A 65057-nucleotide genomic window follows, 5' to 3' on the forward strand; every position below is an offset into this window, starting at 1 on the left:
ATCATAGTCTCACATACTCATACCCCGTCACAGCACCATCATAGTGTCACATCTCATCACTTTGCCGTCACAGTGTCACACACTCATACCTCATCACAACACCATCATAGTGTCACACACTCATACCTTTTCACAGCACCGTCATAGTGTCACACACACATACCTCATCACAGCACCGTCATAGTGTCACACACTCATACCTCATCACATCACTGTCATAGTGTCACACACTCATATCTCATCACAGCACCGTTATAGTGTCACACACTCATACATCATCACAGCACCGTCACAGTGTCACACACTCATACCTCATCACAGCACCATCATAGTGTCACACACTCATACCTTATCACAGCACCATCATAGTGTCACACACACATACCTCATCACAGCACCGTCATAGTGTCACACACTCATACCTCATCACTTCACCGTCATAGTGTTATACACTCATACCTCATCACATCACTGTCATAATGTCACACACTCATATCTCATCACAGCACTGTCATAGTGTCACACACTCATACCTCATCACATCACCGTCATAGTGTCACACACTCATACCTCATCACAGCACCGTCATAGTGTCACACACTCATACATCATCACAGCACCATCATAGTGTCACACACTCATACCTTATCACAGCACCATCATAGTGTCACACGCTCATACCTCATCACATCACCGTCATAGTGTCACACGCTCATACTTCATCACAGCACCGTCATAGTGTCACACACTCATACCTCATCACATCACCGTCATAGTGTCACACGCTCATACCTCATCACATCACCGTCATAGTGTCACACGTTCATACCTCATCACAGCACAGTCATAGTGTCACACACTCATACCTCATCACTGAACCATCGAAGTGTCACACACATACCTCATCACAGTACCGTCGTAGTGTCACACACTCATACCTCATCACAGCACCGTCATAGTGTCACACACTCATACCTCATCACAGCACTGTTATAGTGTCACACACTCATACATCATCACAGCACCGTCATAGTGTCACACACTGATACCTCATCACAGCACTGGCATAGTCATACACTCTTACTTCATCACAGCACCATCAGTGTCACACACTCATACCTCATCACAGCACTGTCATAGTTTCACAAACTCACCTCATCACAGCACCGTCATAGTGTCACACACTCATACCTCATCACATCACCATCATAGTGTCACACACTCATACCTCATCACAGCACCATCATTGTGTCACACACTCATACCTCATCACAGCACCGTCATAGTGTCACATACTCATACCTCATCACAGCACCGTCATAGTGTCACACACTCATACCTCATCACAGCCCTGTCATAGTGTCACACGCTCATACCTCATCACAGCACCATACCTCATCACAGCACCGTCATAGTGTCCCTCACTCATACCTCATCACAGCACCGTCATAGTGTCACACACTCATACCTCATCACTACACCGTCATAGTGTCACACACATACCTCATCACAGCACCGTCATAGTGTCACACACTCATACCTCATCACATCACCGTCATAGTGTCACATTCATACCTCATCACAGCACCGTCATAGTGTCACACACTCATACCTCATCACAGCCCTGTCATAGTGTCACACGCTCATACCTCATCACAGCACCATACCTCATCACAGCACCGTCATAGTGTCCCTCACTCATACCTCATCACAGCACCGTCATAGTGTCACACGCTCAAACCTCATCACATCACCGTCATAGTGTCACACGCTCATACCTCATCACAGCACCGTCATAGTGTCACACGCTCATACCTCATCACATCACCGTCATAGTGTCACACGCTCATACCTTATCACAGCACCGTGATAGTGTCACACGCTCATACCTCATCACAGCCCTGTCATAGTGTCACACGCTCATACCTCATCACAGCACCATACCTCATCACAGCACTCTCATAGTGTCCCTCACTCATACCTCTTCACAGCACCATCATAGTGTCACACGCTCATACCTCATCACATCACTGTCATAGTGTCACACGCTCATACCTCATCACATCACCATCATAGTGTCACACTCATACCTCATCACATCACCATCATAGTGTCACACACTCATACCTCATCACAGCACCATCATAGTGTCACACACTCTTACCTCATCACAGCACCATCATAGTGTCCCTCACTCATACCTCATCACAGCACCGTCATAGTGTCACACGCTCATACCTCATCACATCACCGTCATAGTGTCACACGCTCATACCTCATCACAGCACCGTCATAGTGTCACACGCTCATACCTCATCACAGCACCATCATAGTGTCACACGCTCTTCCTCATCACAGCACCGTCATAGTGTCACTTGCTCATACCTCATCACAGCACCGTCATAGTGTCACACGCTCATATCTCATCACATCCTCATCACAGCACCGTCAGTGTCACACACTCGTACATCATTACAGCACCGTCAGTGTCACACGCTCGTACCTCATCAAAGCACCGTCATAGTGTCACGCGCGTACCTTATCACAGCACCGTCATAGTGTCACACACTCTTACCTCATCACAGCACCATCATAGTGTCACACACTCATACCTCATCGCAGCACCATCATAGTGTCACACACTCATATCTCATCACAGCACTGTTATAGTGTCACACACTCATACATCATCACAGAACAGTCATAGTGTCACACACTGATACCTCATCACATCACCGTCATAGTGTCACACGCTCATACCTCATCACAGCACCGTCATAGTGTCACACACTGATACCTCATCACAGCACTGGCATAGTCATACACTCATACTTCATCACAGCACCATCAGTGTCACACACTCATACGTCATCACAGCACTGTCATAGTTTCACAAACTCACCTCATCACAGCACCGTCATAGTGTCACACACTCATACCTCATCACATCACCATCATAGTGTCACACACTCATACCTCATCACAGCACCATCATAGTGTCTCACACTCATACCTCATCACAGCACCGTCATAGTGTCACACACATACCTCATCACAGAACCGTCATAGTGTCACACACTCATACCTCATCACAGCACCATCATAGTGTCTCACACTCATACCTCATCACAGCACCGTCATAGTGTCACACACTCATACCTCATCACAGCACCGTCATAGTGTCACACGCTCATACCTAATCACAGCACCATACCTCATCACAGCACCGTCATAGTGTACCTCACATACCTCATCACAGCACCATCATAGTGTCACACACTCATACCTCATCACAGCACCATCATAGTGTCTCACACTCATACCTCATCACAGCACCATCATAGTGTCTCACACTCATACCTCATCACAGCACCGTCATAGTGTCACACACTCATACCTCATCACAGCACCGTCATAGTGTCACACGCTCATACCTCATCACAGCACCATACCTCATCACAGCACCGTCATAGTGTACCTCACATACCTCATCACAGCACCATCATAGTGTCACACACTCATACCTCATCACAGCACCGTCATAGTGTCACACACTCATACCTCATCACAGCACCGTCATAGTGTCACACACTCATACCTCATCACTGCACCGTCATAGTGTCACACACATACCTCATCACAGCACCGTCATAGTGTCACACACTCATACCTCATCACAGAACCGTCATAGTGTCACACACTCATACCTCATCACATCACCGTCATAGTGTCACACACTCATACCTCATCACAGCACCGTCATAGTGTCACACACTCATACCTCATCACAGCCCCGTCATAGTGTCACACACTCATACCTCATCACAGCCCCGTCATAGTGTCACACACTCATACCTCATCACAGAACCGTCATAATGTCACACACTCATACCTCATCACAGCACCGTCATAGTGTCACACGCTCATTCCTCATCACAGCCCTGTCATAGTGTCACACACTCATACCTCATCACAGCACCATACCTCATCACAGCACTGTCATAGTGTCCCTCACTCATACCTCATCACAGCACCGTCATAGTGTCACACGCTCATACCTCATCACATCACCGTCATAGTGTCACACGCTCATACCTCTTCACAGCACCATCATAGTGTCACACGCTCATACCTCATCACATCACCGTCATAGTGTCACACGCTCATACCTCATCACAGCACCGTCATAGTGTCACACGCTCTACCTCATCACAGCACCGTCATAGTGTCACATGCTCATACCTCATCACAGCACCGTCATAGTGTCACACACTCATATCTCATCACGTCCTCATCACAGCACTGTCAGTGTCACTCACTCGTACCTCATTACAGCACCGTCAGTGTCACACGCTCGTACCTGATCACAGCACCATCATAGTGTCACGCGCGTACCTCATCACAGCACCGTCATAGTGTCATGCGCGTACCTCATCACAGCACCGTCAGTGTCACATACTCATACCTCGTCACATCACCATCATAGTGTCACACACTCATACCTCATCACATCACCGTTATAGTGTCACACACTCATACATCATCACAGCACCGTCATAGTGTCACACACTCATACCTCATCACAGCACCGTCAGTGTCTCACACTCGTACCTCATCACAGCACCATCATAGTGTCACACTCATACCTCATCACAGCACCGTCAGTGTCACACTCATACCTCATCACAGCACCATCATAGTCTCACATACTCATACCCCGTCACAGCACCATCATAGTGTCACATCTCATCACTTTGCCGTCACAGTGTCACACACTCATACCTCATCACAACACCATCATAGTGTCACACACTCATACCTTTTCACAGCACCGTCATAGTGTCACACACACATACCTCATCACAGCACCGTCATAGTGTCACACACTCATACCTCATCACATCACTGTCATAGTGTCACACACTCATATCTCATCACAGCACCGTTATAGTGTCACACACTCATACATCATCACAGCACCGTCACAGTGTCACACACTCATACCTCATCACAGCACCATCATAGTGTCACACACTCATACCTTATCACAGCACCATCATAGTGTCACACACACATACCTCATCACAGCACCGTCATAGTGTCACACACTCATACCTCATCACTTCACCGTCATAGTGTTATACACTCATACCTCATCACATCACTGTCATAATGTCACACACTCATATCTCATCACAGCACTGTCATAGTGTCACACACTCATACCTCATCACATCACCGTCATAGTGTCACACACTCATACCTCATCACAGCACCGTCATAGTGTCACACACTCATACATCATCACAGCACCATCATAGTGTCACACACTCATACCTTATCACAGCACCATCATAGTGTCACACGCTCATACCTCATCACATCACCGTCATAGTGTCACACGCTCATACTTCATCACAGCACCGTCATAGTGTCACACACTCATACCTCATCACATCACCGTCATAGTGTCACACGCTCATACCTCATCACATCACCGTCATAGTGTCACACGTTCATACCTCATCACAGCACAGTCATAGTGTCACACACTCATACCTCATCACTGAACCATCGAAGTGTCACACACATACCTCATCACAGTACCGTCGTAGTGTCACACACTCATACCTCATCACAGCACCGTCATAGTGTCACACACTCATACCTCATCACAGCACTGTTATAGTGTCACACACTCATACATCATCACAGCACCGTCATAGTGTCACACACTGATACCTCATCACAGCACTGGCATAGTCATACACTCTTACTTCATCACAGCACCATCAGTGTCACACACTCATACCTCATCACAGCACTGTCATAGTTTCACAAACTCACCTCATCACAGCACCGTCATAGTGTCACACACTCATACCTCATCACATCACCATCATAGTGTCACACACTCATACCTCATCACAGCACCATCATTGTGTCACACACTCATACCTCATCACAGCACCGTCATAGTGTCACATACTCATACCTCATCACAGCACCGTCATAGTGTCACACACTCATACCTCATCACAGCCCTGTCATAGTGTCACACGCTCATACCTCATCACAGCACCATACCTCATCACAGCACCGTCATAGTGTCCCTCACTCATACCTCATCACAGCACCGTCATAGTGTCACACACTCATACCTCATCACTACACCGTCATAGTGTCACACACATACCTCATCACAGCACCGTCATAGTGTCACACACTCATACCTCATCACATCACCGTCATAGTGTCACATTCATACCTCATCACAGCACCGTCATAGTGTCACACACTCATACCTCATCACAGCCCTGTCATAGTGTCACACGCTCATACCTCATCACAGCACCATACCTCATCACAGCACCGTCATAGTGTCCCTCACTCATACCTCATCACAGCACCGTCATAGTGTCACACGCTCAAACCTCATCACATCACCGTCATAGTGTCACACGCTCATACCTCATCACAGCACCGTCATAGTGTCACACGCTCATACCTCATCACATCACCGTCATAGTGTCACATGCTCATACCTTATCACAGCACCGTCATAGTGTCACACGCTCATACCTCATCACAGCCCTGTCATAGTGTCACACGCTCATACCTCATCACAGCACCATACCTCATCACAGCACTCTCATAGTGTCCCTCACTCATACCTCTTCACAGCACCATCATAGTGTCACACGCTCATACCTCATCACATCACTGTCATAGTGTCACACGCTCATACCTCATCACATCACCATCATAGTGTCACACTCATACCTCATCACATCACCATCATAGTGTCACACACTCATACCTCATCACAGCACCATCATAGTGTCACACACTCTTACCTCATCACAGCACCATCATAGTGTCCCTCACTCATACCTCATCACAGCACCGTCATAGTGTCACACGCTCATACCTCATCACATCACCGTCATAGTGTCACACGCTCATACCTCATCACAGCACCGTCATAGTGTCACACGCTCATACCTCATCACAGCACCATCATAGTGTCACACGCTCTTCCTCATCACAGCACCGTCATAGTGTCACTTGCTCATACCTCATCACAGCACCGTCATAGTGTCACACGCTCATATCTCATCACATCCTCATCACAGCACCGTCAGTGTCACACACTCGTACATCATTACAGCACCGTCAGTGTCACACGCTCGTACCTCATCAAAGCACCGTCATAGTGTCACGCGCGTACCTTATCACAGCACCGTCATAGTGTCACACACTCTTACCTCATCACAGCACCATCATAGTGTCACACACTCATACCTCATCGCAGCACCATCATAGTGTCACACACTCATATCTCATCACAGCACTGTTATAGTGTCACACACTCATACATCATCACAGAACAGTCATAGTGTCACACACTGATACCTCATCACATCACCGTCATAGTGTCACACGCTCATACCTCATCACAGCACCGTCATAGTGTCACACACTGATACCTCATCACAGCACTGGCATAGTCATACACTCATACTTCATCACAGCACCATCAGTGTCACACACTCATACGTCATCACAGCACTGTCATAGTTTCACAAACTCACCTCATCACAGCACCGTCATAGTGTCACACACTCATACCTCATCACATCACCATCATAGTGTCACACACTCATACCTCATCACAGCACCATCATAGTGTCTCACACTCATACCTCATCACAGCACCGTCATAGTGTCACACACATACCTCATCACAGAACCGTCATAGTGTCACACACTCATACCTCATCACAGCACCATCATAGTGTCTCACACTCATACCTCATCACAGCACCGTCATAGTGTCACACACTCATACCTCATCACAGCACCGTCATAGTGTCACACGCTCATACCTCATCACAGCACCATACCTCATCACAGCACCGTCATAGTGTACCTCACATACCTCATCACAGCACCATCATAGTGTCACACACTCATACCTCATCACAGCACCATCATAGTGTCTCACACTCATACCTCATCACAGCACCATCATAGTGTCTCACACTCATACCTCATCACAGCACCGTCATAGTGTCACACACTCATACCTCATCACAGCACCGTCATAGTGTCACACGCTCATACCTCATCACAGCACCATACCTCATCACAGCACCGTCATAGTGTACCTCACATACCTCATCACAGCACCATCATAGTGTCACACACTCATACCTCATCACAGCACCGTCATAGTGTCACACACTCATACCTCATCACAGCACCGTCATAGTGTCACACACTCATACCTCATCACTGCACCGTCATAGTGTCACACACATACCTCATCACAGCACCGTCATAGTGTCACACACTCATACCTCATCACAGAACCGTCATAGTGTCACACACTCATACCTCATCACATCACCGTCATAGTGTCACACACTCATACCTCATCACAGCACCGTCATAGTGTCACACACTCATACCTCATCACAGCCCCGTCATAGTGTCACACACTCATACCTCATCACAGCCCCGTCATAGTGTCACACACTCATACCTCATCACAGAACCGTCATAATGTCACACACTCATACCTCATCACAGCACCGTCATAGTGTCACACGCTCATTCCTCATCACAGCCCTGTCATAGTGTCACACACTCATACCTCATCACAGCACCATACCTCATCACAGCACTGTCATAGTGTCCCTCACTCATACCTCATCACAGCACCGTCATAGTGTCACACGCTCATACCTCATCACATCACCGTCATAGTGTCACACGCTCATACCTCTTCACAGCACCATCATAGTGTCACACGCTCATACCTCATCACATCACCGTCATAGTGTCACACGCTCATACCTCATCACAGCACCGTCATAGTGTCACACGCTCTACCTCATCACAGCACCGTCATAGTGTCACATGCTCATACCTCATCACAGCACCGTCATAGTGTCACACGCTCATATCTCATCACGTCCTCATCACAGCACTGTCAGTGTCACTCACTCGTACCTCATTACAGCACCGTCAGTGTCACACGCTCGTACCTGATCACAGCACCATCATAGTGTCACGCGCGTACCTCATCACAGCACCGTCATAGTGTCATGCGCGTACCTCATCACAGCACCGTCAGTGTCACATACTCATACCTCGTCACATCACCATCATAGTGTCACACACTCATACCTCATCACATCACCGTTATAGTGTCACACACTCATACATCATCACAGCACCGTCATAGTGTCACACACTCATACCTCATCACAGCACCGTCAGTGTCTCACACTCGTACCTCATCACAGCACCATCATAGTGTCACACTCATACCTCATCACAGCACCGTCAGTGTCACACTCATACCTCATCACAGCACCATCATAGTCTCACATACTCATACCCCGTCACAGCACCATCATAGTGTCACATCTCATCACTTTGCCGTCACAGTGTCACACACTCATACCTCATCACAACACCATCATAGTGTCACACACTCATACCTTTTCACAGCACCGTCATAGTGTCACACACACATACCTCATCACAGCACCGTCATAGTGTCACACACTCATACCTCATCACATCACTGTCATAGTGTCACACACTCATATCTCATCACAGCACCGTTATAGTGTCACACACTCATACATCATCACAGCACCGTCACAGTGTCACACACTCATACCTCATCACAGCACCATCATAGTGTCACACACTCATACCTTATCACAGCACCATCATAGTGTCACACACACATACCTCATCACAGCACCGTCATAGTGTCACACACTCATACCTCATCACTTCACCGTCATAGTGTTATACACTCATACCTCATCACATCACTGTCATAATGTCACACACTCATATCTCATCACAGCACTGTCATAGTGTCACACACTCATACCTCATCACATCACCGTCATAGTGTCACACACTCATACCTCATCACAGCACCGTCATAGTGTCACACACTCATACATCATCACAGCACCATCATAGTGTCACACACTCATACCTTATCACAGCACCATCATAGTGTCACACACACATACCTCATCACAGCACCGTCATAGTGTCACACTCTCATACCTCATCACAGCACTGTCATAGTGTCACACACTCATACCTCATCACATCACTGTCACAGTGTCACACACTCATACATCATCACAGCACCGTCACAGTGTCACACACTCATACCTCATCACAGCACCGTCATAGTGTCACACACTCATACCTCATCACAGCACCATCATAGTGTCACACACTCATACCTCATCACAGCACCGTCACAGTGTCACACACTCCTACCTCATCAGAGCACCATCATAGTGTCACACACTCATACCTCATCACAGCACCGTCATAGTGTCATACACTCATACCTCATCAAATCACTGTCATAGTGTCACACACTCATATCTCATCACAGCACTGTTATAGTGTCACACACTCATATCTCATCACAGCATTGTTATAGTGTCACACACTCATACATCACAGAACAGTCATAGTGTCACACACTGATAGCTCATCACAGCACCGTCAGTGTGACACACTCATACCTCATCACAGCACCGTTATAGTGTCACACACACATACCTCATCACAGCACCGTCATAGTGTCACACACTCATACCTCATCACATCACCGTCATAGTGTCACACTCATACCTCATCACATCACCGTCATAGTGTCACACACTCATACCTCATCACAGCACCATCATAGTGTCACACACTCATACCTCATCACAGCACCATCATAGTGTCACACACTCATATCTCATCACAGCACTGTTATAGTGTCACACACTCATACATCATCACAGAACAGTCATAGTGTCACACACTGAAACCTCATCACAGCACCGTCATAGTGTCACACACTCATAGATCATCACAGCACCGTGTACCAGTGTAGATAAAATATGACCAAATAATTAACTTATTTAATAAAATAGAGACACAAGACACACTCATCATTTATTTAATATTTTTTAATCCACAACCTAATTGTTTTCTTTATTTTTAGATTGAACCAATAAAAGTTACATATTATAATTACCAAACAGTGCGCCAACCAAGAGGACATTTCTTTTTCTTTCTCTTGTCGTAAGATTTTAAAGAAGAAAGTCTATGATTAAGGCTAGGAAGAAAGTATCTTCAGACAATTATCAAAGAGTCTAGAAAAGTTATATTTCATGGTGTGAAAAAACAAAGTTTAATTTTTTGCATTACCAAGAGTTTTTTCTTTTCTTCACGCAGGTCTTAAAATGGGCCTTAGCTTAAGTTAATTTAAGGTGTAAGCATCAGCTCTGTCTGTCTATTTTCAGATGAGATTGGCATTTATTCCTGAAGTGAAGACGTTTTTGTATGGTTTTTTACACCTAGAACCAGCATATAGGCATCCCATAGAGCTATAGGACCTAAATCTTGTACTATCAGCAGTACAGTTACCACCTTTGGTGCCTTTACAGTAGGTGGACTTTATTTGGGTAACTTGGAAATTATTTTTTCTGCAGCAATGTCTTTGGCTAGAAGAGTGTGAGAATTAGGGGCTTTATCTTGTAAGGCTTTATGTCTGTTTTTTCATGAAGATAGGGCTGTGTTACATACACTTCCTTTCTTTCAACCTAAGGTTGTGTCAGCATTCCATCATAAATCAGACAGTCATTCTGGCCTTGACTGTTTCAGGCAAGACAATCGAGGAGTGTGGTTGTCTCGGTTAGATGTCATTAGAGTGTTAAAGTTTTATCCTGAGAAAAATGGATAGTTTGCTTATACTTGATGCAAAGAAAAGAGGTTTGCTGGCAACCAATCAGACTATAGCCAGATGGATTAGGGCTACAATCAAGCAAGCATATGAGGGGGCTGAGATACCTATTCCAGCTAGAATTTCAGCTCATTCCTCTCGCTCAAGTTGGTGCTTCGTGAGCGGTGCAGCATGGTGCTACTGCAGAGCAGTTATGAAGACCAGCTACGTGGAGCTTGGTTCATACATTCACAAAATTTCACAGATGTCATGACTTTGCATCAAAAGATGCTGCATTTGGATGAAAATGATTATGTCTGGCTACAGCTAAACATAACTCCCCAAGGGGCAGCTTTGATACCTCACCTTGGTCCAAGAATATCCCATAGATGGACGAAGGAGAAAATAAGATTTTTGGTACTTAACGCTAAATGACTTTCTCTGAGTCCATCTGGGAGACACTTCGATCCCTCCCTTATTTGGTTGTGCATGTGAGAAGGATGCAATTCTGTCCTTAGTTCTTCAACCTATCCTTAGGGCTCATTAGGTTCAAACTGAGGAAGTGGTTGGAGGGGAGGAGCTAATATCTCAAGAAAAAAGTGAACCTATTATGTACTGGCTCCTGAACTCTCACAAACCCCATGGTCATCCTGTTTGCTTCACTTTGATAAACCAGCTCAGGTTCGGTCTGAGAATTCCACTAGGGCTCTCCAGGGAAGGTCTCAGGGAACAGCAGAGGTGCTGGATCCCCTCACACAATATAAATTAGGCAGATAGAGTTAGTTCCTGTCTGAGTTACTTTTGGCATCTCCCACTACAGCTGTAATTTATGCATCTATAAGGCCACAAACTACAGCAAGATACAGAGCTGTACATAATGAGCTTATTAAATGGCGTTCCCAAATACTGACCTCCTGCTCTACTGCAACTTACTATATATTCTCTTAGACATGGCCTCAGTCACCGTTAGATCATTTGGCTCTGCTCTCTAGTCTCACTCACTTCACCATAATATCAGAATGACCTCTCCTTATTAGAGTATATTGCTTTTACACTCATTTGTCATAAGTGCTCTTCCCCATGTGATTATCCTGCTATTACCCCTTTTATGTCATTCATATTCTACCACAGACATTAGATGGTCTCACCGATGCTATCTCAGCAGTGCTGGCATTACATTCAGCCACAGACATTAGATGGTGTCACCGATGATATCTCAGCAGTGCCATCTTTACATTCAGCCACAGACATTAGATGGTGTAACCGATGATATCTCAGCAGTGCCGGCTTTACACTTGCAAACATGATTGTAGGCTTCATTTCTGAGGATGTAATGCCAACACTGCTATATTGCTTTAGTCACATTATTAGCATATCAGCATGGCGTGTTACACCTAACAGTGTCCCCGTTCTCATTGTTGGCATTTTGAATGTTGAAATCACATACTGAACCTGGCTGATGTGACCATCCACTAGGCTCATAGGAAACCACTGCACATTGCTCCACATTACCCAGGCCATCCCCCCACAGGAGTAGACTGAAAGTTAGAGTAACCATCTATAACTGGATAGTGCAATACATTACAGGCCCAATAAGTCACTTCCATCAGGAGATATCATATTGTGTCAAGCCATAAATTCAGTAATATTATACAAAGCTGATAGTCCACTGTGGGCAAAAAGGCTCAAATAAGAGTAAAAGAGGGGCTTGGTGACCTCCAACATGTCTATAATATGTCCTAAAAGGGGTAGTAGGAGTCTTGTGAATATTTAATAGTTATTAGAGGGAGATGTAACATGGCTACTGATTTTCAGGAGGCTTAAGAGTGATACAGATCTCGCGATGGAAGGCCCAATTCCTCTAGGTGTGCAAGTCCTTTGCCTCTTTGGGGTCTTTAATGAAGATAACTAAACTATAAAGACATGAGAGAGCAATATCATAAATGACAGTTTAATAATATACATAAAAAACAAATTACAATATGACAAGAAAATTATATAATAATAATATATCAAAAATAACAAAATAAAAACTAAATAAAATAGATACAGTGCTGAATTAGATTTTTATATGCACTTTATGCTGATTGTTACCAGGGTTTCTGTGAAACTTGAAATCAAAGTTCCACGGTAAACCACCTTTGCTAATTGAAAAAAGTGCTTAAAAATATGTTTAAAGTCAGAATTGGCACCACTCCAGAAAGCCTTCTTCCTATAGTGCAAGCTTGCTCAAAAAGAAAAAAATGTGTGAGTACTCATAGTTATGGTGATTTAATGGTGACTGTCTGAGAGAACCTTTATAGGAGGTAAGCCTGTTGATTCCTCTATACATCCATATCAGAACTGAATAGTTAGGGCACTTGAAAAAGTTCTTTAGTATATAATTATACCAGCAGTATCTGACTTGAGACAGCTTGGCAAATGTGTCCCGCGTTGCCGCACATGAAAACAGGCTCCAATCGTACTGTAATTTAGTCGCAGATCACCGTGACAAGCAATGGATTTCAGCGGCTGTATCTTTCTACGGCTGCTTAAATATTATTAAGCTGCCAAAAATATGATGGCCGTTGGTCAGACTGTAGTGAGGAGGCAGGTATCTATAGTCACAGGTCCCGGGGCTCCTAGAGGGAGAGCCCCTTACACGTTTCTCAGCTGTACTAATCAGGCCGTTTCTTCAGAGGAAAAATAAGTGTGTTCAGATGTATTGTAAACTGGTGAGTGATCTCCGAGGCAGTTCCTTTCTTGGAATTAGCCATAGAGCCAACATCAGGGACAGAGATACATAGGAAAAAAAGATCAGAAAGTAGTTTGTACAGATAGAAATCAGTTGCTGATACTCAATGGGAGAGGGAGGAGTCAGTCTTTCTAGGTGCACATTCACATGAGAAGGGAGAGTCAGTCTCTCTAGGTGTATATTACCATGAGAGGGGGGAGTCAGTCTTTCTAGGTGCATATTCACATGAGAAGGGAGAGTCAGTCTCTCTAGGTGCACATCCGCATGAGATGGGGGAGTCAGTCTCTCTAGGTGCACATCAGCATGAGATGAGTAAGTCAGTCTCTCTAGGTGTCTAGGTGCACATCAGCATGAGATGAGTAAGTCAGTCTCTCTAGGTGCACATTAGCATGAGATGGGGAGTCAGTCTCTCTAGGTGTATATTACCATGAGAGGGGGGAGTCAGTCTTTCTAGGTGCATATTCACATGAGAAGGGAGAGTCAGTCTCTCTAGGTGCACATCAGCATGAGATGGGGGAGTCAGTCCCTCTAGGTGCACATCAGCATGAGATGGGGGGGTCAGTCTCTCTAGGTTCACATCAGCATGACAGGGGGGAGTCAGTCTCTGTAGGTGCACATCAGCATGAGATGGGGGAGTCAGTCCCTCTAGGTGCACATCCGCATGAGATGGGGGAGTCAGTCCCTCTAGGTGCACATCAGCATGAGATGGGGGAATCAGTCTCTCTAGGTGCACATCATCATGAGATGGGGGGGTCAGTCTCTCTAGGTTCACATCAGCATGACAGGGGGGAGTCAGTCTCTGTAGGTGCACATCAGCATGAGATGGCGGAGTCGGTCTTAAGCGGCCGCTCGGTCGTAGGGGAAAGGGGCCGGATGTGCAAATGAAGCGATCGCAAGTTGCGGCCCTAAGATGGGATCGTTAGCTGAACCAGCGAGGGTAAGAAGCGGCCATAACACTAAATACACGCCCCCTTCTCTATCGCAACACACGTCATCTCCGGGGTTTTAAGAATTAATCGAGACCATCGGGACCCATCGGAGCTGATCGCAGAGCTTAAGGCTGACCATAACCTCTCTTAAGCACTACGATCTAGTCAGTGTAAAAATCACCCATGTTACGTGTGCCATGACACTACTTTGTTAATTATGCACTCCCATTAAACTCCATTAGCAAAGTCAGGCACACCTGCATTCGGAACATCACGCCTCCGTTCATAAGCACCTTCCCCGGTTACCACCCACAAACGGCTCATTCTGTCACTCAAACTAATGACCTGGCTATGTTCAAGGAGAGAGAAATTTCCGATCGCAACAGCTAATTTGCGCACGCGCATTGTGAATCTTACGCATGCGCAGTTTAGAGAACATCGCTGGGTACGACGGAGTGGCCGCTTACGACCGACTCTGAATGAGGTCCTCAATCTCTCTAGGTGCACATCAGCATGGGATAGGGGAGTCAGTCTCTCTAGGTGCACATCAGCATGAGATGGGGAGTCAGTCTCTCTAGGTGCACATCAGCATGAGATGGGGGAGTCAGTCTCTCTAGGTGCACATCAGCATGAGATGGGGGAGTCAGTCTCTCTAGGTGCACATCAGCATGAGATGGGGAGTCAGTCTCTCTAGGTGCACATCAGCATGAGATGGGGGAGTCAGTCTCTCTAGGTGCACATCAGCATGAGAGAGAAGGGACAGAAATCAGGGTACAAAGTCGAGCAGAGATCAGTAGCAGCAATAGATTGTTGCAGGCGCAGCAATGTTGAAGCAGTGTAGCAGATAGCCAAGGCCCAGACAGCTGCAGTATAATGTGTGACCACCAGGTGGTAATTCAGCACTCAGGGTAAGCCTGCAGCAGAGTATATAGCATTGGTAGAAACTAAAAAAAATTTGACCAGGAGTTGCCCAGCATGACTGCAGAAAATCTATTCCAGATGGCTGGGGCAGTCTATAAGTGTTGATATCCTGGGACTGTCTGTAAAGAATACATGTGTGTAAAATCGCGCTGTGACAACTAGATTACTGGCAGTGTTAGGTAGAGATGGGGGAGAGGGTGATACTGATGGAGAAGATAATGTAGAGAAACCCCAGAGAATAAATAAAAATGAAGTAGTTTAATCTATCACTTTTATTAATGTTTCAAGTTTTCTCTATATCTTATTGTGACATTCACAGTTAGGAATTAAAAATCAGGACAAGCCAGATGTGGCTATTAAACTTAGCACACATTGCATTCATTGGACCATCTAACTGGCAATCACCTATCAATATTTTTAATGGTCTTATTACCTTGTATTAAGTTCCAGAACCCAAAAGGCAGTTTCAACCTAGGGAAGGGAATTGAATGTGAAATATCAATTGTTCTGGAAAAAAGAAAGATTGCACTAAATCACTGGTTCTCTACCATTTTCCATCTTAGTACTCCATGGAAGCTCATTTGCATTATCTGTTTCCTCAAAAAGCTGTGAACTGGGACCCTTCTGCCTCTCCTTGACATTTGTGGGGATGTCATGGGAATCCAACCAGCTGAACTGCTGTCTCCAGCCGCAGCCTAGTCCCATCTGAAGCCGGGGACTACAGTTTGTCATTGCTGATGGATCAGGCTGCTGCAGGTGCATGACAGCATCATTGTGCTTCCCAAAGGGTTGGTTGTACCTCTACAGGGCCACTTGATAGCCTACTGGGGTTCCCATGTCATTTTTGGAGCTGGACAGAGTAATCACTACAGCTGTTGATGTGTTCATTAGTCTCCTGCTGCATACTCCTTGGCTGGCCTTCAGTGATTGCTGCTCCCTCACACTGCATAATCTACTTGGACCGAGGGACTCCCTCTTTTAAGCCCTGGGCATCTGCCAGCTCATAAGCTCACCTGTGCTGATATATGTAGGAATCTGCTCCTCCTTACACTGCTGATCACTGCTTACATAATTCTCCTTATCTCCCTCTGTAACTTCTGCCTTCATATCAGTCATGTATATCTCTTCTTCTCCCTCTATATCTTTTGCCTTCATATCAGTCATGTATATCTCTTCTTCTCTTTCTATATATTCTGCCTTATTATCAGTCACACATCTTCTCCCTCTGTATCTTCTGCTTTCATATAAGTCACATACGTCTCTTCTTCCCCCTCTATATCTTCTGCCTTCATATCAATCACATACGTCTCTTCTTCTCCCTCTATATCATCTGCCTTCATATCAGTCACATACGTCTCTTCTTCCCCCTCTATATCTTCTGCCTTCATATCAATCACATACATCTCTTCTCCCTCTATATCTTCTTCCTTCATATCAATCACATGTCTCTTCTTCTCCCTCTATATCTTCTTCCTTCATATCAGTCATATACGTCTCTTCTCCCTCTATATCTTCTTCCTTCATATCAGTCACATATGTCACTTTTTCTCCCTCTATATCTTCTTCCTTCATATCAGTCACATACGTCTCTTCTTCCCCCTCTATATCTTCTGCCTTCATATCAATCACATACGTCTCTTCTCCCTCTATATCTTCTTCCTTCATATCAGTCACATATGTCTCTTCTTCTCCCTCTATATCTTCTTCCTTCATATCAGTCACATACGTCTCTTCTCCCTCTATATCTTCTTCCTTCATATCAGTCACATATGTCTCTTCTTCTCCTACTATATCTTCAGCTTTATTATTGGTCACATACATCTCTTCTCTGTCTATATCTTCTGCGTTATTATCAGTCACATATGTCTTTTCTTCTATATCTTCTACCTTATTATCAGTCACATACGTCTCTTCTTCTCCCTCTATATCTTCTGCATTATTGTCAGTCACATAAGTCTCCTTTCCCTATATATCTTATGCCTTCATATCAGACACATACATCTTCTCCCTCTATATCTTATACAGTAATCAGTCAATACGTCTCTTCTCCCTCTATATCTTCTGCCTTCATATCAGTCACATACGTGTCTTCTTCTCCCTCTATATCTTCTGCCTTCATATCAGTCACATACATCTCCTCTTATCCCTCTACATCTTCTGCCTTCATATCAGTCACATACGTCTCTTCTTTTCCCTCTATATCTTCTGCTTTCATATCAGTCACATACGTCTCTTCTTCTCCCTCTATATCTTCTGCCTTCATATCAGCCACATACGTCTCTTCTCCCTCTATATCTTCTGCCTTCATATCAGTCACATACGTGTCTTCTTCTCCCTCTATATCTTCTGCCTTCATATCAGTCACATACATCTCCTCTTATCCCTCTACATCTTCTGCCTTCATATCAGTCACATACGTCTCTTCTTCTCCCTCTATATCTTCTGCCTTCATATCAGTCACATACGTCTCTTCTTCTCCCTCTATATCTTCTGCCTTCATATCAGTCACATAGGTCTCTTCTTCTCCCTCTACATCTTCTGCCTTCATATCAGTCACATACGTCTCCTCTTCTCCCTTTATATCTTCTGCCTTATTATCAGTCAAATACGTCTCCTCTTCTCCCTTTATATCTTCTGCCTTCATATCAGTCACATACGTCTATTCTTCTCCCTCTATATCTTCTGCCTTATTATCAGTCACATACGTCTCTCTTTCTGCGTCTATACGTTATACCATATTTGTCAGGTGTTCACCCTAAATAACCCATAAAACACATAATATCTGCTGTCAATAATTGAGATTACACAGTAGAACATCCGTGTATAAAACAAACAGATTCCCTACAGATTATATAGTGGAAAGGTCGATTCGGTGTCTAGTAGAACCCCAAATTCCGTGTACCTGACCCAGCATGAGCCTATGGGAAAACTTTAAGCTGAATACACACTAGACGAATTTTGTACGATTTGGTCATTTCCAACATATCAGAACAGCAAATTTGTGCAGTGTCCCCTAACGATAATGATGCCAATGCGCAGTCCCACGGGTCATTTGTCGTAACCTCTGATTTTACCTACATGCAGTAAGATCTGGCAATCTCGTTAATAATGCACTGGAAATAGTTAAGGAGATCAAGGTAAATCGTTGACATTCCATCGTTTGAGATTCGCCTAGTGTGTAGGCACCTTAAGAGCTGACGATGAGAACCACAAGTTCTAGGTAACAATGATCTGCAATATATATGGATGATTATCTACGCTAGTATGCCTTTAACAGGCCTCTCACACAGGGTATCAGCATCTTGCTGGAGAGTGTTATAGTTATAGAATGATGGGGGGGAGTAAAAGGTCAAACCTCCAGTCTTAAGGGAATATTGATCAAGCCCTTTGGCCTCAGAAATCATGTAAACTCAACGTCTCTGCCCAATAACCATGAAATGAAGTAACATCTATTTACTAAGCCTATAGCTGTAAGTACTGGAGCCCAGCCCCCACCCCACACAATGTACAGGGCCACTGCGCTTGTGTAATTTATCAAGCTTCCAAAGGTTTTCTGTGCTTGAATCTGGTAGCAAAGGCCATTTTCTCAGCTTCTGAAGCCTGATGAAAGTTCCCAGGTAGATCCCACTTGTCATGCTGCTGGCCCAGAACCTGTCAGGACACCGTGTATTGGATGGGCTGCCCTAGCTGGGGTTTCAACAGTGATAAATAGCCCAATAGAGGAGGATAATGGACGTAAAAAAGGAACATGATGAGCTTGGGGGCAATAAATGCTGGTGTGATAACACAGGCCCCTCAGTGTGTGGTAACAGGGGTCCCTTTTGTAGGGTAATATAGGACAGTGTGTGGTAATACAGAACACGTAGTGTGAGGTAACATGGACCCTTTAGTGTGGAGTAATACCAAACCCTTAGTATGTGGTAGTAAATGACCCTTAATTTGGGGTTACATGGACCCCTTAGTGTAGGATAACATGGACTCCTAAGTGTGGGGAAACAGGGGCCACTTAGTGTGGGGAAACATGGGCTCAATAGTGTGTGGGGTAACACAGGCACCTGAGTGAGGGGTAACAGAGGCTCCTTAGTGTGGGATAACACATGTCCCTTTGATAACATGGGTCTCTTAGTTTGGGGTAACAAGGGCCCCTTAGTGTGGAGAAACACTGGCCACATAGTGTGAAATAAGAGGGGCCCCTTAGTAACAGAGTCCTCTTAGTGTGTGGTTACAGGGACTCCTTAGTATGTGGAGTAGCAGGGGCCCCTTAGAGAATGAGGGGTAACAGAGGGCAGCAGGGAATGGATACAGGTAAGCACCAGAGCTGTGAGGGAACCGCTGTGGGAGGGGTGCACTAGCTGCAGGGTGCCAGGGGGGTGACTGCAGCCCCCTCCAGGCCCCACACTCGCTGCATGTACCATATTATAGCTCTCCCTGTAGCTATGTATTACCGCAGCCCTGCACCCGGAATGCACTGCACACACCACTTCCGCCCTGTGCGTTCCACCTGACTTCCGTCTTGTGCGTTCCACCTGACTTCCGCCCTGTGCGTTCCACCCGATTTCCGCCCTTTGGTGTCAAGCCCACTTGCGCCCTGTGTTTTCCACCCGACATCCGCCCTGTGCGTTCCACCAGACTTCTGCTCTATGCGTTCCACCGATTTCCGCCCTAAGAGTTCCCCCTGACTTCCGCCCTGTGGTTTCCACCCGACATCCGCCCTGTGCGTTCCACCGACTTTCGCCTTGTGAGTTCCACCCGAATTCTGCCCTGTGCGTTCCACCAATCTCCTCCCTTTAGTAATTGCTTCCGGTAGACTGTGCTGTCCGGGAAGAAGCAGAGAGGAGACTTTGTTGTGTCTAATGGTGACTATTTTTATTATTATACAGGGGGAGCAGCCTGTGGTGTCCTGTTATTATTATACAGGGGAAGCAGCCTGTGGTATCCTGGTATTACTCTTATGCAGTAGCATGTGGGTGGTATTATTATTATACTGGGAGAGCAGCCTGTGGTGATCTGTTATTATTGTTATACAGGGGGAGAAGCCTGTGGGGTCCTGATATTATTGTACAGGGGGAGCATCCTGTGGTGTCCTGGTATTACCCTTATGCAGGGAGAGTAGCCTGTGGTGTCCTGTTATTATTATTATACAGGGGAGCAGCATGTGGTATCCTGTTATTATTATAATACAGGGAGAGCAGCCTGTGGTGTCCTGGTATTATTATTATACAGGGGAGCAGCATGTGGTATCCTGTTATTATTATAATACAGGGAGAGCAGCCTGTGGTATCCTGTTATTATTATACAGGGGAGCAGCATGTGGTGTCCTGTTATTATTATAATACAGGGAGAGCAGCCTGTGGTGTCCTGGTATTATTATACAGTAGTAGCAGCCTGTGGTATCCTGTTATTATTATTATACAGGGGGAGCAGCCTGTGGTATCCTGTTATTATTATACAGGGGGAGCAGCCTGTGGTATCATGTTATTATTATACAGGGGGAGCAGCCTGTGGTGTCCTGATATTATTATACAGGGGGAGCAGCCTGTGGTGTTCTGTTGTTATTATTATACAGGGGAAGCAGCCTGTGGTGTCCTGTTATTATTATTATACAGGGGGAGCAGCCTGTGGTGTTCTGTTGTTATTATTATACAGGGGGAGCAGCCTGTGGTGTTCTGTTGTTATTATTATACAGGGGGAGCAGCCTGTGGTGTTCTGTTGTTATTATTATACAGGGGGAGCAGCCTGTGGTGTCCTGTTGTTGTTATTATACAGGGGTAGCAGCCTGTGGTGTCCTGTTATTATTATACAGTGGGAGCAGCCTGTGGTGTCCTGTTATTATTATACAGGGGGAGCAGCCTGTGGTGTCCTGTTGTTGTTATTATACAGGGGGAGCAGCCTGTGGTGTCCTGTTATTATACAGTGGGAGCAGCCTGTGGTGTACTGTTGTTATTATTATACAGGGGGAGCAGCCTGTGGTGTCCTGTTATTATTATACAGTGGGAGCAGCCTGTGGTGTCCTGATATTATACAGGGGAAGCAGCCTGTGGTGTCCTAGTATTACTTTTATGCAGGGAGAGTAGCCTGTGGTGTCCTGTTATTATTATTATACAGGGGAAGCAGCCTGTGGTGTCCTGTTGTTATTATTATACAGGGGGAGCAGCCTGTGGTGTCCTGTTGTTATTATTATACAGGGGGAGCAACCTGTGGTGTCTTGTTATTATTATACAGGGGGAGTAGCGTGTGGTGTCCTGTTATTATCATACAGGAGGAGCAGCCTGTGGTGTCCTGTTATTATTATTATCATTCAGGAGGAGCAGCCTGTGGTGTCCCATTATGTTTATTATACAGGGGGAGCAGCCTGTGGTGTCCTGTTATTATTATTATACAGGGGGAGCAGCCTGTGATATCCTGTTATTATTATTTAAGGGGGAACAGTCTGTGGTGTCCTATTGTTGTTATTATTATACAGGGGGAGCAGCCTGTGGTGTCTTGTTATACAGTGGGAGCAGCCTGTGGTGTCCTGTTATTTTAATACAGGGGGAGCAGCCTGTGGTGTCCTATTATTATTATTATACAGAGCAGCTGCCTGTGGTGTCTTGTTATTATTATTATACAGGGGGAGCAGCCTGTGGTGTACTGTTATTATTATTATACAGGGGGAGCAGCCTGTGGTGTCCTGTTGTTATTATTATACAGGGGGGGCAGCCTGTGGTGTCCTGTTATTATTATACAGTGGGAGCAGCCTGTGGTGTCCTGTTGTTATTATTATACAGGGGTAGCAGCCTGTGGTGTCCTGTTATTATTATACAGTGGAAGCAGCCTCTGGTGTCCTGTTATTATTATACAGGGGGAGCAGCCTGTGGTGTCCTGTTATTATTATACAAGGGGAATAGTCTGTTTTGTCCTGTTATTACTCTTATGCAGGGAGAGTATTTTAATACAGGGTAAGCAGCCTGCGGTGATCTGTTATTATTGTTATACAGGGGGAGCAGCCACTGGTGTCCTGGTATTGTTAGTATATTGTTAGTATACAGGAGGAACAGCCTGTGGTGATCTGTTATTATTGTTATACAGGGTGAGCAGCCTTTGGTGTCCAGTTATCAGTATTACACAGGGTGAGCAGCCTGTGGTGTCCTATTATTATTTTCTTCTTCAGGGTCCATAGGGTCTGCAGGAACTACCTTGGGGTATGTAGTTGGAGTGATCAATTGCACCTAACAGATACAGCTTTGGAGCTCCCAGCATGCACTCCCTATATACCCCGCCCTCAGCCACAGGTTTTTTTGTTGGTGCGTGGGAAGACCAGTTGCACCTATTATACAGTGGGACTGCCTAGGCAGTCCCAGGCTTTTTTATTTTATGATTTACCTTAGTTTTTTGTAAATTCAGAGTTTAGCGGTACCAGCGCCGATAATGACTCAGTACCGCGATTCCTTCTACCTCCGCCGATGCCAAAACACCAGTACTGCCATACGCCCCGAGGTTCTCGGCGGGCCTCAGCGTGGCTTAGCTAGCAGCTTTTGCTGACGTCCGGACTGCAGTCGGATCACGGAGATGTCTGGTAAGCGATTCCTTACGGGGAATCGTGCGTGGCAGTCCTGGCCTCCGGTGTAGAGATGCATCAGACGCGGCTGCGGGTGAAGACTTCGTGTAACGTGTCCTCACTAAGGCGGCCGGGGCCATATCGTCTGTCGCCGGTGACGAGTTGTAAGACGCACTAGAGTGCACTAGTCAACGTGAGGTCAGCGTAGCCGGCCGTCAGATTCTCAGCCATGTGGAGATAGGCGCTGCCCCGGCCGGTCCCCCCCTTCAGACGCAAACTTCCGGGTACGGATTCCCGCATCTGGTTTACTATATCTGACCACCTCTTGCATTGAGGAGCTGTATACCTCTCCCTTGGGTCTGGTATATAGCGCTCTACATCTTACCCTAACCCCCTCGGGGCTGGTTAGTTGATACAGGGTCCATTTGCAATAGCAATTGTGCGTATTTATGCATTGTATGTGACTGTATGCTAGCTGCTGTATTTATACTGCCTGTTTTTTCAAACTGTCAGTTATACCTATCACTGTGTTTCTCCCCATCCCTCTGAGGAGGTGTGTGGGGTTTTTCATTGATAAAAGTCGCATTGCATTTATACTGTGCACCTTATACCGTTTACACATTTGTCAGGTCTAAAGGTAAAGGTGAGAAGGATGAACCGCCAGTGCTGTGGACATGTAAGTCCTGTTCGTCAGGCCTGTCTGAGCAGGATGTTATACAGGATGATATGTGTAGTAACTTTTGTAAACAGCCACCTGTCCTATCCGGTACACCTGCACCAGCACTAGAGTCAGCTGGCCTCAGTTGGGATCTGCTCTTTAGCCTTTTTGTATCACTGATTCCCTCTTCGTATGTTGAGTGTTTCTTGTGTACATTGTACTTTCTTGTCCACTGTCCATCTCTTGCCTAGGCTTGTTTACAAACTGAATGCCTGTGGCTGGGGGCGGGGTATATGTGGAGGACCAGTGCATGCTGGGAGCTTCAAAGCTGTAGCTGTTTGGTGCATTGGATTGCTCCAACTACATACCCAAAGGTAGTTCCTGTGGACCCTATGGACCTCGTAGAAAAACAGTTAACAAAGGTATATTATACCATACCTCTTATTATACAGGTGGAGGAGCCTGTGGTGTCCAGTTATTATTATTATACAGGGAGAGCGACCTGTAGTGTCCTGTTTTTATTATTCAGGAGGAGCAGCATGTGATGTCCAATTATTATACAGGGAGAGCTGCCTCTGGTGCCCTGTTATTATTATTATACAGGGGAGCAGCCTGTGGTGTCCTGTTAATATCATTATTATTATACATGTGAAGCAGCCTGTGGTATCCTGTTATTATTATACAGGGATAGCAGCCTGTGGTGTCCTGTTGTTGTTATTATTATACAGGGGGAACAAACTGTAATGTTTTGATATTATTATACAAAGAGAGCAGCCTGTGAGTCCTGTTATTATAATACAGCAGGAGCAGCCTGTGGTGTCCTGTTATTACAATAATGCAGCAGGAGCAGCCTGTGGTGTCCTGTTATTACTATAATACAGCGGGAGCAGCCTGTGGTGTTCTGTTATTATTATCATTATTATTATTATACAGGGGGAGCAGGCTGTGGTGTCCAGTTATTATTATTAGACAGGAGGAGCAGCAGCCTGTGGTGTCCTTAAATGTGTATTATAAACAGGGGGAGCTCCCTATTTTGTCCTGGTATTATTATGCAGGGGAGCAGCCTTTGGTGTATTATGCCACCTATTTTGTACTGTTATTATTATTAGACAGGAGCAGCCTGAGGCATCAATTTACTTTTATAATACAGGTCACTCAGTGTTTCATATCTGAGTCTGTTGCATGTGTATTTTTAGATGTTTTCTTATAACACTGCACATCAATGACAATGTTTCCGATGTGAAAATACAGTCAGGTGCATAAATATTGGGACATTGACAGAATTTTCATATTTTGGCCTCTATTCACCACCACAATGGCTTTGAAATGAAACAAACAAGATGTGCTTTACCTGCAGACTTTCAGATTTAATTTGAGGGTAATTACATCCAAATCAGGTGAACGGTGTAGGAATTACAACGGTTTCTATATGTGCCTCCCACTTTTTAAGAGGCCAAAAGTAATGGGACTATCAACTCAAAAGCTATTTCATGGACAGGTGTGGGCTAATCCCTCGTTATTTCATTATCAATTAAGCAGGTAAAAGGTCTGGAGTTGATTCTAGATGTGACATTTGCATTTGGAATCAGTTGCTGTCGAGAAAGAACGCACCGGAGAGCTCAGCAACATCAAAAGACCCGGAAGACCACGGAAAACAACTGTGGTGGATGACAGAAGAATTATTTCCCTTCACAAAAGTTGGCCAGATCAAGAACACTTTCTAGGAGGTAGGTGTAGTGTATATGTGTCAAAGTCAATAATCAAGAGAAGACTTCACAAGAGTAAATATAGAGGGTTCACCACAAGATGTAAATCATTGGTGAGCCACAAAAACAGGAAGACCAGATTAGAGTTTGCCAAACAACATCTAAAAAAGCTATTACTGTTCTTGAACAACATCCTATGGACAGATGAGACAAAGATCAACTTGTACCAGAGTGATGGGAACAGAAGAGTATGGAGAAGGAAAGGAACTGCTCATGATCCAAAACATACAACCTCATCAGTGAAGCATGGTGGTGGTAGTGTCATGACGTGGGCATGTATGGCTGCCAATGGAACTGGTTCCCTTGTATTTATTGATCATGTGACTGCTGACAAAAGCAGCAGAATGAATTCTGAAGTGTTTCGGGCAATATTATTTGCTCATATTCAGTCAAATGCTTCAGAACTCATTGCAGATGGACAATGACCCGAATTTTACTGCAAAAGCAACCAAAGAGTTTTTTCAGGCTAAAAAGTGGAATGTTATGCAATGGCCAAGTCAATCCCCTGACCTGAATCCGATTGAGCATGTATTTCACTTGATGAAGACAAAGCTGAAGGGAAAATGCCCCAAGAATAAGCAGGAACTGAAGACATTTGCAGTAGAGGCCTGGCAGAGCATCACCAGGGATGAAACCCAGCGTCTGGTGATGTCTATGCGTTCCAGACTTCAGGCTGTAATTGCCTGCAAAGGATTTGGAACAAAGTATTAAAAAGTGAAAGTTAGATTTAGAATTGTTTCGTTTGTCCCATTACTTTTGGCCCCTTAAAAAGTGGGAGGCACATATAGAGACCGTTGTAATTCCTACACCGTTCACCTGATTTGGATGTAATTACCCTCAAATTAAATCTGAAAGTCTGCAGTTAAAGCACATCTTGTTTGTTTCATTTCAAAGCCATTGTGGTGGTGAATAGAGGCCAAAATATGAACATTCTGTCAATGTCCCAATATTTATGCACCTGACTGTAGTTACTTCTAATTGATTTCAGCTTGCAAAGAATGAATATGACATTTAAAACTCTGTTAGCTCTCAATTCCGAGATATATCCCATTTATGATGATGTAGGGATATTCCTAGTGAAGTGGACAGAATGGAGAGAATTTTACCAGCAATCTGCATTCCGTGCAGAGGGGGCGGAGCCTAATAACCCAATTAAATGAATCAGTTATTTGTCCCCCTCCCCTATTCAAATATATGTGATTCACGGGATTACCCACACAAGATAACTGTGGTGCACTGAGTGACAAGCATAGTGAGCGATTCCACCAAGACATTTCAGCAATGGAACAAAGATATCAGGGTAGGTGATCACTACTGATGGACAGTGACAAGAGATGCCCCAGAAGAGGAGTACAAGCGACAAGCAAAGAGAAAGCACCCCCATGACTAGGCCACTATATTACATAGTACCTTCCTATGCTGTATGTTTGTTTTGTATGCTGTATGTTTGTTTTGTATGCTGTATGTTTGTTTCATTTTGTGTTCTTATTTGTGATTGATTGAATTAAAACAACTGTTATTTATTTGCTATCAAGAAAATGTCAGATTATTTTAAAATAGTTTTTCACTATGACTATATTACTAATGTACATACAGTATAGTGCAAGTAGTGTCGCTCAACAGAGCTAGTAAAAACATTTTGAAATCATTTTAGTTTTTCTTGACCTCAAATTAGTAATGTATGACTATTTTTAGAAAGGAAATAAATTAAAAGTATTAATTTGTTGTACAGTGTAATTATTATATTCCTAGACAACTGACCAGTGAGTAACGGAAGCATATGTACTAGAACTCTTCCAAAGATAAGACGCATCATCGATTCCCAGAGGATGGACAAGGACAGGAGTCGCATGACTGAGAGGATACTAAACCTCACCCTGGAGATCATCGGCCTGCTGACTGGGGAGGTAAGAGTGTCTGAGGATGTCACACTGACATCACTTATATCTATAGTAATAATACAGGGACATGACTGGGGAGGTGAGGGGATCTGGGAGTGTCACAGTGACATCACTTATATCTATAGTAATAATACAGGGACATGACTGGGGAGGTGAGGGGATCTGGGGGTGTCACAGTGACATCACTTATATCTATAGTAATAATACAGGGACATGACTGGGGAGGTGAGGGGATCTGGGAGTGTCACAGTGACATCACTTATATCTATAGTAATAATACAGGGACATGACTGGGGAGGTGAGGGGATCTGGGAGTGTCACAGTGACATCACTTATATCTATAGTAATAATACAGGGACATGACTGGGGAGGTGAGGGGATCTGGGAGTGTCACAGTGACATCACTTACATCTATAGTAATAATACAGGGACATGACTGGGGAGGTGAGAGGGATCTGGGAGTGTCACAGTGACATCACTTACATCTATAGTAATAATACAGGGACATGACTGGGGAGGTGAGGGGATCTGGGAGTGTCACAGTGACATCACTTATATCTATAGTAATAATACAGGGACATGACTGAGGAGGTGAGGGGATCTGGGAGTGTCACAGTGACATCACTTATATCTATAGTAATAATACAGGGACATGACTGGGGAGGTGAGGGGATCTGGGAGTGTCACAGTGACATCACTTATACCTATAGTAATAATACAGGGACATGACTGGGGAGGTGAGGGGATCTGGGAGTGTCACAGTGACATCACTTACATCTATAGTAATAATACAGGGACATGACTGGGGAGGTGAGAGGGATCTGGGAGTGTCACAGTGACATCACTTACATCTATAGTAATAATACAGGGACATGACTGGGGAGGTGAGAGGGATCTGGGAGTGTCACAGTGACATCACTTATATCTATAGTAATAATACAGGGACATGACTGAGGAGGTGAAGGGATCTGGGAGTGTCACAGTGACATCACTTATATCTATAGTAATAATACAGGGACATGACTGGGGAGTTGAGGGGATCTGGGAGTGTCACAGTGACCACTTATAGCTATAGTAATAATACAGGGACATGACTGGGGAGGTGAGAGGGATCTGGGAGTGTCACAGTGACATCACTTATAGCTATAGTAATAATACAGGGACATGACTGGGGAGGTGAGGGGATCTGGGAGTGTCACAGTGACATCACTTATATCTATAGTAATAATACAGGGACATGACTGAGGAGGTGAGGGGATCTGGGAGTGTCACAGTGACATCACTTATATCTATAGTAATAATACAGGGACATGACTGGGGAGTTGAGGGGATCTGGGAGTGTCATAGTGACCACTTATATCTATAGTAATAATACAGGGACATGACTGGGGAGGTGAGGGGATCTGGGAGTGTCACAGTGACATCACTTATATCTATAGTAATAATACAGGGACATGACTGAGGAGGTGAGGGGATCTGGGAGTGTCACAGTGACATCACTTATATCTATAGTAATAATACAGGGACATGACTGGGGAGGTGAGGGGATCTGGGAGTGTCACAGTGACATCACTTATATCTATAGTAATAATACAGGGACATGACTGGGGAGGTGAGGGGATCTGGGAGTGTCACAGTGACATCACTTACATCTATAGTAATAATACAGGGACATGACTGGGGAGGTGAGAGGGATCTGGGAGTGTCACAGTGACATCACTTACATCTATAGTAATAATACAGGGACATGACTGGGGAGGTGAGGGGATCTGGGAGTGTCACAGTGACATCACTTATATCTATAGTAATAATACAGGGACATGACTGGGGAGGTGAGAGGATCTGGGAGTGTCACAGTGACATCACTTATATCTATAGTAATAATACAGGGACATGACTGGGGAGGTGAGGGGATCTGGGAGTGTCACAGTGACATCACTTATATCTATAGTAATAATACAGGGACATGACTGGGGAGGTGAGGGGATCTGGGAGTGTCACAGTGACATCACTTACATCTATAGTAATAATACAGGGACATGACTGGGGAGGTGAGGGGATCTGGGAGTGTCACAGTGACATCACTTACATCTATAGTAATAATACAGGGACATGACTGGGTAGGTGACGGGATCTGGGAGTGTCACAGTGACATCACTTACATCTATAGTAATAATACAGGGACATGACTGGGGAGGTGAGGGGATCTGGGAGTGTCACAGTGACATCACTTATATCTATAGTAATAATACAGGGACATGACTGGGGAGGTGAGGGGATCTGGGAGTGTCACAGTGACATCACTTATATCTATAGTAATAATACAGGGACATGACTGGGGAGGTGAGGGGGCCTGGGAATGTATGCAGTAATATTTGATGTTTCCCCCAATACACAGGATTTTGTACTAGTGAAGAGAACATCCAGTGAGTGTGAGACACCCAGCAGCCATCTCCGTGTGTCAGGAGGACTGAGCAAGACCCAGTGCCCCATCACGGTGCCTCCACCTCAGTCACTGATGCATGAGAGACACAATGACCAGAAGATCCTGGAACTCACCAACAAGATCATTCAGCTTCTGACTGGAGAGGTGACTGCTGGGAATAGGACATTATACAGTAACACCAGGGGATGTGTCTGGGTGATGACTGGAGAGGTGACTGCTGGGAATGGGACATTATACAGTAACACCAGGGGATGTGTCTGGGTGATGACTGGAGAGGTGACTGCTGGGAATGGGACATTATACAGTAACACCAGGGGATGTGTCTGGGTGATGACTGGATCATTGTGTGTGTCAGGTTCCTATAAGGTGTCAGGATGTCACTGTCTATGTCTCCATGCAGGAGGGGGAGTATATAGAGGAACACAGTGGTCTGTACAAGGACGTGATGATGGAGAATCACCGGCCCCTCACATCACTGGGTAAGAGGAGACTGTCATTTATTATACAGGGGAGAGCAGGTATGGGGGCCCCCTATATACACACATCATCTGATAATCACATATATACAATGTTCTCAGTCACTGTGTGTCTCCTACAGATGGACCCAGTAACAGAAATACCCCAGAGAGATGTCCCCGTCCTCTTTATTCCCAGGACTGTACAGAGGAGAATCACAGGATCCCACAGGAGCATCAGGTAGGTGGGATTTAGGGTCTTGCCAATATTCTAAAGGGACTGTCACTATGGGTCTAATTCTTAGGTGATAGTAAAGCAGAAAAGAACCAGTAACTGTGCCCCTTTGCAATGCCATGTTCCCCTGCAGGTTGAACAGTGTCCCCTAGTGGATGAAGGAGAAAGACGCAGTTTCTTTTCAATTTCCCTTCTTCCCCAGAACAAACTATGTACTGCATACACACTGTACAATCCTTCAAACAACCAACTGATATATATTGCATCGTTTGGTCGTTTAATCATTTTCACACTAGACCACAGGTTCTCATACTCGGTCCTCAGGACCCCAAACAGTTCATGTTTTCCAAGTCTCCTCACAGAATCACAAGTGAAATAATTAGCTCCACCTGTGGACCTTTTAAAATGTGTCAGTGAGTAATGAATACACCTGTGCACCTGCTGGGTGACCTGGAACATGTGACCTGTGTGTGGTCCTGAGGGCCGAGTTTGAGAACCACTGCACTAGACAATTTGCACAAAATCGTTAACGATATCTTCAGATCTGAAGAATTGATGTACGACGTACGGGAGGGCGCAATAGTGCGTTCACACTGGATGATGTAGACGATTTCTAGTTCCGTTTCGTCTAAAATCGTCAAATTGTCCAATTTATCGTCTCGTGTGTACCCAGCTTTAGTCTGCGCAGAGGGATTTAGTTTTGGGGTCGGGATGTCCAAACTCAAGTCTAGATTGCTGTGTAAAAATAAAGGTGCCCAGTATTTACCCTGCATGCAAAAAAATAAATGTATTTGCCCACCTTGCAGTGCAGTATGGTTTGTCCAGTTGCAAAGTTACTTGATGTTAGTTTGCTTTACTCCCAGCTCAGAATCAGGCCTAAATAATGTGTAGAGGAGCTGTGTGTCTATTACACTGATATTATACTGTTACATCCCATGTGTGTCTATTACACTGATATTATACTGTTACATCCCATGTGTGTCTATTACACCGATATTATACTGTTACATCCCATGTGTCTCTATTACACCGATATTATACTGTTACATCCCATGTGTGTCTATTACACCGATATTATACTGTTACATCCCATGTGTGTCTATTACACCGATATTATAGTGTTACATCCCATGTGTCTCTATTACACCGATATTATACTGTTACATCCCATGTGTGTCTATTACACCGATATTATACTGTTACATCCCATGTGTGTCTATTACACCGATATTATACTGTTACATCCCATGTGTCTCTAGTACACCGATATTATACTGTTACATCCCATGTGTCTCTATTACACTGATATTATACTGTTACATCCCATGTGTGTCTATCACACTGATATTACACTGTTACATCCCATGTGTGTCTATTACACTGATATTACACTGTTACATCCCATGTGTGTCTATTACACTGATATTATACTGTTACATCCCATGTGTGTCTATCACACTGATATTACACTGTTACATCCCATGTGTGTCTATCACACTGATGTTATACTGTTACATCCCATGTGTGTCTATTACACTGATATTATACTGTTACATCCCATGTGTGTCTATCACACTGATATTATACTGTTACATCCCATGTGTGTCTATCACACTGATATTATACTGTTACATCCCATGTATGTCTATTACACTGATATTGTACTGTTACATCCCATGTGTGTCTATTACACTGATATTGTACTGTTACATCCCATATGTGTCTATCACACTGATATTACACTGTTACATCCCATGTGTGTCTATCACACTGATATTATACTGTTACATCCCATGTGTGTCTATCACACTGATATTATACTGTTACATCCCATGTGTGTCTATTACACTGATATTATACTGTTACATCCCATGTGTGTCTATCACACTGATATTATACTGTTACATCCCATGTGTGTCTATCACACTGATATTATACTGTTACATCCCATGTGTGTCTATCACACTGATATTATACTGTTACATCCCATGTGTGTCTATTACACTGATATTACACTGTTACATCCCATGTGTCTCTATTACACTGATATTATACTGTTACATCCCATGTGTGTCTATTACACTGATATATCCCATGTGTGTCTATTGCACTGATATTATACTGTTACATCCCATGTGTGTCTATTACACTGATATTTTACAGTTACATCCCATGTGTGTCTATCACACTGATATTACACTGTTACATCCCATGTGTGTCTCTTACACTGATATTATACTGTTACATCCCATGTGTGTCTATCACACTGCTATTACACTGTTACATCCCATGTGTGTCTCTTACACTGATATTATACTGTTACATCCCATGTGTGTCTATCACACTGATATTATACTGTTACATCCCATGTGTGTCTATTACACTGATATTATACTGTTACATCCCATGTGTGTCTATCACACTGATATTACACTGTTACATCCCATGTGTCTCTATTACACTGATATTATACTGTTACATCCCATGTGTGTCTATTACACTGATATTATACTGTTACATCCCATGTGTGTCTATCACACTGATATTACACTGTTACATCCCATGTGTCTCTATTACACTGATATTTTACTGTTACATCCCATGTGTGTCTATCACACTGATATTACACTTACATCCCATGTGTGTCTCTTACACTGATATTATACTGTTACATCCCATGTGTGTCTATCACACTGATATTACACTGTTACATCCCATGTGTGTCTATCACACTGATGTTATACTGTTACATCCCATGTGTGTCTATTACACTGATATTATACTGTTACATCCCATGTGTGTCTATCACACTGATATTATACTGTTACATCCCATGTGTGTCTATCACACTGCTATTACACTGTTACATCCCATGTGTGTCTAAAACACTGATATTATACTGTTACATCCCATCTGTGTCTATTACACTGATATTACACTGTTACATCCCATGTGTGTCTGTTACACTGATATTACACTGTTACATCCCATGTGTGTCTATCACACTGATATTATACTGTTACATCCCATGTGTGTCTATCACACTGATATTACACTGTTACATCCCATGTGTGTCTATCACACTGATATTACACTGTTACATCCCATGTGTGTCTGTTACACTGATATTACACTGTTACATCCCATGTGTGTCTATCACACTGATATTACACTGTTACATCCCATGTGTGTCTATCACACTGATATTACACTGTTACATCCCATGTGTGTCTATCACACTGATGTTATACTGTTACATCCCATGTGTGTCTATTACACTGATATTATACTGTTACATCCCATGTGTGTCTATCACACTGATATTATACTGTTACATCCCATGTGTGCCTATCACACTGCTATTACACTGTTACATCCCATGTGTGTCTAAAACACTGATATTATACTGTTACATCCCATCTGTGTCTATTACACTGATATTACACTGTTACATCCCATGTGTGTCTGTTACACTGATATTACACTGTTACATCCCATGTGTGTCTATCACACTGATATTATACTGTTACATCCCATGTGTGTCTATCACACTGATATTACACTGTTACATCCCATGTGTGTCTATCACACTGATATTACACTGTTACATCCCATGTGTGTCTGTTACACTGATATTACACTGTTACATCCCATGTGTGTCTATCACACTGATATTACACTGTTACATCCCATGTGTGTCTATCACACTGATATTACACTGTTACATCCCATGTGTGTCTATCACACTGATATTACACTGTTACATCCCATGTGTGTCTATCACACTGATATTACACTGTTACATCCCATGTGTGTCTATCACACTGATATTACACTGTTACATCCCATGTGTGTCTATTACACTGATATTATACTGTTACATCCCATGTGTGTCTATTACACTGATATATCCCATGTGTGTCTATCACACTGATATTACACTGTTACATCCCATGTGTGTCTATCACACTGATATTACACTGTTACATCCCATGTGTGTCTATCACACTGATATTACACTGTTACATCCCATGTGTGTCTGTTACACTGATATTACACTGTTACATCCCATGTGTGTCTATCACACTGATATTACACTGTTACATCCCATGTGTGTCTATCACACTGATATTATACTGTTACATCCCATGTGTGTCTATCACACTGATATTACACTGTTACATCCCATGTGTGTCTATCACACTGATATTACACTGTTACATCCCATGTGTGTCTATCACACTGATATTATACTGTTACATCCCATGTGTGTCTATTACACTGATATTATACTGTTACATCCCATGTGTGTCTATCACACTGATATTACACTGTTACATCCCATGTGTCTCTATTACACTGATATTTTACTGTTACATCCCATGTGTGTCTATCACACTGATATTACACTTACATCCCATGTGTGTCTATCACACTGCTATTACACTGTTACATCCCATGTGTGTCTAAAACACTGATATTATACTGTTACATCCCATCTGTGTCTATTACACTGATATTACACTGTTACATCCCATGTGTGTCTGTTACACTGATATTACACTGTTACATCCCATGTGTGTCTATCACACTGATATTATACTGTTACATCCCATGTGTGTCTATCACACTGATATTACACTGTTACATCCCATGTGTGTCTATCACACTGATATTACACTGTTACATCCCATGTGTGTCTGTTACACTGATATTACACTGTTACATCCCATGTGTGTCTATCACACTGATATTACACTGTTACATCCCATGTGTGTCTATCACACTGATATTACACTGTTACATCCCATGTGTGTCTATCACACTGATATTACACTGTTACATCCCATGTGTGTCTATCACACTGATATTACACTGTTACATCCCATGTGTGTCTATCACACTGATATTACACTGTTACATCCCATGTGTGTCTATTACACTGATATTATACTGTTACATCCCATGTGTGTCTATTACACTGATATATCCCATGTGTGTCTATCACACTGATATTACACTGTTACATCCCATGTGTGTCTATCACACTGATATTACACTGTTACATCCCATGTGTGTCTATCACACTGATATTACACTGTTACATCCCATGTGTGTCTGTTACACTGATATTACACTGTTACATCCCATGTGTGTCTATCACACTGATATTACACTGTTACATCCCATGTGTGTCTATCACACTGATATTATACTGTTACATCCCATGTGTGTCTATCACACTGATATTACACTGTTACATCCCATGTGTGTCTATCACACTGATATTACACTGTTACATCCCATGTGTGTCTATCACACTGATATTATACTGTTACATCCCATGTGTGTCTATTACACTGATATTATACTGTTACATCCCATGTGTGTCTATCACACTGATATTACACTGTTACATCCCATGTGTCTCTATTACACTGATATTTTACTGTTACATCCCATGTGTGTCTATCACACTGATATTACACTTACATCCCATGTGTGTCTCTTACACTGATATTATACTGTTACATCCCATGTGTGTCTATCACACTGATATTACACTGTTACATCCCATGTGTGTCTATCACACTGATGTTATACTGTTACATCCCATGTGTGTCTATTACACTGATATTATACTGTTACATCCCATGTGTGTCTATCACACTGATATTATACTGTTACATCCCATGTGTGTCTATCACACTGCTATTACACTGTTACATCCCATGTGTGTCTAAAACACTGATATTATACTGTTACATCCCATCTGTGTCTATTACACTGATATTACACTGTTACATCCCATGTGTGTCTGTTACACTGATATTACACTGTTACATCCCATGTGTGTCTATCACACTGATATTATACTGTTACATCCCATGTGTGTCTATCACACTGATATTACACTGTTACATCCCATGTGTGTCTATCACACTGATATTACACTGTTACATCCCATGTGTGTCTGTTACACTGATATTACACTGTTACATCCCATGTGTGTCTATCACACTGATATTACACTGTTACATCCCATGTGTGTCTATCACACTGATATTACACTGTTACATCCCATGTGTGTCTATCACACTGATGTTATACTGTTACATCCCATGTGTGTCTATTACACTGATATTATACTGTTACATCCCATGTGTGTCTATCACACTGATATTATACTGTTACATCCCATGTGTGTCTATCACACTGCTATTACACTGTTACATCCCATGTGTGTCTAAAACACTGATATTATACTGTTACATCCCATCTGTGTCTATTACACTGATATTACACTGTTACATCCCATGTGTGTCTGTTACACTGATATTACACTGTTACATCCCATGTGTGTCTATCACACTGATATTATACTGTTACATCCCATGTGTGTCTATCACACTGATATTACACTGTTACATCCCATGTGTGTCTATCACACTGATATTACACTGTTACATCCCATGTGTGTCTGTTACACTGATATTACACTGTTACATCCCATGTGTGTCTATCACACTGATATTACACTGTTACATCCCATGTGTGTCTATCACACTGATATTACACTGTTACATCCCATGTGTGTCTATCACACTGATATTACACTGTTACATCCCATGTGTGTCTATCACACTGATATTACACTGTTACATCCCATGTGTGTCTATCACACTGATATTACACTGTTACATCCCATGTGTGTCTATTACACTGATATTATACTGTTACATCCCATGTGTGTCTATTACACTGATATATCCCATGTGTGTCTATCACACTGATATTACACTGTTACATCCCATGTGTGTCTATCACACTGATATTACACTGTTACATCCCATGTGTGTCTATCACACTGATATTACACTGTTACATCCCATGTGTGTCTGTTACACTGATATTACACTGTTACATCCCATGTGTGTCTATCACACTGATATTACACTGTTACATCCCATGTGTGTCTATCACACTGATATTATACTGTTACATCCCATGTGTGTCTATCACACTGATATTACACTGTTACATCCCATGTGTGTCTATCACACTGATATTACACTGTTACATCCCATGTGTGTCTATCACACTGATATTATACTGTTACATCCCATGTGTGTCTATTACACTGATATTATACTGTTACATCCCATGTGTGTCTATCACACTGATATTACACTGTTACATCCCATGTGTGTCTATTGCACTGATATTATACTGTTACATCCCATGTGTGTCTGTTACACTGATATTATACTGTTACATCCCATGTGTGTCTATCACACTGATATTACACTGTTACATCCCATGTGTGTCTATTACACTGATATTACACTGTTACATCCCATGTGTGTCTATCACACTGATATTACACTGTTACATCCCATGTGTGTCTATCACACCGATATTATACTGTTACATCCCATCTGTGTCTATTACACCGATATTATACTGTTACATCCCATGTGTGTCTATCACACTGATATTACACTGTTACATCCCATGTGTGTCTATTGCACTGATATTATACTGTTACATCCCATGTGTGTCTATTACACTGATATTATACTGTTACATCCCATGTGTGTCTATCACACTGATATTACACTGTTACATCCCATGTGTGTCTATCACACTGATATTACACTGTTACATCCCATGTGTGTCTATTACACTGATATTATACTGTTACATCCCATGTGTGTCTATTACACTGATATTACACTGTTACATCCCATGTGTGTCTATTACACTGATATTACACTGTTACATCCCATGTGTGTCTATTGCACTGATATTATACTGTTACATCCCATGTGTGTCTATCACACTGATATTACACTGTTACATCCCATGTGTGTCTATTACACTGATATTACACTGTTACATCCCATGTGTGTCTGTTACACTGATATTATACTGTTACATCCCATGTGTGTCTATCACACTGATATTACACTGTTACATCCCATGTGTGTCTATCACACTGATATTACACTGTTACATCCCATGTGTGTCTATCACACTGATATTACACTGTTACATCCCATGTGTGTCTATCACACTGATATTACACTGTTACATCCCATGTGTGTCTATCACACTGATATTACACTGTTACATCCCATGTGTGTCTATCACACTGATATTACACTGTTACATCCCATGTGTGTCTATTACACTGATATTACACTGTTACATCCCATGTGTGTCTGTTACACTGATATTATACTGTTACATCCCATGTGTGTCTATTGCACTGATATTATACTGTTACATCCCATGTGTGTCTATCACACTGATATTATACTGTTACATCCCATGTGTGTCTATCACACTGATATTATACTGTTACATCCCATGTGTCTCTATTACACTGATATTACACTGTTACATCCCATGTGTGTCTATCACACTGATATTACACTGTTACATCCCATGTGTGTCTATCACACTGATATTATACTGTTACATCCCATGTGTCTCTATTACACTGATATTACACTGTTACATCCCATGTGTGTCTATTACACTGATATTACACTGTTACATCCCATGTGTCTCTATTGCACTGATATTATACTGTTACATCCCATGTGTGTCTATTACACTGATATTACACTGTTACATCCCATGTGTGTCTATCACACTGATATTATACTGTTACATCCCATGTGTGTCTATTACACTGATATTACACTGTTACATCCCATGTGTCTCTATTGCACTGATATTATACTGTTACATCCCATGTGTGTCTGTTACACTGATATTATACTGTTACATCCCATGTGTGTCTATTACACTGATATTACACTGTTACATCCCATGTGTGTCTATTACACTGATATTACACTGTTACATCCCATGTGTGTCTATTACACTGATATTACACTGTTACATCCCATGTGTGTCTATTACACTGATATTACACTGTTACATCCCATGTGTGTCTGTTACACTGATATTATACTGTTACATCCCATGTGTGTCTATTACACTGATATTACACTGTTACATCCCATGTGTGTCTATCACACTGATATTGTACTGTTACATCCCATGTATGTCTATTACACTGATATTATACTGTTACATCCCATGTGTCTCTATTACACTGATATATCCCATGTGTGTCTATTGCACTGATATTATACTGTTACATCCCATGTGTGTCTATCACACTGATATTATACTGTTACATCCCATCTGTGTCTATCACACTGATATTACACTGTTACATCCCATGTGTGTCTATCACACTGATATTACACTGTTACATCCCATGTGTGTCTATCACACTGATATTATACTGTTACATGCCAAGTAATGACATTATGTGATGCACCAACATTAAACTGGAATTGTAGTCTTCATTCTAGCACCCTGCACAACCCGTGCAGTTCCCCTATCCTGCCAGGGGTGTCGCTCTCTGCTCTGTTGCTTCTAGCATACTCATCTGATGCAACAAACTGCTGATATACAGACCAGTGTGTGCTAGAAGCACCAGAGCAGAGAGTGACACCCCAGGCAGCAATTTGGAACTGCACGGATTGTGACAGGTACAGGGTGAACACTAGAATTGCGCGGCGAAGCTCTTAATGGTCTTCCTACTAGGCTGAGACAAGTTCCCTATTTCCAGTAGAGAGTTAGGGGTCTATTTACTAAGCAGTGTTAGGAGACAGAGTGAAAAGTGATAAGGTGCCAGCCAATCATCTCCCAACTGCCATCTCACAGGCTGTGTTTGAAAAATGACAGTTAGGAGCTGATTGGCTGGCACCTTATCACTTTTCATTCTGTCTCCTAACACTGCTTAGTAACTAGACCCCTAACTCTCTTCTGAAAATAGGGAACTTGTCTCAGCCTAGAAGGAAGACCATCAAGAACTGGCTATGAATCCTTTTTTCTTCCAACAGTGTGACCACATAGATGTGGCTACCTAAGCTAACTGGTCAGCTTATACCAATGATCAATGCTAAATTGTTACACTGTTACTACATGCAGATACTAAATACAGTCACATCTATATACAAGAAAGACATTCACTAAACCCTCCAAAAATAAAAATAGTTCATTTCAACTGAATTTACATCGATGGTGCACTTTCCAATGTTGTTATGTTGCCTAGGCCAGAAATCTGAGTTACTTGATATTAAATAGCAAGCTCAGAATCTGGCGGACTGTTTGTTTTGCAGATACTAGTTTTCCCTGTCCTGAATGGGAACAGTGGCAATTGTCTGTTTACACTCAGCCTTAGTTATTGTTTTTATCTTGAGGCTGAAATCTATTGTAGTTCAACATTTGCTAGGTTCTGACTCTTTCCCTTTATACCGCTCAGTCCCAGCCTTCTCGGAGAACTACGGCTGATAGATGTGTGACTGACCGGCAATCTCTGTCTTTAAACAATACGCTGACCTTTTATCCCCCAGTTGCTGTTCTGAGCTTCCCAATTATTAATGGGGAGTCTTGTGTGTCTCTAAAGCTGGGTACACATTTAACGATTTGCAATCAATCCGATATCATTAACGATTTCCCTTGAACTCCCCGGAACTCCTGGACTAACGATATACTGTAGCGTACTGCTGAACGCAAATTCCTGATTGACAGGTAGAGTAATTTAAGGGGCGATGCGGGTGCGGCCGGCGTTCCTGGAAACGGGGCAAGTCCACCCTGTTTTCCACGAGTGGCCAGCCCAGGGACTGCATGAACGTACACAGGGCCTGATTCAGAGCCGGACACTATTTGCGCTCGCTCGTTCAGAAAAAGGGGCCGGCTATTTAAATTGAGCGCTCGCTCTTTGCGGTCTGTTGGCGCCTCTATGTCTGAGCATGCGAATGTAACATGCGCTCGCTATTTTGTAAAGACGCCCCCTGGCCGCTCGCATCCTACGTCATCTCCGCTATTCATTTTATTAATCGGGTACATTGAAAGGCGTCTGAACTGCTCACAGTGTTTGTGGTTGGATTTTCCTACCGCAATCATGCAAACAGTTCAGGCTAAGAAACAACCAAGTGACGTGGTCGATGACGCTGCTTTGTTAATTATGCTCACCCTTAAAACGCCCGTTTTGACCGTTTGTCACGCCTGCGTTCGGATCTCCACTCCCCGTTTTCAAGCACCTTCCCCTGTTACCACCCACAAACGCCTCATCCTGTCACTCAAATTAGCAGGCACTCGCAATTTTGAGAACAGACGTTTTCCGACCGCACTGACTGGTTGGCGCATGCGCATTACGACCCATGCGCAGATGTGCGAACATCGCTCGGAGCGAACGAGCAGCCGCTTACGAGCGGCTCTGAATCAGGCCCTCAGTCTGCTGGGCTCGCAAGCTGACCACCCTGAGTAAGCTGAGACTTACTCAGCTGGGCGGCCGCCCAGAGACATCCACCATCGTGACCATCGACCACCGATGGTGGCGATGTGGCGATGGTGATCCCAGCCTGCAACCTCCATCGCAGTGCTGGGATCGCAAATGCAGCAGAGGGTGTCATACATCTCCTTTTGCATTTGCATTATTGCAAGGATCGCAATTGCAAAGCTGCCTGTGTGCATAAATCATATATCTATAGCCTGCGTGCAGCTTTGCAATTGCGATCCTTGCCGAATTCTAGATCGTTAACGAAAATTCGTTTGCGGTCCAAAACCCCTGATGACTATCTTTAAATATTTCTTGAAACTTTAAATAGGAGGCTGTACTATGAAACACAGATGCATGCACAGATCAGTGAGATCCATGCATGCATCTGTGTAAAAAGTGTAAAATTTAAAAAAAATTACAAATTACGTGGGTTTCCCCCCTTAAAAGCACAACCAGCCTGGACAGATCATGAGCCGTACAAAAGACGTATGAGAAACCAGCACTGGGCTCAACGAGCGGTACTGGTTTGTAAATACAGGGGACAAAATGATTAGGGATCCCCTGTATTTTCCATAACCAGCATCGGACTCTTTCTAGCAGGGGGTGTAATGCCACATCCAGGGGAACCCTTTCACCTTTAGTAACCTAGTCAATGGTGGGAACAGTTTATTGGCTGTGAGAGGCAGAAGCTCACCTCACTCAGCCAATGAATGCTCAGCACCGGGATTTCTATAGAGAAATGCTGTGGCTCATGAAAAGTCCGAGGCTGGTTGTGCCGATCTCTAATCTGTAGGAGGCTGTGCCGTGTTGTAGTAGATTGCTACAGATTTGTTCCTTATGGTCTGCAAGCACTGGTTAAGCCCCTCTGATAGCGGTCAGTGCTGGTCTCATATTATACCCTGCAGTCAGATGCCGGTCAGTTTCCCGCTGACTGCGCGCATTGCTGTAACTTGACAACTGCCCCCTGCATGCACAGCGCAGGCAGGACTCCCCCATTTCTGTCAGAGATGGAAGAGTCCCTGAAACGAGCCCCAGTAAGTCATCACACTCCCAGCTGGATATATACCAACCTCCCCTCTGCAACGGGGTTCACATACATGTATAAAAGTACTAGCAATACGTGTGTATATGTGTATATATATATATATATATATATATATATATAGATATATAGACAGTCAGGTCCATAAATATTGGGACATTGACAGAATTTTCATATTTTGACCTCTATTCACCACCACAATGGTTTTGAAATGAAACAAACAAGATGTGATTTAACTGCAGACTTTCAGATTTAATTTGAGGGTAATTACATCCAAATCAGGTGAACGGTGTAGGAATTACAACGGTTTCTATATGTGCCTCCCTCGTTATTTCATTATCAATTAAGCTGGTAAAAGGTCTGGAGTTGATTCTAGGTGTGACATTTGCATTTGGAATCAGTTGCTGTCAACTCTCAATATGAGATCCAAAGAGCTGTCACTATCAGTGAAGCAAGCCATCATTAGGCTGAAAACTCAAAACAAACCCATCAGAGAGATAGCAAAAACATTAGGTGTGGCCAAATCAACTGTTTGGAACATTCTTAAAAGAAAGAACGCACCAGAGAGCTCAGCAACACCAAAAGACCCGGAAGACCACGGAAAACAACTGTGGTGGATGACAAAAGAATGATTTCCCTGGTGAAGAAAAACCCCTTCACAACAGTTGGCCAAATCAAGAACACTCTCCAGGAGGTAGATGTATATGTGTCAAAGTCAACAATCAAGAGAAGACTTCACAAGAGTGAATATAGTGGGTTCACCACAAGATAAAACCATTGGTGAGCCACAAAAACAGGAAGACCAGATTAGAGTTTGCCAAACAACATCTAAAAAAGCCATTACAGTTCTGGAACAACATCCTATGGACAGATGAGACAAAGATCAACTTGTAACAGAGTGATGGGAAGAGAAGCAAAGGAAAGGAACTGCTCATGATCCAAAACATACCACCTCATCAGTGAAGCGTGGTGGTGGTAGTGTCATGGCGTGGGCATGTATGGCTGCCAATGGAACTGGTTCCCTTGTATTTATTGATGATGTGACTGCTGACAAAAGCAGCAGAATGAATTCTGAAGTGTTTCGGGCAATATTATATGCTCATATTCAGTCAAATGCTTCAGAACTCATTAGACGGCGCTTCACAGTGCAGATGGACAATGACCCGAAGCATACTGCAAAAGCAACCAAAGAGTTTTTTCAGGCTAAAAAGTGGAATGTTATGCAATGGCCAAGTCAATCCCCTGACCTGAATCCGATTGAGCATGCATTTCACTTGATGAAGACAAAACTGAAGGGAAAATGCCCCAAGAACAAGCAGGAACTGAAGACATTTGCAGTAGAGGCCTGGCAGAGCATCACCAGGGATGAAACCCAGCGTCTGGTGATGTCTATGCGTTCCAGACTTCAGGCTGTAATTGCCTGCAAAGGATTTGCAACAAAGTATTAAAAAGTGAAAGTTAGATTTAGGATTGTTTAGTTTGTCCCATTACTTTTGGCCCCTTAAAAAGTGGGAGGCACATATAGAAACCGTTGCAATTCCTACACCGTTCACCTGATTTGGATGTAATTACCCTCAAATTAAATCTGAAAGTCTGCAGTTAAATCACATCTTGTTTGTTTCATTTCAAAGCCATTGTGGTGGTGAATAGAGGCCAAAATATGAAAATTCTGTCAATGTCCCAATATTTATGGACCTGACTGCATATATAGGTAGTGACACTCTTGGGCTGCCGTGGGGTAACATAATCAAACTTTATGGAAGTTTTTTTATTCCTTAATTTAATTAGGGTGAAGATCTGACTATTGTTAAGATAAATGATACGGTGGGAGAAGAAGAGACGCCTGTGATGTATTATAAGCAGTGTAAGGAGGAGGAAATCCCTACATATATCAGCTCAGGTGAGTAATAACCACTTACTTACTACAGAAAATAGTCACTCATACTCCTTGCATTTTCACTACAGCACTCTCTTATCCTACACCCTCCTCTGTCACTACAGCCATCTCTTATCCTACACCCTCCTCTGTCACTACAGCACTCTCTTATCCTACACCCTCCTGTCACTACATCCATCTCTTATCCTACACTCTCCTCTGTCACTACAGCCATCTCTTATCCTACACCTTCCTCTGTCACTACAGCCCTCTCTTATCCTACACCCTACTCTGTCACTACAGCACTCTCTTATCCTACACCCTCCTCTGTCACTACAGCACTCTCTTATCCTACACCCTCCTGTCACTACATCCATCTCTTATCCTACACCCTCCTCTATCACTACAGCACTCTCTTATCCTACACCCTCCTCTGTCACTACAGCCATCTCTTATCCTACACCGTCCTCTGTCACTACAGCCATCTCTTATCCTACACCCTCCTCTGTCACTACAGCCATCTCTTATCCTACACCCTCCTCTGTCACTACAGCCATCTCTTATCCTACACCCTCCTCTGTCACTACAGCCATCTCTTATCCTACACCCTCCTCTGTCACTACAGCACTCTCTTATCCTACACCCTCCTGTCACTACATCCATCTCTTATCCTACACCTTCCTCTGTCACTACAGCCATCTCTTATCCTACACCTTCCTCTGTCACTACAGCCATCTCTTATCCTACACCTTCCTCTGTCACTACAGCCATCTCTTATCCTACACCTTCCTCTGTCACTACAGCCATCTCTTATCCTACACCTTCCTCTGTCACTACAGCCATCTCTTATCCTACACCCTCCTCTGTCACTACAGCCATCTCTTATCCTACACCTTCCTCTGTCACTACAGCCATCTCTTATCCTACACCCTCCTCTGTCACTACAGCCATCTCTTATCCTACACCTTCCTCTGTCACTACAGCCATCTCTTATCCTACACCCTCCTCTGTCACTACAGCACTCTCTTATCCTACACCCTCCTCTGTCACTACAGCAATATCTTATCCTACACCCTCCTCTGTCACTACAGCACTCTCTTATCCTACACCCTCCTCTGTCGCTACAGCGATCTCTTATCCTAAACCCTCCTCTGTCGCTACAGCACTCTCTTATCCTACACCCTCCTCTGTCGCTACAGCACTCTCTTATCCTACACCCTCCTCTGTCGCTACAGCACTCTCTTATCCTACACCCTCCTCTGTCGCTACAGCAATCTCTTATCCTACACCCTCCTCTGTCGCTACAGCACTCTCTTATCCTACACCCTCCTCTGTCGCTACAGCCATCTCTTATCCTACACCCTCCTCTGTCGCTACAGCGCTCTCTTATCCTACACCCTCCTCTGTCGCTACAGCCATCTCTTATCCTACACCCTCCTCTGTCACTACAGCCATCTCTTATCCTACACCCTCCTCTGTCACTACAGCACTCTCTTATCCTACACCCTCCTCTGTCACTACAGCACTCTCTAATCCTACACCCTCCTGTCACTACAGCACTCTCTTATCCTACACCCTCCTCTGTCACTACAGCACTCTCTTATCCTACACCCTCCTCTGTCGCTACAGCAATCTCTTATCCTACACCCTCCTCTGTCGCTACAGCACTCTCTTATCCTACACCCTCCTCTGTCGCTACAGCCATCTCTTATCCTACACCCTCCTCTGTCGCTACAGCCATCTCTTATCCTACACCCTCCTCTGTCGCTACAGCGCTCTCTTATCCTACACCCTCCTCTGTCGCTACAGCCATCTCTTATCCTACACCCTCCTCTGTCACTACAGCACTCTCTTATCCTACACCCTCCTCTGTCACTACAGCACTCTCTTATCCTACACCCTCCTCTGTCACTACAGCACTCTCTTATCCTACACCAGGGATGGGGAAGCTCAGAACCTGGAGCCGTATAAGGCCCGGGGGGTCATTTGGTCTGGCCCTCAGGTCTTTTTCTGCTAGCCTCATCTGGCTACCAGTGTGCCCAGAACGGCACCCTGCAGCCAGAAACTATGCATTAGTGCCGCCAGGAGCATCCTTAGGACCCTTTTGACGGTACACCACTGCCCTTACACCTCCCCGGAGCATCCTCAGGATGCTCTGGGTATTGCTGTAATCAACTGCGATTGTGGCGCCACCCCGTGTGATGTCACATTGAGGGACCGCAGCCTGCACCGGGCCCACGAATGAAGTTATATAAATCAAAATGGCCTTCGACAGAAAAAATGTTCCCCACCCCTGTACTACACCATCCTCTGTCACTACAAACCTTTAAGGTAAATGTGTCTGCCCAGTGGGCAAGTCAGGAGCCGTTAGCACCTGTTATACTCCTGCTCTCCCCCTCACATCATGTCACTGTGTGTTACCAGCCCAGAGATCTGACCAGTCTCCTCCCCACACTCTCTGGTGTATCTCATACATCAGGAGCCATCAGCCCCTATTATACTCCTGCTCATGTCACTGTGTGTTACCAGCTCAAAGGTCTAACGTTATATTACGTGATTGATTTTCAATCCACTATAAATGATAACTCACGTCACAAGAACTGAACCTTGTCATGCACACAGGGCTATAGCCACACAACTTAAATTGCATAGTGGCTTCCTCCAGTCTCTGTGCTTAGAAGCTCTGTACTGTTGCAATTTATCTGCTGACCTGTCTTTGTATCCTGCTCTTTCCTTCCGCTGTCTTTCTCTTTCTGCTGTTGCCCATCTGTGGCATGTGCCATTCTCCTACCCTGTTTTGGTGCCACCCCCGCTCTGTGCCATTCCCCTACCCTGTCCTGCAGCCTCCCCCACTCTGTGCCCTGCACCATTCCCCTACCCTGTCCTGCTGCCTCCCCCGTTCTGTGCCATTCCCCTACCCTGTCCTGCTGCCTCCCCTGCTGTGCCCTGCACCATTCCCCTACCCTGTCCTGCTGCCTCCCCCGCTCTGTACCCTGCACCATTCCCCTACCCTGCCCTGCTGCCTCCCCCGCTCTGTGCCCTGCACCATTCCCCTACCCTGTCCTGCTGCCTCCCCCGCTCTGTGCCCTGCACCATTCCCCTACCCTGTCCTGCTGCCTCCCCTGCTCTGTGCCCTGCACCATTCCCCTACCCTGTCCTGCTGCCTCCCCTGCTCTGTGCCCTGCACCATTCCCTTACCCTGTCATGCCTCCCCCGCTCTGTGCCCTGCACCATTCCCCTACCCTGTCCTGCTGCCTCCCCCCGCTCTGTGCCCTGCACCAGTCCCCTACCCTGTTCTGCTGCCTCCCCCGCTCTGTGCCCTGCACCATTCCCCTACCCTGTCCTGCTGCTTCCCCCACTCTGTGCCTTGCACCATTCCCCTACCCTGTCCTGCTGCCTCCCCCGCTCTGTTCCCTGCACCATTCCCCTACCCTGTCCTGCTGCCTCCCCCCCTCTGTGCTGCCATCATTCTGTGTAGCTCTGTCCTATCGCTCTCCTTCCCTCTCAGCGGTTATATACAGTGACTCATTACCCTAAGTTAGTAACATGACTCTGGTGGGACTACTCTCCCTGAGGATGACCAGAGGACCATATAGAGGCTGCTATTGCGACTTATATATCCACCTGTGGAACTTTGTGTAGTGTGGACGCAGTTGTTGGTAATTAGCCCACTAGTTTCCCATGTGTATGTGTGAGAGCGGTCTAGATGGATATTGTGGTTCACCAACATCACTGGCTAATGAGGCTTCCTGCTCTGTGATGTTGGCTAGGGAACGTTACCCAGCAAAGTCTGCATTTGGGGGGAGATTTACATTGGTGATGTGCCATCTGCAGGTCCTTATACTTTGGTTGTGGCATTTTAAGCCAATATTTTTTAACAAGATTCTTATTTGTTGTTGGTACATTTGTAATTGTAATAGTTTGCAAGTTGAAATTAAATAACTTCAATCATATAGTAACACAGTGGTGCTGTGGTGAGCATTACCATTTCTCCACACTGAAGTCATAAGTTCAATTCCCAACCAAAATGCTATGTGGAGTTTGTATGTGTTTCCTCAAACTCTCCAAAAATCTTACTAGTAGGTTAAATGGCTACAGGCACAAATTAACCCTAGTGTGTGTGCATGTCCATGTGGTGGGGAACAAAGATTGTAAGCTCCACTGAGGCACGGACTTATGTGAATGACTACATCTTCTCTGTAAAGTGCTGTGTAATATGTATACGCTATGTAAAGAACTGTGAATGACAAGAAGTTATTTTATTTTCATCAGATGGACGTACAAGCAGGAATTCCTTGGAGGGAGATCTCATCGTGTCTGCAGATATTAAAATAGAAGAAAACACCACAGAGGAATCTCCAGGAGATAATTCAGTTACTCTAAATATACATCCAGTACCTCACAGTGCACCTGTATCATCTGATTCTTATAATCATCAGGGCTGGTCTCCTGACACCTCAGCTTTTGTTACACATAGTGCAGCTCATATCGGTGAAAAAATATTTCCCTGTCCTGAGTGTGGGAAATGTTTTACATATAAATCGAGTCTTATTACACATGAGAGAACTCACACAGGTGAGAGGCCATTTCCATGCTTTGAGTGTGGGAAATGTTTTACACAGAAATCACATCTTGTTATACATCTGAGAAGTCACAAAGGTGAGAAACCATTTCCGTGCTCCGTGTGTGGGAAATGCTTTACATATAAATCAAATCTTGTTACACATGAGAGAACTCACTCAGGTGAGAAACCATTTCAATGCTCTGAGTGTGGGAAATGTTTTACACAGAGATCAAATCTTGTTATCCATCAGCGAACTCACACTGGTGAGACGACATTTCCATGTTCAGAGTGTGGGCAATGTTTTGAGGTGAAAAAAGATCTTCTTATACATCAGAGTAGTCACAGAGCTGTAAAACGATTTCCATGTTCTGAGTGTGGGAAATTTTTTACACACAAATCAGCTTTTGCTAAACATCAGAGAAGTCACACAGGTGAGAGGCCATTTCCATGTTCTGAGTGTGGGAAAGGTTTTACACACAAGGCAGCTTTTGTTTCACATCAGAGGAGTCACACAGGGGAGAAACCATTTCCATGCTCTGTGTGTGGGAAATGTTTTTCACAGAAATCAGATCTTGTTATACATCAGAGACGTCACACAGGTGAGAAACCATTTCCATGCTCTGAGTGTGGGAAATGTTTTACACGGAAATCACATCTTGTTAGACATCAGCTGTCACACAGTAGAAAAACATTTCTATGAGCCTAATATAAAACATGGCTGTAGCAACACTCAGGCCACACAGCATTTTAAGTTAATCATCCGCAGATAATAGGGGTGTGTGTCATTAATATAAGACTGGAATAGATCACTCGGGTGATACTTCTAGTATTGTCTTTATTCTATTAAATGTCTGCACCACTCTCCGCAGTAATAACAGACCATGTTATTATATACGAGGGCTGATCGAAAAGTTAACCTTCTGTCATTTTACGACATCTCTGCAGCTTTGGAAATGTTGACATCTGTAACCGCTGTGTATAGTCTCCCAGTACGTGCTTTGTCAATCAGCCGCTTATTACTCTCTTGGAAGTGCTTCCTTAATTGGAAGACTGCAGCACGGCTAATAGCTTCTCCACCGTATGCTTGCCGTAACATTTCAAGCATTTTATTTCCGCTTTTTCCAAGTTTAACCCAAAATTCAATCACACATCTCTGACGTAATCTCACAGACACGTACGAAGATCTTCCACTCGCTGTGACGAAACGTACGAAGATCTTCCACTCGCTGTGACCAAACAAAGAAGGCTACGGCAGTCTAGCTACAGGTTCAGACACATCGATGTATGAGCTTCACAATAACCAGCATAGCATTGCCCTGTGTACCTATGGGACAGAAAAACAGAGGCAGTCTCATTACTTTTCAATCGGTCCTCTTAGGATCTACATTTTAGGCATTTAATTCAAATACGGAGAAGATAAAATGCATTGTCATTTTTAAAAATAAATTTTATTATGGAAACTTATGGGTAGAATCTAGCTGTTTGCTGCTTTAGAATAGTTGAATTATGGTGATGTACAAACCACAAAGTATTTCTTGGTGGTGGGTAGAAAAAACATGATATAATTTGCTTTCCTTTCACTGTCTTGCAATTTAATGAAAAATATTTTTTTACCTTTTTTGGGGTAAGATTATTTTTTGCAAATTAAAGGCATTTTCTTGAAATAAATAAGGCACTAATTGTGTGGCTTCTGCATAAATAATAGAAGACAGACAATTATTGTCTGCACTTGTCACCATCACTGTAACTCTGTATTATCTAGCAAATGGCACCATGATCATCTTCATATACATTTAAGCTTTCAGCCCAACGTCCAGGGTTCCTCTTTATCTGCAAGTTCCTACTCTATGAAATACGCTGCATACCCCATTAATACGCAGATAACGTACTCACCTCCCACATACAGAGGATAACATCTAGGTAAGGGCTGGTGTGTGAGCCCTCTATTCATTAATGGCAATTATCGTGTCACACAGCCGGTACCATGTATAATATGGGCAACACCATCCACAGACAGGTTTCCCTTCTGTTACTGTATAAATAATTGCTGACATTGAACTGTAACAAGCCCAGAAAGTGCCAGAATAGGCTCAGCATGGAAGCGGGGTAAAGGATGGAGCATGTGGGTTCTTACAGAAACCATTGCAGGTTAGCGAAGGCCTATTTTCCCACCTGCAAGAGGACTAGAATATTCCACCTTCTCTTTGGCATTTGATTCAGAAAGTGAAGGATATTTGTACATATTGGATACAGTAATTGGTGGTGGGATGACCTTGCACACAGAAAAACTGATGGCTTTTCGTCTTGTTATAAAAAATATACTGTAAATTGCTTGCGAGTTATATTTATTGTACTTACACACTTAGCGCCATAGGTGCAATACAATTAGATTTGTCCATTTGTTAGTGTAAAATTTACTTTTTGAATCTGTACTCTGCAAAAGAGTCTCCTTATTTAAGCATGTCCACTCCCTTGAATAGCATTTAGGGAATCCCCCAATTAATCCTATGAATATGTGTGCAAGAGAACCAACATCCCCTGCTGACGCGTTTCAACCACTATGGTCATTGTCAAGGCCTTGGTAGACCATAATGGTTGAAACGCGTCGGTAGGTGAGGGTGGCTCTCTCACAACAAGTTACTTTCTGGAGGATGGGTTGGAGAGGCAGCATAGTAAAACCAAAGTCACAGTACGTAACATCAAGATGGTTTATATTCTTTCTGTGCTCACAATAGCCTAAATCTGATAGGAAGACCTGCAAAGTATTTTTGTATGCTGTAATTGTGTTTTGAATTTTATGTGTGATTAGTACAATACTTATTGCTTTTTATAATAAAACGACAATGCATGAGATCGACTCTGTTTTTCCTGTTTCAAAAATTGGGATGTCTGGGAGACACATTTGACGTGTGATGAGAAGTGTTTGGAGACCAGACTCTGAGAGGTGCGTTGAAGCTGGGAAAGTTATATATTATACATCACTGAGATAGTAAGTGCATTACCATACGGGGTGACCAGACTCTGAGAGGTGAGGGAGCTGGAAAGTTACATATTATACATCACTCTCATATCAACACTGAGATAGTAAGTACATTACTATACAGGGTGACCAGACTCTGAGAGGTGAAAGGAGCTGGGAAAGTTACATATTATACATCACTCTCATATCATCACTGAGATAGTAAGTACATTACCATACAGGGTGACCAGACTCTGAGAGGTGAGGGAGCTGGAAAGTTACATATTATACATCGCTCTCATATAATCACTGAGATAGTAAATACATTACCATACAGGGTGACCAGACTCTGAGAGGTGAGGGAGCTGGGAAAGTTACATATTATACATCACTCTCATATCATCACTGAGATAGTAAATACATTACCATACAGGGTGACCAGACTCTGAGAGGTGAGGGAGCTGGGAAAGTTACATATTATACATCACTCTCATATCATCACTGAGATAGTAAGTACATTACCATACAGGGTGACCAGACTCTGAGAGGTGAGGGAGCTGGGAAAGTTAAATTTCTACTTCAGGGTCCATAGGGGGTCCACAGGGTTGACCTTGGGGGTATAGCTGGATCTGGATCCATGGGCACCACGCAGTTAAAGCTTTAGCTGCTCCCAGGATGCACTTGGGTCCGTCCTCCTCTATACCCCGCCCCCGGCCACAGCACCTCAGTTTGAGTTGGTGCCCGGCCGGAGTCGGGTCACCTGCGCAGGGGGGCTGCAGGAGCAGCCCCCAAAAGCTTTCTATATTTAAAAAAAAAAAAAAAAAAGCCTGTTAGATTTTTATTTTAAAACATAGGCTCTAGTGTGGCAGCGACGGGCTGTCTATGCAGACGCCCACGCTGCCGCTCTCCTTCCCCGCTGGCGCCGCGACGCCAGTACTGCACTGGGGATCGCGGCGGGAGGCCAGAGTCCGTACTAGCCGGACTCTGGGTCCCTCCCTGGACTGCTGCCGGAGTCGCCGGGGACAAGGTAAGCCGCGAGTCGCCGATTAGCGGCGGCTCGCGGGTTTTGCCTGCAAATGCAGTCCTTTGCCCCCGGTCCTAGGGGACAGACCGGGGGCCGCTAGCGGTGGTGGCGGGCTCCCCCTCTGAGGAGGAATAACCCGTGGGACCACTAGACCACCAGGGATATATGGCAAGCGGGATGCCGGCAAGCCCTGGGGTTAATATGCTAGCCAGGGGAGGAAGCCTTCCCTGTTTAGCGGCTCCTCCCCACAGCTCAGCGCGCCTTTCAGCACGGAGTCTGGCGTCGCTGAGCTGCAGATTACTCGGGCCACTCCTCCTCTGAGGTCTCCAGCGGCCATTTTCTCACAGTGGCAGCGCAGATCTTCAGGGAGCACGCGGACCGGTCCCCCTGTGTACCTCTCCCCTGATTAAGGACAGCGTACACAGCACTATAGCCCTCCCAGACACTGAATCTGGGAGGTTGATTGTAGTGTAAAGGTGCAGTGAGTATATCTTCCTGCATGGTATGTGACTTTTGCTAGTGCTGCCTGTCTGTGCTTATTTTCCGCTTACTGTCAGCTTATACCTATCCCTTTACTTCTCCTACAAGCCCTACAGGTGTGTGGGGGAGGGGCGTTTCTACTGACCTCACTTATATAGATCACGTATTTGAGGTCCGTCACATACAGTTGTGTGCTACACAGTGCCGTATTGTGGGCTGTTGTTTAGCACACTGGTGAGTGCGTTTTCTTCTGCCCTGTTGCCAGATATATTTTTTGACTATATAATATATTCTGTCATGTCAGACGAGGAGGTTGAGCGCTCAGTGGCTCCGGTGTTGGCCTCCTGCGGACGCTGTTCTGCAGGAGTAGATAGGGAGGATTTGTCACAGGATGGCCTGTGTAGTCGATGCCAGGTGGCTCTTGGCCCATCCAGACCTTCTCTGACGCAGGAACCACCGTGGGCGATGTTTTCTCAAGTGCTGGTGTCTATTGCGGACCGTCTGTCGGTCCCGACTGCTCTCCCTACTAGGGCGTTGCCCCAGCCGACCATCCCCCATTCCCCGGGTGTCCCGCAGTTATTGCGGAGTCCTCCTGGGTCTCAGTCGGTGGGTCCCTATGCGGGGTTGCCTATGTATATACAGGCTTCCCCTGTGCCGCAGCAGCCTGTGGTACCTTTTCAGGCCCCTATGGTGACTCCTCCACCCTGGGTGGATGTGCTCTCCAACTCCGTGCAAAATTTGGCGGCCGCTTCCTCGGCTTTTCAGTCAATGTTGCAGACTGACATGCCTTCTAGGATTTCAAAACGCCCACTCATGACACGGGCTGCTCAGGTATCGGACTCAGAGGGTTCCTCAGATGATGGGGAGGTCCCTGATGACACTGACTCGGACGCCTCGGTCCAGGAAATGGATACCAAGTCGTCCATTAATGTGCGAGCACTAGTTAGGGCGGTGCGAGCTATTCTTCTTATAGAGGATGAGGCACCGGTTCCTAAGTTGAAGTTTCCTAGTTTCAAAAAAACTAAGGTGGCTTCTGCGGTGTTTCCCCTGTCGGATCAGTTGACGGATCATATGGCGGTAGCTTGGCAGGCGCCCAGTAAGAGATTCCTTCCTCAGAAGCGGTTGGCTTCTAATTACCCCTTCCCTGAGGCACATTGTAAAAAATGGGAAACTCCACCGGTGGTGGATTCCCATGTCACCCGTTTAACTCGGGCCACCACCTTACCATTACCGTCGATATCCTCGCTGAAGGATCCCACGGACAGGAAAGTTGAGACTTGCTTAAAGTCTATTTACTCCCTCTCCGGGGCGGTGGCCCGACCGTCCATGGCCATCTCCTGGGTGGCCAAGGCCATTGAGGGGTGGGCCAATGCATTGGAAGATACCTTCCCGGACGACGCTCCGGATGTCCAGCGGGCGTTGTTGGGACAAATGAGGGACGCTGCTTCTTACATTGGAGAAGCTTCTTTAGATGCTAGTCTGCTGACCTCGCGGGTATCGGCTGCAGCGGTGTCTGCCCGCCGATCCTTATGGTTGCGGTCCTGGAGAGCGGACTCTGATTCAAAGAAAGGTCTGGAGGCCTTACCTTTCAATGGGGAATTACTATTTGGTCCGGACTTGGACAAAATAGTGGACACCCTGGCTAAATCCAAGTCGGCCTTCCTCCCTTCGGCGGCACTGCCTGCTAAGGTTTGGAGTTCGGCTTTTCGTTCCTTTCGGGTTCAGGGTAAGGCGAAAGGTCAGTCCTTCCCGAGACAGTCTGCGAGTAAGACGGCCTCTAAACCCAAGAAGCAAGCCTGGAGTGCTCGGCGCCCTTCTTCCAAGCAGGAAGATAAACCTGCGGCCTGATGGGACGGGCCTCCCTCTGGGGGACCTCAGAGTGGGAGGCCGACTTCTTCTATTTGCCCAGTGCTGGCACAATACCACCACGGATGCCTGGGTTCGAGAAGTGGTCTCCCAGGGGTACGCCCTGTCTTTTCGGCACAGACCACCCCACCAGTTTTTCTGCACAAGTCCTTCTCAGGACAAGACCAAGGCGTTACAGGTTCAGGAGGCTATAGAGTCCTTGCTGAAAGCAGGGGTCATTGTTCCCGTTCTTCTATCACAACGAGGGACGGGGTATTATTCGTCTCTGTTTCTGGTGCAGAAACCCAATGGTTCTCATCGCCCTATCCTCAACTTGAAGTCTCTGAACAAATTCCTCAGAGTTCCCAAGTTCAGGATGGAAACGTTACGTTCCATCATTCTGGCGATGGAACCGGGGGATTACATGGTGTCCCTGGACATCCAGGACACCTACCTCCATGTTCCGATAGCATCTTCACACCAGCGGTATCTGAGGTTCGCTATCCTTCAACACCACTATCAGTTCCGGGCGCTACCCTTTGGTCTCTCCACGGCACCGAGGGTGTTCACGAAGATTATGGCGGTCATGGCCGCACATCTTCGGAACCAGAATGTACGGCTGCTGCCGTACCTGGACGACCTCCTGTTGCTGGCGAGCTCCCCGGAGGTACTGCTTCAACATCTCCACCTGACGATCGCTTGCCTGCAAGCACACGGGTGGTTGATAAATTGGAAAAAGTCCTCCCTGATTCCATCACAGCGGATGGTTCATTTGGGAGCCCTGCTGGATTCGCGTCAGCAAAGGATCTTCCTGACTCCGGAGAAGGTCGCCTCCCTACAGCTGCGGATACGCAGTTGCCTGAGCCGTTGCCGCCTGTCGGTCCATTCGGCTATGAGAGTTCTGGGGTCCATGGTGTCGACATTCGACATGGTGGAATTTGCCCAGTTCCATTCCCGGCCCCTGCAGGGGCTGATTCTATCAGAATGGAACGGGTTACCTCACCGGATCCGCTCTCAGGTGCTGGTGTTGTCTCCGGACGTTCGGCTATCTTTGGCTTGGTGGCTTCAGACAGCTCATCTGGTCGAGGGGCGCCCATTTTGGATCCCGGACTGGGTCCTGCTCACGACGGATGCCAGTCTCCGGGGTTGGGGGGCAGTGACCGGCTCTTTGTCGCTTCAGGGTCGTTGGTCAGCGGAAGAAGCACTTCTCCCCATCAACATCCTGGAACTGCGGGCAGTATACAGGGCCCTGCAGTCGTCCGGCCCCGCTCTTCACGGAAGGGCGGTACAGGTGCAGTCCGACAACGCCACCACGGTGGCGTATATCAACCACCAAGGCGGAACTCGCAGTCAGGCAGCGATGTCGGAGGTGTCTCGTATCCTGACTTGGGCGGAGGGCCACATTCCAGCGATCTCGGCGGTCTTCATCCCCGGAGTCCTCAATTGGGAGGAGGACTTCCTCAGCCGTCACGACGTGCATCCCGGGGAATGGTCGCTTCACCCAGAGGTGTTTCAGCTACTCGTGGACAGGTGGGGACTGCCGGAGCTGGACTTGATGGCCTCCCGTCACAATCACAAGTTGCCCGTTTACGGGTCAAGGACAAGAGACGCAGGTGCAAGTCTGGTGGACGCGCTGTCTGTGAAATGGACGTTTCACCTGGCGTATCTGTTTCCTTCGATATCCCTGCGGAAATTCAAGCAGGACGGCGGCATGCTCGTGCTGGTAGCTCCAGCGTGGCCCAGACGTCCTTGGTACTCCGATCTCAGGAGCCTCTCCATCGACGCTCCGTACCTTCTTCCTCAGCGTCGGGACCTGTTGTCTCAGGGGCCCTGCCTTTACCCGGATCTGGGTCGGCTGTCTTTGACGGCGTGGCTCTTGAGACAGCCGTCTTGAGGTCTCGGGGCTTCTCCAGTTCGGTTATTGGTACCATGCTCAGGGCACGCAAGCCTGCTTCAGCACGGATTTATCACAGAGTGTGGCACACTTACTTTCAGTGGTGTGAGTCCAGACATTATGATCCTCAGGTGTTCCGAGTTTCTAGGATCTTGGAATTTCTTCAGTCAGGATTGGATCTCGGCTTACGCCTTGCATCTCTGAAGGTTCATGTGTCCGCCTTGTCCGTGTGGTTTCAACGGCGGATTGCAATACTACCAGACGTTCACACCTTTTTCCAAGGTGTTCTCAGGATCCAGCCTCCCTTTGTGCCTCCTGTGGCTCCTTGGGACTTGGCGGTGGTGCTACGGGTCCTGCAGGGTCCTCCGTTTGAGCCTCTTGAGGCGGTGGAGCTCAAGTGGCTGACATTCAAGACGGTTTTTCTCCTGGCAATTGCTTTGGCCAGGAGGGTGTCTGAATTGGGGGCGCTTTCCTGTCGCCCTCCTTTCCTGATTTTTCACCAGGACAGAGCGGTGCTCCGCACTCGTCCTGAGTTTTTGCCCAAAGTGGTCTCGAAGTTCCATATTAATCAGGAACTTGTTGTGCCAGCTTTTCAGTCCCCTGATCTTTCAGCTGGTGAGACTTCCTTAGATGTGGTCCGGGCGCTTAGAATTTATGTAGACCGGACGGCTTCGGTTAGGAAGTCTGATTCCTTGTTTATCCTCTTTGGTTTTCACAAGAGGGGTTGGCCTGCCAACAAACAAACGTTAGCCCGTTGGCTTCGTTCCGTTATTTGTGAGGCTTATGCACAGGAGGGCTTACCTGTGCCAGCCTCTTTTAAGGCTCATTCCACTCGTTCTGTGGGTCCCTCTTGGGCTGCTAGACGTGGCGCTTCTGCTGTTCAGCTGTGTAAGGCGGCCACTTGGTCTTCAATTCAAACGTTTTTGAGGTTCTATGCGTTTGACACCTTTGCCTCTCAGGATGCATCCTTTGGGCGCCGGGTACTCCTTTCAGCACAGGAGCGTCCCCGCCCTTAGTTGTACTGCTTTGGGACATCCCCAAGGTCAACCCTGTGGACCCCCTATGGACCCTGAAGTAGAAAACAAGAGATATGGTAAGAACTTACCTTTGTTATCTCTGTTTCTACGAAGTCCATAGGGTCCACAGGGCGCCCGCCCTGACGCACCTGGCTTCAAATGGGCTGTGTGGCTGGTCACCGGTTTTCCGTCTCCCATTTCTGTGAGTATGGTTTCTTGTGTGTTCCAGTCTTCCTTCTCTCTGTTTAGTCTCCTCCTCCGGCCTTGGCTGCTTACCAACTGAGGTGCTGTGGCTGGGGGCGGGGTATAGAGGAGGACGGACCCAAGTGCATCCTGGGAGCAGCTAAAGCTTTAACTGTGTGGTGCCCATGGATCCAGATCCAGCTATACCCCCAAGGTCAACCCTGTGGACCCTATGGACTTCGTAGAAACAGAGATAACAAAGGTAAGTTCTTACCATATCTCTTGTTATTATACATCACTCTCATATCATCACTGAGATAGTAAGTACATTACCATACAGGGTGACCAGACTCTGAGAGGTGAAGGTGCTGGGAAAGTTACATATTATACATCACTCTCATATCATCACTGAGATAGTAAGTACATTACCATACGGGGTGACCAGACTCTGAGAGGTGAGGGAGCTGGGAAAGTTATATATTATACATCACTCTCATATCATCACTGAGATAGTAAGTACATTACCATACAGGGTGACCAGTCTCTGAGAGGTGAGGGTGCTGGGAAAGTTACATATTATACATCACTCTCATATCATCACTGAGATAGTAAGTACATTACCATACAGGGTGACCAGACTCTGAGAGGTGAGGGAGCTGGGAAAGTTACATATTATACATCACTCTCATATCATCACTGAGATAGTAAGTACATTACCATACAGGGTGACCAGACTCTGAGAGGTGAGGGAGCTGGGAAAGTTACATATTATACATCACTCTCATATCATCACTGAGATAGTAAGTACATTACCATACAGGGTGACCAGCAGCAGTCAGCTCTCCAGTGAGAAGATGGACAGGAGGCCACCGGGAGTCGCGGAAACCCCCAGCCAGGTAAGTGAAGAACTTTTTTTTTCTCAAGCCCTGGGGTTTTCAGCTCTGACCACTTTTTCATTCCGTGATGTAGGCTTCTGTCTCCCATGATAATCATACAGCCACCTTTATCAGCGGGCCTTAATACGATGTCTCTCTTTTGTTGTAGTTGCCACAGGGCTTTATTTTCTTGTGGGGATAAGTTGTATCTTATCTTCTTTTCTGAGGTTTATGATCTATGCTTTAATGAGCATTGTTTTGTTAACTTTATGCACTTTTTAAATTTTAACTCATTACTAATATTATTTCCATTGTGAATTCTTATACATGTAACTGAAATATATAATAAATTATTACTATATTAAAGTTACATACATACTTCCAGCACCATTTTGTTCTTTTTACACCTGTTTCGTACGCAGGAGTCTACTTTTTTTTATCTACCAGACCTTTGGAGGCTTCTGCTGCTATCCTTGGTGAGCTCCATGTGTATGGGATCCTACCCTTTCCAAGGAGCGATCATTCTATCAGATCATTGAGAAAAGTGAATATCCCTTATACTGTAGGTGGGGGATTCCTGACAAGTTGTTACTAATAATGGATAAAAACCTGCTTAGATCTTTCAGGCATGGAACATTCCATTGGACTCTCCTCACTAATGGTCCAACACTCCTAATCAGAGGGACTGGTCTGTTGCCGGACTTCCCTGAACCTGGCTGGTGGGAGAGATATTTTGTACTCTCTTATCTTCTTAGGGCCTAATTCAGAAGTGCACGCTAGTGCATTGCTGAACGTAGATTCCCGATGTTCGGGAATCTGCGCAGGTGCCAGACCCATTCTGCACATATAGCCTGCGTCTATACATCATATATCTATAGCCTGCGTCTATACATCATATATCTATAGCCTGCGTACATACATCATATATCTATAGCCTGCGTACATACATCATATATCTATAGCCTGCGTGCAGCTTTGCAATTACGATCCTTGCAGAATCAGGCCCTTAGTTCATTCTCTCGCTGCCCCCCAGGAATCACATGTATCAGTGGAATATGCTGTATGTGGCTATGGTGCGTTTCTTGCGCTCAGCCTATTCATCTGTGCCAGACAACTATGTGCTACTTCATTGCTATTCTGACCTCTTTGGTAGCTTTCTGTCTGGCAATATTAGTAGTTTTCAGCTTTTTTTTAGGCTGAATTGCCTTATTGCTGGCATTGCGTATGCAGTGAGATTCCAGCAGATTGATTCTGGACCTGATTCAGCACGGATCGCAATTGCAACTGCATACGCAGCTCGAGCGTCTGTTAGCCATTGTGCATGTGTATAAGCCACACAGCTTGTGCGCGGCAATCGCCCTGCGACTACGCATGCACACAGGAATCCATCGCAGAGTGAGTGACCAGCTGTGAGCATTTGGGGGTGGTGACGGGGGAGTGGTTAGAGAAACGCAGGCGTGACTTTCTTAGTTTCATGGGCGTGCATAAATTAGCGACTGTGATGGCATACGCAGCTCGAGTACTCGCTGCGTGCGATGAGACTTGCAGTTTCTGCGATGGGTCAAACCTGCTGGAATTGTGCGTGACGGGCCGATGTACGTCCATGTTACCGATGTAAATGCAGGAGAGCGAGGTTTTATGGATGTGAGAGAGCAGCAGTGGGCGTCTCTATGGTGGCAGACATTGCGTGCGATTATGCAGCTGCGATCCGTGCTGAATCGGGCCCTCTGTTTGAGATTTCTGTATATATTTTTACTTTACTAGTTTTCACCACATATTTCTGGATGATATTAATGCTGTCTTGTATTAAGTATCTTTTAGGCTGCAGGCCTCTGGCTCCTATTATACATCACTGTGTGGCGATATATGTTGGATAGTCCTTATTATTGTCCTGCTTGCTACCTCTACAATTTGACTGTTTACTGTATCTTTTTGTTTTTATTAATTGGTGGAGGCTGCAGCACTACCCCATCCCGACATGCCACCCTTTGGTGGCCATCTTTAGCTTCCTTGGCAGCTTTCTGTTCTGTTGTTTTTTTAAATATCTTCCCCCACCTTTTCCCTGTCCCCTGTTGCCTGGATACATTGTTGCTAACTCTTCTTGTATAGTGGTACTTTAGTACTCTGATGTGCGGGTCGCAGTTGTCACCATTATAGTAGTCTTTGGCCGCGATTCAATTCAATGTGATGTTGGATAGCCCTGGGAGGGAGTTCTCAAAGCTCTTCAATTCAATGCGATGTTGGATAGCCCTGGGAGGGAGTTCTCAAAGCTCTTCAATTCAAGGTGATGTTTGGTTGGGCTTAAAGATTTCTTCTCGCACCCTCCTGGGGATGCGAGGAGAAATCCAACAAAAGTTCCGGCCGCAGGGCTGTTTTCCGGCTTGGCGCGGCACTAACAGCCATGCGGTCGGCACTTTAGTCGGAGAAGGCCGGTTCTCATGACTATACACCCAGGTTAAGTCACGAGAACCGGCTTTCTCCGACTTAACAGCGAGCTGCGTTGAATAGCTCCCTCCCGGGGCTATTCATCATCGCATTGAATTAAATTGAGGCCCTTATGGTTATTATAGTCCATAAATGCTAAGGGTCTGAATTCTCCTAACAAAAGGAGGCTAGCCTTTACAATATTTAAGGCTAACCTCCTTACCTAAACTGGAGGCCGGTGTTGTTGCTGTACAGCAGTGATTCCCAACCTCGGTCCTCAAGGCACACTAACAGTCCTGGTTTTAGTGATATCCATGATTGTCAACAGATGGTTAAATCAAAGTAACTGTGCTCACGTATGTCTATCCCTAAAACCTGGACTGTTAGTGTGCCGTGAGGACCGTGGTTGGGAACCACTGCTGTACAGGAAACACATTTGTAGGCTGCCTCTCCTTCTCTCTTTTCTAATTTCATATATCTCCCACTGATATACTGCTAATAGGCCCCACAAAAATGCTGATGTTGCCATTTTGTGTGACCTTGATTGCCCTTATGTTTTGGAGAAGACATTACCCGATATCAATGATTCTAGTGGGCTCAGCAAATAATAATCTGACTACCGCAGTCTCCATATATGCTCACAGCCCCAAACAGCCATCTTTCCTTCACTATATTTGGACTAAGGGTCAGTAGTGTGCCCCACATGACTGCTTCGCCTGGTACTATTATGATAATAAACAAAATGTGGAACGAGGTGGGTATCTTGTTAGTCGGTTTCCATTTTAACCTTACTTAGCTTATTTCCATGCACTGCTTATCTCATACACTGTAACCTATGTGTGCATCCAAGATGGCTCCTACCTGGTTCTCTCGTGGGTAGGATGAAACATGCATGGATCAGAAGATTTTGTAAGGATTGTAGATCTCGCTTTAGTATTCTGTAGCTCTGCCATTAGATGTCTTCTCATCTAGGCATTGCCTATTCTGCCTAGTGTAACCTATGTAGTGCATCCAAGATGGCTGCCTCACCTGGTACCTTCATGGGTAGGATGAATAATCCTTGGAACTGATGACCTAAAATTGCTGCCTAAACTTTGTATTACGTTCATGGTTTCTGTAAAGTGCCTTGAGTCCTTCAGGACAAATAAAATTATTATTAATACGGAACTATTTCTATGAAACACCTCACATCTTCAATAACAGAGCATGGTGCATTTGTGAGGCACCACATAAGGAGTTCCTCAAAGTAAAATAACTACTCTGGTCCCTGAGTTCTACATGGCCAGAGAGTTTTGGATACCTACTAATTGGAACAATGACAGCTCACAATGAGCTAGGTGTTTCAAGACAGGATTGAGAATCACATGCCGTGGGTACTCTTGGAGGTGGATATAAAAAGTGTGGAGAGCCATTAGGACAACAGTTGGAGACAGACCTGAGAGGTATAGGTAAAGTATCGGGCGCACGCCCGCTTTATCCCCATATTCAATTAGGAAGGTGCGAAAACAGGAGCCGGCGGAAAGGTAAGTATCGGAAAAAATTCGGGAATTTTTGGAAAATGCCCCTAGGACCCCCCTAAAGATGTCCAGACATGGGGGTTTCAGGCTGGGTACCCCCGTTTAGCCCTGCAGAATGTGTTCTGCATTTTTAAATAGCCGCGGCAGGTGTTTTTTCCCGACATTGCGCGGTCTTTTTTCGCCAAAGTGCGCAACTTACAATTTTTTGGGGGGATAGTTTATTATTGGGGGGGGGGTGTCCGAAGGGTTCTGAAAGAAATCCCCACATTTTTAGCCAAAAGTAGGGATTTAGCAAACTTATCTCCAGTTTTTGGCAAAAATACCGCCGTTTTTCGGCGAAAATACCGCCGTTTTCGACGCTAATTGAATATGACCCTAAGTTGGGCCTAATGAAGAATTTTGTGAAAGCTATTGGTAAAGAAGGCCGGGCTTTCAGCTATGTAAAGGAAAGGTTTCCGAAGTTAAGCAACATTAAAAGAAAGCATATTTGTTGCTCACCAAATAAGGGAACTGCTTACAGATCAATATTTATGCTAAATTGATGGCAACTGAGTCTGCTGCCTGGTTCCCCTTCAAGGCTGCTGTGTGTGGATTCTTAGGGAACAGAACAGAGGCCAACTACGTGCCCATCGTGA

General features: G+C 44.9%; 1 protein-coding gene across 3 annotated transcripts; it reads left to right on the forward strand.

The window, feature by feature from the left end:
- The first annotated feature begins 21127 nt into the window (after positions 1-21127).
- LOC148443068 (uncharacterized) lies at positions 21128-53058 on the forward strand. 3 transcript variants are annotated; one of them, XM_088463287.1, is made up of 7 exons: positions 21128-21210; positions 28068-28222; positions 30615-30806; positions 31063-31141; positions 31261-31358; positions 45554-45665; positions 49914-53058. In XM_088463287.1, the coding sequence occupies exons 2-7, from the start codon at positions 28145-28147 to the stop codon at positions 50903-50905; spliced, it is 1551 nt and encodes a 516-aa protein (XP_088319413.1). In that variant the 5' UTR covers positions 21128-21210; positions 28068-28144; the 3' UTR covers positions 50906-53058. The 3 variants fall into 3 exon arrangements, with proteins under 3 accessions (XP_088319413.1, XP_088319414.1, XP_088319415.1); XM_088463288.1 differs by having other exon boundaries at positions 21153-21210; positions 28048-28222; XM_088463289.1 differs by lacking the exon at positions 21128-21210 and adding an exon at positions 21241-21317.
- Positions 53059-65057: the final 11999 nt, after the last annotated feature.

The sequence above is a fragment of the Taudactylus pleione genome, unplaced genomic scaffold, assembly GCF_031769625.1.
Source record: "Taudactylus pleione unplaced genomic scaffold, aTauple2 ptg001337l, whole genome shotgun sequence".
NCBI lineage: Eukaryota > Metazoa > Chordata > Amphibia > Anura > Myobatrachidae > Taudactylus > Taudactylus pleione.

Coding starts and splice junctions, on each gene's coding strand:
- LOC148443068 (XM_088463287.1), top strand. CDS start 28,145: ATGGACAAGGACAGGAGTCGCATGACTGAGAGGATACTAAACCTCACC. Junction 30,807..31,062: donor TTCAGCTTCTGACTGGAGAG/GTGACTGCTGGG, acceptor GTCTCCATGCAG/GAGGGGGAGTATATAGAGGA. Junction 31,359..45,553: donor GGATCCCACAGGAGCATCAG/GTAGGTGGGATT, acceptor TAATTTAATTAG/GGTGAAGATCTGACTATTGT.